This window comes from Coturnix japonica, chromosome 2 (assembly GCF_054131305.1).
Source record: "Coturnix japonica strain WE chromosome 2, WE-NBRP24, whole genome shotgun sequence".
NCBI lineage: Eukaryota > Metazoa > Chordata > Aves > Galliformes > Phasianidae > Coturnix > Coturnix japonica.
The window spans coordinates 24721330-24793418 of record NC_140664.1 but is presented as its reverse complement, the minus strand read 5'-3'; positions in this window follow the sequence as shown (position 1 = coordinate 24793418).

Genomic DNA, 72089 nt, shown 5'->3' with positions numbered 1-72089 from the left:
TAATGTTACTACAGTAAATTCTGTCACACAGCTTTGTAAACAAGTTTCTTTAAACACTGATTTATTATCTAAGCAGGAGACTCAGTTGTTGTTCAAGATCTAACGTCTCACTGGTCACATTTGAAATTGGAACGTCTTCCTGAAGCAAAGCAGCATTGTTATTTAAGATCTAGCTTGCCTCACTGGTCACATTTGAAAGCTATTGCTGTCTTTTCTGACTCTATTGCCTCCCTGGTAAATAATGCCCTTGTTCCCCTGAAATCGCTTCAGCTTCCCTGCTTACTCTGTAGAATTCTCTGGAATTAAAGGAGATCCTATTTTTTTTTCTGTTCCATTTTTATTTTTCTCCCAATTTTAATTTAAGTACTGAACTAAGAACATCCTTTTTCTCTTTGCAATTCAGCTGTTGCCTTTAAATACTTAGGGAGGTTACTTGAAAATCTTAATGAAAATTCTAACAGCATCAACAAGACAAGGGATACAGTAAAGATTAACTGGGCAAAGTGACATTCTATCTCTCTGTTACACCCAAAGTATGCAAATAGTGCAATTAATGGCATCCACAGATGCAGAAGATCACCCAGCTGCCTACAAAGAGGGGTATGCTAGAGCATGGAAGTGCAGATCAGTAATATTTGTCATTGCAATTTAGCTGCTGTAACAAAGGAAGATTTCTCTGTATCTTAATAATCATAAAACAAAAACCAGTATTGCAGGGGCATTAGACATGTCGCTAGTGCCAAGCATCCATCTGAATTTCCATAATATTTCTTCTGTTATTACTGGTTTAAAGTTTAGATAAGGGAATTTACTGTAACATATAATTTAACACAAATGCTTCATGTTTTTACTTTTACAAGTTCTCTTTTTTCCCTTTTTTTTCCTTACAAAAATATAAATCATGAATTCAAGATATTTTTCCTCTGAGGAGCCTGGATCTAAAAAATTGCCAGATTCATAGAATTGTTACATTATTCTAAATATTGCCTTGATAACATAGCATATAGTATATTGAAGAGAATGTTACAAAAATTTGTTACTCTCAAACAAACAAACAAACAAACAGCCAAAAAACCCCCACCCCAGATTAATTAGTGGGAATTGATTTTAACAGATGGATGAGAATATTTTTCTATCTCTTGGATATCGACTAGTACAATATATACCTTTATCTCTTTCATTAAAATATATAAACACTTAATGACTCTGTTTTCACTGTAATTTTTTTTGTTGTTTTGTTTTGTTTTTGTTTTTCATAAGAATGTAAGAACTGCTTTTCCAAGTCACATTAAAAATCCGGTATTATAATGACGACAGTGACAAAATGAAGTTGTCCAGGTGCCATATGAGAAGTGGTCTATATTCTATGTAGAAATAATAATTATCCTTCCTAGAGATCTGTTTTGGCAATCCTTGGTTAGTGCCTCTGATTGACTGATATTGATGGAGAGATTAACTGATATCAATATCTTCATAATTTTTTCAGCTTTGTCTCTCATATTTTTCCTTATGTATTGTTAAATAGAGAAGTTTTGGAACTTAATTATACTATTATGACAAGCCTTTGTTTCATTTCATTTCATTGTCTATTGCTGTCTGCTAAATAGAGTTTGTATCACATTTATCCTGCCCTGTCAGGGGGACTGGACTAGATGACTTTTCAAGCTCCCTTCCAGTCCCTGATATTCTGTGATTCTGTGATCTATGTTATAAATAATCCACAGACAGTCTCTGGCTGAGGAAGGCATTTCTAAGAAGGTTATTTAGTGATTTATGTAGAACCTGTCCCAAAATGAAAAAAATAAATATACCACTAAAGCATATCTGAGCAACAAAATACCTTTGAAGTATCTCAAATGAGAACTTAGAAAGGGGATTAATTTCAAGACATTAAACTATTTTAGACATCTACCATGGTTATGTATTACTGAAATGAGATCCTTGTAACAGATGGTGCATGCCACATTCTCTTTGAACAGAGTACTGCAATCAACGTTAATAGGCATACATATATTTGGGATAAAAAAGAAAAAAGAGTTTATTGCTGTTACCAGTAAAATGTAAGCGAACTTTAAGTAAGGGTATTTGAGAAACTGGGAGAGAAGTCTATAAAAGCATAATTGAAAAATTTTCTGACTGAGAGGTTTCAAATAATTCCTGCCCTGACACTCTCTGTGTAGAGCAAATCTCATATTTATATTCACTGATTGATATTTGTGCTTTTCTTAAATTAAGTGGTTTTTTTAAAAATTGTGTTTAAAAATCAAAACGAGCAGTTTTCCAACTCCAAGGCTATAGGCCACAATGAGCCAGTTTGATGGCTCATCTAAGGAAGGTAAGAGAGAATGTAATTTTTAGCTAATTTAAAATCTTATATTTTAATTATCACATTATAGTAAACAATAATAAATTCTAACAGAAAGTAAAGCACATGTAGATATACCAATTCCATCAGTCATCACAATGTCTATATATATGCAACATTTCCAAGGTCATCTGCTTATCTGGCTCCCCTCTCTTCCCACAGCCATATCTAGGACTCAGCATCCCTAGTGCTTTTTTCCTTCACTGAGTGGAATGCAGAAAAGTACTCGATTCTGAAGAGAAACCATTTTATATGTACATATGTATGCACATATATACCCAAAAAAGGAAAAATATTACTAAGTAACTGTCAGTGCTGCGGCAACAGAAAAGATAGTATATGTGTTAGGAGACCACACTCTGGAATCTCAGCATCTGTAATTTTGCGGGGGGAGGAGGGGGGAACATCAAACACAAACATCTATCTGTATAGTTATATGCAGGGTTTATCTTTGGAGCAAAAAACTGAGAGAGAGGCAGTCGCTTGAAAGAAATCCAAAATTTACAAGTCAGGTAACAACTCTGAGTAACAAATACTTTCGTAAGAAACGTTGCTGATTGGTTAGATACTGAATCTCCTGCAATACTCAAGATTAGTTAACTGATTAAAAGTTATAAGATTCATGGAATAGCAGTAACTTTCACAGTATCACAGTCTGGTGCAGGTTGGAAGGGACCTTAGAGATCATCGAGTCCAACCCCCAGGATTCGAGCCTTCTGTATAGCAGAGTGGCACTTCTACCACTTGCGCCACAGGGGGGATTCGAACTGAGGGCCTCCGGTGTTGCAAGTGGCATTCCTACCACTGCGCCACCGGAGGCACCACCAGAGGCGTCCCCTTTCTTAAGACTTATTTTAAGTGATGGAAAGTTATTTTGGTCATCTTCCCAAGGTAATAAACACTACATCTTCTATGGTTTTGTAGCATACAGAACTTTTTTGTCAATCTACTTTGTATTATCTAGTCTCTGTATCACCTATACTAATATTGATTCCATTACTCTGCATTCTTTTTTCTTCTAAGGAACACTTTTTACACATTTGCTGAGAGTGGATTTTTTTATTTTTTTATTTTTTATTTTTTTTTTGGTACATCTCTTTTACAGCTATTCTGCTTTGTTCACACATATTTACCTTGCTTACCAGGTCATTTCATCTCTTAATGAGAAACAACAGCGAAAAGAAATGGGAGATGAGAAAAGAGAAATAATGCAAACAAACAATTCTAGTTAGCAACACTCTTGATTACTTGGGGTCCAGAGGTTGGACCAAATTTCTAAAGACTTTGAAACTTTATTTCAAAGATGAAGAACTGTTGTGGTAGAATTCAAATCTCAGGTGAACAGCTATCTAAGATACAACACTCTTCCTGAGACAATAAATCCATATTCCATAAATACGTTACTGCTGTTTTAGCTGACTGTACAGTAAAAATACTTCAATTTTGCAACATGGAATAGTCTTAGCAAGATATTATTGATTACCTAGTACTATGAAAGGATGCCAGAACTCATGATATAAACAACGTGGTATAAATTATTTTACAGCATACAAAAATATGTAAGTCTTGCTATTTAATATCATATGTCTAAATTGTGCCACAGATGCATCTGACATGGTCCTTAAATTATAAGTATGGCTAAAATACAGATGAGAATAAAAAAGGAGGAAAATCAAATATAGTCCACTTACTTCTGTTCTTTTAATCTTTACTGGAAAGTAATCATTTTCCCTAAACCGAAAATTAAGTGAATATTTCAGGATATGCCAAATGACATTGGTTAACATAATTAAAGCTGGCAATGTGTGTAGTATCCAAAAACTACTAAGATTATTGTAGTTGACCTTAGCGTGCTCAAGCAAGTGATGCTGAAAGCATTTTAAGTAGCATTTACTCTGTAGTGATGCTGGGAGCATTGAAAGAAGCATATGAAAGCACAAGGACACCTTCAGCATAATAGGAATCAGGCAGTCACCTAGGCAAAAAGTGTTGTGGCCATTGATTCTGTAAATGAGTTTTGTGTCAAGGACTAGCATATTTCTCCCAAAGCAGCAAAAGCTTTACTGATAGCATGCAATGTGGCTAGTTTCAAACTGATGTAGATTTCAAATCAGTTTCACATGTGAAGACTATGATTTGTAACTTTTACTAAAAAAACCTACAGGTGGTTATATAGATAGGCTATATTTGTGCAGCCTTGCAGCCTATTTGTGATATATCGATGAGTTAGGATGTTGGGATTTTTCTGTTTCAATTTAATCAAAATACAATTATCTCTTGAGTCTTGATATGATTTGACTCTTTATATTCCCTTATGAGATTTTGTTTGGACTGTCCATTTTTGCAGAAATAAATAAGGGCATATCACAATTACACCTATAGATATTCTCAGTAAACAAGTTATAATGTATATTGGGCAAATTACACTGTCTGCCTCCTATAAGTCAGTGTGTTGTGCTTCTCTGAAATAAAAGAAGTATTTCTCTTGCTACCAGGAAATAAATAAAAAAATAAAAAAATAAAAATGGCTATTTCTACAGATTAATGGCCTATGTTTTATAATTTTTATGCATTTACTTATGTTTAATGACTTAGAAATTACCAGTTTCATGTGGATGGAAGAAATGAGTGTGTCTATACAATCCTTTCTATTGGAAAACACCTATTATTGGAGAAACTGACATCTTACCATACTGGCATTTTATCCAATGTATTGACTAATTACACGGTTTAAGAAAATGAAAAGATAAACAAAAGAATGAAGCAAGCAAACAAACAAAGAAGCCAACAAATTAAACACAATATTAAAATTAAAATATTAAAATCAAAAGCATAAATGAACCCGAAAAATAAGTAAGTGCTAGTGCTTACTTTGAAACTTGAAGCTTAAACATACCTGCTGTCCAGTCAAATATAATAGTCTGGCATAACTATATGTACTCAGATGTACATTCATTTTAATGAAATGTATTTGGAACCACTTATGCATGCAAATGATGTGATCCTACTGTGACATTATGAATTGAAGTTAGTGCTTTGAAAGCAGAAATGTCAGTGATTGAAACTGAAATGCTTATTAGATATACCAATAAGATCTTTGACTTAAATAAAGTATTTTCATCTTGGTTTACCAGCATTTATGTTATATGCCTCACTCTTAGGGTTTAATGAATAAGACAGATTTTTGAGTTCAAAAACACTCTTTTATTGTCTAAGTTCATTGCTTCAATTTTCTTTTTGACAAGCTGAAGATATGAAAGATTTTGGCAATTTGAATTCTCTTATCCTTTTTGTAATGCTGACAAAATACCATTTAGGTAAAATTTCACCACCTCATCTCTCCTAAATCTGTTTATAGCTACAAATTTTTATTTCTCTTCCTTGGGCCAATTAGCTTAGGTTGTAATATGTACAACATTGTAATTAACTTTGAAATAATGTCTGTGAAACATTATTTTAGAAATATTCAGCAACAAGTGTCACCTTAGAAAAAAAAAATTGAAAGGAGAAATAATGTAGAAATTTAATATTTTCTGTACGAAAACTGATAGTAATAAATAGGGAATTTTATATTATAAAAACATAGTAATTTTACTATGTTTTGCCAGACAGTAATAACTAAGATAATAGCCTATTTTGTACTGTTGTCTATATAATGGTCTTTATATCTGTATAATTTTTATCTAGTTGTAATTTAAATACATTTCCTTCAGTACAAATTTAACTTGAATTTAAAAGATCGGAAACGTGTGGTTATGTTCTAAATAAAATCTCTACTGATACATCAATGGGTATGTATAATAATCTTTGAATCTGAGTTATGGCTGTTAGGGAATAGAGTTTTGTGTGAAAGATTTTTGTTCTGTGAAAAGAAATAAAAATTTTAGTTTTTTTTTTTTTTAAGGCAGTGGTGCTTCTCTTTGAGTGTGTAAAAACATTTGCATCACAGCTTTACAGAATTTATTTCCTTATTTCAACTGAAGATTTGAAAGTGTCTCAGGTTTTCAGGGGGAAAAAAAAAATCACATTAAGTTTCAAAAGATTTACATATTCAGCAATATTGGGATTCTTTTTCCCCAGTGTCCTTTGCTGTAACACTATCTGCTTTTTTGCGCATAAACTTTGAATTTTTGATTTCATCTTGCTCACTCAAGGACTTATGTTCATTGTTTGTTCAGTTTTTGTACATTGTTTGTACAGTTATTGTAGATTGTCATGGTTTTGTAATTTTGTAATTTTGCTATCAGTATTCCACATCATAACATCATGTAAAGCATGGATACTTTTATTGAATGTGCAGTCCACAGAAGAAGACTACATATCCCAGAGAACAACACGGTCAGTGATACGTCACAGGACCAGGACGCTATATAATCTTGTTCTCTTCTCTCAGACTTCTCGGAGAGTGGGAAGTGTTCCAGCCGTGTCGCCTAGAGTTCACAGTAGGCCTCTCGGTTTTCGGGGACTCTCTCTTTCGTTCGATTTATTAGCCTTAATTATATTATATTGTGTTATCTTGTATTCCAATATCATATTTAGTAAAATAATATTTAGTAAAATAAGTTTCTCCCTCAGATTGCCATTGTTTTTATCCCATTTCCCTTTTCCCCCTTCTTTCGGGCCCCGGGGGGCCCTGTGGGGTGGCTTCCCCTGTCACAGGCATAGGCAAATCTAGGTAACCCATGACATAGATGAATGGAGCAAACAAATGAAGAGAGGTTTATTTGGTACTGCAATACATGAATATCTTAAGTGCATTGGTGTCTTATAATCCAGAAAGACTGGAGCAGCTTTTACAGTCTCACTTTAGACCTGGCCATTACTTAAACCCTGAACTTAATGCTTTTAATGCCATCACCACCAAAACTCATAAATGTACAAACATGAACACACAGATTTTTTTTTTTCTACACAAAACTGTAAATTCCAACAACTTCAGTGCTTCACAAGTGCAAAAGGTGCCCCCCATCTTAATAACTAAATCTAGTTTCCACAGAAATATTTTCACGTGGAAAACTCTAAACTGTCACTGGCTACTAAAAGGTAATGGAAAATGTCATGCATGAAATTGAGGAATAGACAGAGGCAGTTACAAAACTGACAAAATAACTAGAACGAGTTATTTGAAATAACATGCAAATGATGTTTTATGGAGGAAAAATGCATTCTGTGAATATTTTGCAGCACAAAACCTGTTAGGCAAAAAGTAAGTAAGGCAATCATTAGTGTTACAAAAATTTTAACAAGAAGATTTTGTCACTGCGCAGCTATGAAGGTTTGGTTTAAATACATTTGTCTTCAGTAATTGTTTGCAAAAGCATAACAATTTGGTGTGCTAGCTTCTGTCATAAGTTGCCTGTTTACATGAAAAAATCCCTTTGATGGCTGTATTACAGGATATCCATGGTCACAGTTTTCTAGAAGAATCTCTCATTTCAGAGGAGCCTTAATATTTAAGTTCTTATAATGTCTGAGACATTTTGTTGTTGTACTAAAGTTACTCTGGAACATCTAAAACTGTAAATTTGTTCTGTTCTGTGACATAGGATTGGTTTAACTTCTGGCAGCTATTCATAGAGTCCTGTGTTCCATTAAGTGCAAAAAGCCTAATCACACTGCAGAGGATTAAAGTGACAGTTAACTCCAGTGATTTTTACAGATGGGAACACTAAAATCAACCTCTTCAAAAGGTCTAACATTAACATCTTGATGAAATAAATATTAAAACTAGAATAAAATTGTCATTAGAGTGAGACTTTATTTTTAAAACCAGCAGTCTTCACACTTGAGCCTAGCAGATAAGTTTCACAGTGAAGTAATTCTAATGAGAAAACAATTTCAGTTGTTTGTTATTGTAATAGATATTCTCCCTTTAGTAAAAGTGGGAAGTTGGATGCTGTGGGGTTAAGCTCCAGAATGATGCAGTCCTTCACAGACTGCTCTAGTGCGGGACCTTCCCATAGGATGCAGTTTCTCAAGAACCACGCCAAAATGGTTCCATGCCATGGTGTGCAATCTAGCAGGAAAGCTGCTCCAGAATGAGCAGCTTTCTATACATAGCAGCTTTCCATACATGCAGTTTCTATACATAAGGCCACAGCAACTGGCAGGAAGCTGCTCTTGTGTGGGATTTCTGTGGGTTGCAGCTTCATTCAGGGCATCTCCACCTGCTGGGCTGTGGGGTTCACCCCAGGCTGCAGTCTGGAGATCTGCATCAACGCCCTATAGGCAATTGAGGGACAAACCACTTCACCATGCTTCTCTCCATAGGCTGCAGAGGAAACTCTATTGTTTTTCCTGGGACAGATCTCTCCTTTTTCCCTGACCACGCTGTCTCTCACATTGCTTTCTCACTTTTCTTTCTCACAGCTTCTGCGCAGCATATTTAAACAACTTCTTAAACACATTTTCCCAGAGGCACTACCACATTGACTGCCAGGCTCAGCTGTGCCCTGAGGTGCAGCCACCAGCACCGTCTGTAACCACTTGGAACCAGCTGGCATGGGGCAGACCCAGCCTCTCCTCACAGAGAAGCCCCATAGCCCCCACTACCAAAACCTTGCCAAGTATATCCAATACAGTAACCTATAAAAAATAATTAGTATGCAAGTGTTTTAGAATTGGCCTTCTGTGAGGAATCTGATGATTTATCTTTCAGTATTTATGGTTTATGTTCAATGTAAGTGAGATTTCATTACAAAATGACATTATCTCATATCGTTCTTGCACAGATGGTAAGAAAATTAATGAGGATTCTTGACCTTAATTTACATTAACCAAACTTGCAGTAGAGAAAAACAATAGCTTAAAACTGTTCAGACGATGAATAGGAGGACTGCATTCAACTGTAAAGTTTCTTGAACACTTTTCATACATTTATACAATGAAAACCTATTCTATATATAAAATGATACTGTATTTATCTAAGATTCATTTATATTAAGCTCAACTGCACCTGGCTAAAACTACTTGTCTGGATCAGCTGTTCACTTGAATGCTCTCTAAGAAAAGCAATCACATATCTTAGGCAAAATCAGATGAAGCAGGAGATTTAAGTATTTTAAAAACAAAAGACTATTGGTTTTTGATTTCTGTGCTTCTGTGAAGTACTACTTTTCTATGGTACTTGCTACAGGAACACACTACTGGTCATTAATTCTGGTCTACTCCTGAGTTTTTCAAATGCTATGTAATTTGATATCTTTGCTACCTTTTAGGGAATCTTTCTATATTGCTTACACTTGAAAAAATATTGTCTTCCTTAACTTCTTGACTCTAGAAATCCTGCAATATTTTATGGTACCCAAAGGGCTAAAATCTTGCATTTCAAGATGTATCTTTCTTATTGTGTACAAATACCTAAAGGAAGGGTGAAAGTGAATGGAGCTATGCTACCTTCAGTTGTGACCAGTGCCAGAACAAGAAGCAATAGACCCAAACTCAGAATGTTCCATCTTGATGTTAGGCAGACTCTTTAATGTGCAGGTGACTGAGAAATGGTCCGCATTGCCTAGAAAGTTTGTGGAATATCCCTCTTTGGAGATTTTCAGAAGCAACCTGGACAATTTGCTTGAGCAGAGATGGACTAATGGGCCTCTAGAGGTGCCTGGATGCCAACTATCATTTTTTCTGTGATCTCTCTCTTTCTCTTTCTCCTTCATTTCATCATCAGTATTGCAAAGTGATAGGAAATAGAAATAGAATTTTTATTTTACCTGTTGATTTTTGTGATGAGAATCACAAAGTTGTTACTGAAGAATATGATGCAGAAAAAGAAAAAAATATTATTTAATTAAACTAAAATACACTTTTGCAGTTAAAGGAAAAACAAACAAACAAACAAAAAACAGTCAAACCAACCACCATCACCACCAACAAAAACACCAATAACTAAAATCCTACACACATAGTGAAACAAGAGAAAACATTTTTTCTTTTCTGGTCTGTTTTTACTTACATTTTTAGTATCTCTCCTTTTCACATTTTTGTTTTGAAACAAAATCAGATCAGTCTGCAGTTGTGGAAGGTCATTGATACTCATCATTGATTTGGGCTGCGGCACTTAAGCTTTTCAGCTTTTCCTTTTAACGTTTATAAGGATAAGAATTTCTCTAATGCAGAACCTCCTGAAGAAATCGGTGGGGCTACAGATTACAGTATGTCTTTAAGATGATAATCACAGAGAGTAGTTAGTCATAAGGCCAGTAATATACTTGTATTCATATCAAAGAACAAATAAACTGGTATTTTTTTTAGCATCGGCTAAATCTTCAGTTGTATCTTCTTTATCTAAATCTATATGATCTTTATGACAATTACAGTTGGGTGAGAAAGTGCTAGTTTTGCATATTTTCTGTGATATGAACTGTTCTACAAAGGAGTATTGGAGATTATTCATTTGTGTATCCTTGAAAATCAGGAGTTCTCATTTCAACTTCAGTATTGTTATCATTACCTAAATGCTGCACTTCCTGTATTCTTTACCTAAACTGACAAACATCTCATTGCTAGACTGTAAGTAATAACACATTTTAAAGAGATACTATTTATTTTAGGTAATTTAATTCTCTTAGAATGGCATAGCAGTTTTTGACCATGGCAATGAAGTATTGGTGAAAGTGGCTTCACAAAAAGATAAACTGCCATTCTCCCAGGACTGGGGAAAGGCGTTAGAGAAAGAAAAATGTCTTTTATTATTATTATTATTATTATTATTATTATTATTATTATTATTATTATTATTATTATTATTATTATTATTATCAGTCCCAACCATTACTACCAGAAAAGAAGCCTGGTTCCATATTCTTTACTCGTTACTATTTTTCAAGCATGTGAAATTTTCCTGACCAGGAAATCATCATTTGGCCAGTATTCTTTAATGACTGCACAGGAGCATAGTTTATCATGAAAAGTTCTGTAATGAGTAAAGTCATTACATTAACATTTTGCTAATAACTTTAGATATATCGCTTCCATTTAATAATTCAAACAAAATGTGCCAAATAGTGATATTGTAAAGTCTGCAATTTCAGCTTTATCTGCAAACCTCTGATTTAGGCAACGAGTAGTTTCCGGGAAACACAATGAATATTAATTAAGTCTTCAGCTTGTGCTGAGATTTTTAATACATTCTATATTTGGAGGAGGTATCAGACTAGCACGTTTATCCTCAATTAACAGAAATGTCAGTTGGTGGATAAAATGAGTATAATCTGATGCTAATCAAAATTTAATAATCCCTTCTTATTATAAAGGATTGTCAGTAGGGTACTGAAATTCACCAATAAGACTGCTCAGCAAGAAAGTACATTTGATTAGAAAGACTGATTTACGTAATGTGCAAAAAGTAAACTGGAGGGTCAGCAGATTAACATACCATTCAAATTCACAGTTATTCACTTTCAGTTCTGCAGGATCTTGAAAACGTCACTGGAAACTTAAATTTATAAAGCATGCATGAAATGCACATGTAAAAAATTTCTTATTTTAAAAGCAATATTTTCTTGGTTGTTTGGTTATTTGTGATTGTGGTTTATTTAAGTATTGGTGTAATACTGGTAGGTTCTTAATTATTGAGCTTTAAAATTTGTGATCACATTTTTATGGGGAAGACAGCCCTGGTTCACAATTAAGTCAAATACAATATTTGTATTAAGTTTAAGAATACTGTAAATGAAAAGGTGTGTTTCCAGTAATATACTTTAAAATAGTATTAGAATATAGAATATGTAACTTTGAAACCTGTGGTTTGAAATTTATATGGTATTTCATCTGATAGGAAAAGTATATAAAGTATCAAAATTTTAAGATAAAAGTTCTATTAGATTTCCATTTTGGTATAATTATATTTACATAGCAAAATAAAAACACTGAGAATACTGAATTTGAAATATGGTTAGCACACATAGGACCTTGCTGTTTCAGTATGCACTAATGTGAATAGACTGGCTCCAACTACTCTCCTCAGGGATCATCTCTGGATGTGTTTAAAAACCGTCTGGATGTGGTGCTTAGAGACACAATGTAGTGTGTTGTTAGGGTAGTATGGTTAGGGCTAGGGTTAGACTTGATGATCTTTAAGGTCTTTTTCCGATCTGAGCAGTTCAATTATTCTATGATTCTACTTCATCACTGCCTTGTAGGTGCTGGGGGATGCTATCAACCTCACCCTGCTCTTAAACCATCACTTCACATCTAATAAATCCAGCTGTAGAGGCAAGTTCTCAAGCACCCTGAGAATCGTATAGGCTCTCTGATGTACTAATTGCATTTTATCGGTGCTTTTTCTGTCTTGGGTATTCAGCAATGGATGCAATGCCATAATGATAGCAAAGTTTTTTTATATTTGGAAAATTTAATGAAATGAAAATGTCACTGTGAAATTAAAAGAACATCTGAGCAGAAAACTGCAAGGAAAATTGAAATCTAAAATAACTTTTTTCCTATAAAGAATACGATAAAATTGACAGATTTATGTGCTGCTTTGCTTTGCTTTCAATCTGCAAACATCTTATTTATTAGATGGATTATGGCAAAGAGGAAACAATTAACCAATAGAAACTTCTGTTTCTATTATATTTAAAGGAACTTGATGAAAGTTCTTGCTGATAATACACCAAAGCACTTGGTTGCTGCTGCACCTATACTCAGTCAATAGCCAGTCATACACAACAGAAGATTAAACTGTTAAATGTTTGTTCTGTGTTTTTAATGTAAATTCTCTTCTAATTTCAATGTAAGATCAGAAGGAAAGATAGGCTTCTTACTAGTAATGATAAGCATTCATCAAAGAGAAGGGCATTTCATTCTTCTAGTAGTATTGCTTACTTTTTAGTTACATGAAGTGGATAACTGTCAGTGTGCTTATGAAAACAGTCTCTTTTAAAATATATTTAAATGAATTAAAGGATTTTATTTTAATTTCTCCCTCTTATGGTACAAAATGGAAAGAACTTAGGGAAAAGCATTAAACTAGATGGTACCTCCTAGACTTGCAAATGTTGACAAGTTTTAGAAGCTGAAGAGAACCTAGAAGGGAAGCAATACACCTGAAAATTTGACTACCTACTCATCCCCACTAGGAGGCAATAGCAATTGAACTGAGTAGTGCAACTTTACTATAAGTTTTAGCATATTTTTAAAAATACCTTGTGGGGTGTAGTTCGAAAGCACTTATAGAACTTTCCAGAGATGATGGTATGAATTAATACTTTTATTTGCTTTTTATCCCTAATGCTGTACACAGTACACAGTAGTGTACTTAGAAAGACAGGCGTCACCTCTCTGTCCAACAGCATTACTTTTCACATGACTCATTTCTTGTTAAACTTTCTCTCCAACATCACAATGGGTGATTGTGATGATTAACTCAAATATGTTCTGAAAATATCCTTTGATGCAAGCAGTATTAAATCATCAATCAATCAGTTTCAAATTGTGATTTCTTAGCTTTCGAATTACCTCTGTGATTTTGGACACTTGTATTCATTTCCTGTTCAGTTCCTGTTTAATGAAACAACTGCTACAGAACCATTTCCTAAAATAAACGTCCTAATTTCTTCTCTATTCTGCAAGCACACATATGTTTTATAGTTTCTACTATTGGTATAGCTAGAGTACCTAAAAATCAGATTCTCTAAGTTATTTGCATGTAACACCAATATAAATTACTAATGCCCAGTGCCACATTGGATTATATAAAGTAAGTTTCAAGGTAGTGCCATGCAGAAAAAATGTGGGAAAACCTCACTGTTTCATTTCAGTAGAAATGCTGTGTAAATTCTTAAGAGATTCCATTTTGATGTTTTTGCATTTCAAAATTAATTTTAAAGAAGCAGTTTTACTAATGAGAAATCTGTTTGATAATTTGGACTATTGTAAAGATGAGCCATGTGAGAGTTTCTCAAGATAAACTGGCTGACCAAACTCTAACAAATGATCAGAGATTAGTGGGAGTAGAGATTAATGTATTACAATGAATTTGTTGTCCCTGTATATCTACTCAAAATTATTCTACTTTTTAATTGCATCAGATCAAGCTATCAAAATACTGAAAAAAAAAAAAATCTCCAACATTCTTTAAAGAACACTTTCTTTTTCTTTTCTTTCTTTCTTTCTTTCTTTCTTTCTTTCTTTCTTTCTTTCTTTCTTTCTTTCTTTCTTTCTTTCTTTCTTTCTTTCTTTCTTTCTTTCTTTCTTTCTTTCTTTCTTTCTTTCTTTTTCTTTCTTTCTTTTTTTTTTTTTTTGAATGAAACTGGAAACAGGAATAGTAATGAGTCATAGAGAGCAATCCAAAAGCCTAAACACAGGTAGAGAATGCTATGTGGATATTTTATTTTCTCACAACTGACCATAGAGGACTAACAAGCACAAACTGATTACAGACCTGCTCTACTCTGCAGTATCCCAGAACCTGGGCTATGCACTTTCAGGACTCTCAAAAACTCCATACGCCTTTGACTGCTCAAACTTTACAGTGGGTTTTTACTTTGTGGTGACAAGAACATATGGTGTTAATGATAAACAAATTATTAAAACAAAAAAATGATGTTTTGAGAAAAGTTTTTTCATTGTTTCCCAAGTGTATGTTGGTTTTTTTTTTGTTGTTGTTGTTTTTTTTCCCCTTTTATCTTTCTTTAAAAGAAAACAAAAAACAATTTATATGCAGCCTTTTGAGCAAATACATTTCTACGATTATGACAGATTTCAGCCTCAGTTTAGAGATGAAACTGATAGGAACTGTTGTATAAGCTGGGAAAAGACACAGTACTGACTGAACTTATCTCATTTATTATGCAAAAGATGCTTTAAAGGGAAGCTATTATCTTGCCATAGTACAGTACTGATCTTTCAAAGATAAAAGATCTGATTTAATTCACACAGAAGCCTGTTTAAAAGAGCCCACTGAAATGACAAAGACTTGAGTAGACTCTTGAGATGATATGAATAGAATTAAGAACACAATAACAGATACATTTTCCTTTGTTCTAGTTGTGTTTAAATTACATCAGGCTATTTTATAATGTTAATGAAGGGAATGAGCAAGATATGGATAGTTACCTCCAAATTCTGCTAAAAAAATCTTATTTAACTGAGAGGAAAAATATTTTTCATTAGTTTTTATGAAATATTTTCTGTCTTTTACAAACTAAGAATCTCTCTATATAAATACATTCACTTTATTTTTATTTTATTCACTTTATTTTTTATTTTTATTTTTTTACTTAAGGTATGCAAATAAACATTCTATGATCTCTTGTTTGCCTGTACTACCATGGGCTCTAGCTAATTTCTGAAGCATAATTCTTTGCTCATACTGGGTTATACAAGCCAGTGTTATTCTGGAAGAAATTGGTAGAGAAAGAAAAACACTTTCTGGTAAAAAAAAATCTGGTTTTTATAAAATGCCCTCAAAATACTCAGAGAACATTCTTCTTGCCCTCATAATAGAAATTTTATCTGTTATCTACAGTTAATTCTATTTTAATTTACAGCCAACTAGGAAGTTAGTAAGTACTGCTGAATAGTTTTTTGTTTGTTTGTTTGTTTGTTTTAAAGAAATGCAAAAACATGCTATGAAATATTGTAGACTTTGAGCTCAGAAATCCCAATCCCTCACTTGAAAAATCCTCAATTTATCTGTATTTTTATATAGACTGATCACGTAAATTGTCTCTACAGCCTTTATGAGATACCAACCGAAATCCAATTGAAAATTTTCACTATCAGAATATCTATGGTGTCCTTAACTTGATGTATTTTGTTTTGTTTGAAGCATGTAACTAAGGTGTCCAGGACTAAAATTTAAATGCTATAGTATTTTTAAAAATACATATGTTGTTGTTGTTGTTGTTGTTTTTATAAATGTTTAATGTCTAAAATTATATATTCACTGGATACATTCTATTGATAATCACTCAGACTATTCAAAACATTAAAACTATAAAATACCATTTATATTCTTTGTTTTATTAGGCATTAGCTGATGCAGTTTCATAGAGGTTGAGAGTTGATGAAAGATTTATATCCTTTGAAACCGCACACTTGAATTAGATTTGGAATGATTTTGAATGAATTTTATGCTGAGAAACAAGGAAAAAAAAAAAAAAAAAAGGGCATAGCAAGAGTTATACTGAGAAAAAAAGGATGTTTTGATTTGTTTTTATTTTTGTTTTTGTTTTTGTTTTTTTTTTTTAAAGAAATACCTACATAATTACAGGGATACCTCTTACTGGGTGGAATGACAAAATCTTGGTGGTGGTGGGGAGGTAGAATACAGAATTCATAGCATACAAAAGGTTATTCAGATTAGAGTGAGTTTAGGGTTATGCTGAATATATGAAGAACATTAACAAGGAAGGGCAAGTTAGGTTTTCCACTCGTATTCAGTAAGGTTTTCATTCTTTTTCTAGTCATGTTACAATAACAAAGAGATTGGGCAGTTTGTAGCTCTGGGCCATGAATCTGTCTTCAGTTGCTCTGGAAAGATGGACTATGAAACTAGCAAAATAAGTGAGTGATACAAAAGGTACAATAAGGTTGCTAATAGCAAAAATGCAAAATTGAGTCCGTTTCTTGTAAATAAGGGAGAAAAAATGTATGATTTTAGATTTAGTATTTAGTAAAATTGTGTAGAAGTTACAAGAGTAACAAAGCATACACGAAAATCAACTGATTATTACTAATCTCAAATATAATGAGATTCATAAAAGATTATTTGTTGAAGACTTTCAAACTGAGACAAAACAGAGATGCTAATCTAACATTAGGAATACATCTTTTTCTGGTGTTCTAGCTCCTCTGGAAGTCATCTAGATATCATGGTTACAGCCCACAAGACTTTCTCTCTTAGCTTAAAATAATAACAATAACAGTAACAACAAGAACAACAACAATAATAAATAGTAGAAAGAGATATCTAGCTAAATGTAGCTTTTTCATATAATAATGATAGTTCTCAGCACCATGACCAGCCAAAATGACCCCCAAATTTTTTTAGTCTTTAATGAACTGCTGTTCCACAGAATGATTGTGCTACTGCCATTTATCACCATTATTTTAGCTACTATTTTGCAGTATTTTATTTGATAAATGTCAGTGAGTACAAAAGACTTGTGTTTTGTATAATGCTCAAGAATGTTGAAAGGAAAATATAGTACATTACCATATGGTGTATATTTGCAATTTTATGTTCAAACTACACATATATATAATTTCCATATGCCTTTAGAAAAAAAAAAAAAAAAACAGAAAAAAAGTAGTGTACATTAGTTAGTCACAGTATGTATGCTGTAGGGTAACCATAAGTTTAATAAGTAAACTACCATTAATGTTTTGCACAACCATTTACAGAATTCAATGTAATGCTTTTTTTTTTTTCTTTTTTCTTTTTTCTTTTCCCAAGTTTTTTTAAATTTTTGAGAAACATTTTCCTATACTGTATCTGATACTCAGTTGTAATAGGAATGGTTAAGGCTAGAATATGAGATTTCAACTTAATTTTCTGCTAACAGTTTACAACTGTTTTCCATACTGATCACTGAGATATGGTATTTTTCTCTTATGTTGTTTCAGATGCTGAACTTGATACATTTTAAAAACAGACATGGCTTTCAGAAGCCCCACTGACTACTGATTAATAAGTTCACTCCTGAGTCTCAGCAGTGTATTTCTGAGAGAGCAGTGTGCAGCTGGCAAATCTGCAAAGCAAAAGGTGTTGTTAAGAGGTCATACTGTAAAATCTCCAGATTAACATTTTCACTTCACATTACCAGTCTTCCAATTGAAAGTGTCAAATGAATGTAACAGGCTGTTAAAGGTTAAATTTTTAATTGCACTGATCTTTTAGATCGTAAAGAACATTAAACTGAATAACTACTTTCCACTGATGACTTGTTTTTATAACTTATTTTGTTTACAGCTTTGAATTCCTGTTTAAAAGTTCTATATTTTAAACAATCAAATAACATCTTATCACCACTAAGAAATATGTGTATAGATATATCATCAGTATAAATATATAAAAACTATTTGAACTTCTGTGCTTTACACTGGTTTTCTAAACAGCATTTCTGTAAAGTTTAGAATTTTACTTTTTCCTGTTGAAGTAAGATCAGTAAGTCCATATATGTTTAGTATAGAAGCATTAAAGAAAGTCAAGGAACCTGGAAACATCTATATGAATATGATGTGGGCTTTTTTGGGTGGGGTATGGCTGGAGGAGGGTGGTATGGTAAAGTTCTAAAACCTCAAATATGTATTTACGATTTCATTTTTTTTTCTCCAAATTGGTGTTGATTCTTACACTCTCTGCTTACATGCAGCAGTAGAGGTAACTGCCTAAAGACTGAAAGTGCAGGACTGAGAATTCATTTGCATGACAATATTAGGCATTCTTGAAGGGTACTGATTGAAAGCTGGGATAAGCTATGTTAAGTCCTTTATCTTAATTTTATCTCAGATATAATTATAAAATGTATTAAAAATTGTAATAAAATGCATTAAAATTCTAAATAAAAAATGCAGATGTTATTCTGGGTTAAAATGTAAATTGTTAATCCAATCCTATTTATAAACATGTGTATTCTTTGGGTCATAGGAATGCACATGCTGAAGCAGTAGAAGAGTATGGTTAAGTATTTTTGGCATTGTATGCACTGTACTGCCAGAACCAGGCTCATCTGTTTCCATCTGTTAGTATCCAACAGGTATCTAAAGGTTTGAAGTGCCTGTTAGGTACGCATAAAGAATGTACTGCACTGCAGTTGGCTGTTTATGAAGTGGATTCATTATGCTCAATAACTAGAACTAGAGGAGGCAGATGCACTCCTAAAGAAACTATTCGGTGTATTTAAATATTGTGCTGGATTTATACTAAAGGATAATCCCTACTAAAACTCCTTGCTCCATTGTGCTCTTTAATTAATTTAACCAATGTTAATTCTAAGATAATATTGCTTAAAAGGTCACATCTTTTGTATATCTAAAAATTTACATTTGTTCAAAACTATAGGCTTGTGTAAACTGGAGGCCGTGATTTTTCAGCTTGCTGGTAACACAAATCTTTCATCCCTGGTCTAAAAGAGAAAAGACCAGTGCAAACTTTTTTTTCCACGTTATGCTTTAACATGCTGAAACTGTTAGTAGGATGATTGATCAGTCATCATCTTCTATTTATAGAAATTTTATAGAAATTTTATATATATGCCAGGTGACAATCTTGAGTCTGGACACAGGACAGAAAGGAGATAAAAAGGTGAAGAACTTTTTTTAATAATCATTCAAAACATATAAATATTGAAATTTAGCAGAAAAAAACACTGATGTTAAACCACCAAAACATTTGAAAATCATAACTAGTGTCCAAATTTCATGTTGTGGAAAAAAAGAAGTTTTAGCTAAGTTGAAATATTTTTGACCAATAATAATAATAATTATTATTATTATTATATATATATAAAGAAGTAGAAAGATTAATATGGGATAATCTTAATAATCTAAACCTATGCATTTTACTTTAGCAGATCATTTTACTTGGTAATATTTGTGTTCATTATAGGTGTAAGATTAGTTGTAAAATACAGTGTATGTCCTCCCAGATAGTGGTTACTGTAGCAAATGGCACCACGATGATCGAGCTTTAAGAAATAAAAGTAGCATTACTTAAGGTTGAAAAATTGTTCCTGTCAGGTTTACCATATGTTATAAGGCAAGTGATAGTAACACATACAATCAAAAAGCTAAAAAAAAGACGATAAATCTAACAACCAATGTAACAGATGGTCCACGATAAGTGAAAATTGATTCATTCCAAAAATGTGTACAGAATTATTTCATTGTCATTAACTCATGTAAAGCCTGATGCAAATCTTGCAAAATGTTTAGATTACATGAATCAAGAACTGAAAAACAATCCTGGCCAGATATTGTGAATTTGAAAATGCAGTGATAAAATTTGGCAAACTATGAAACTGACTTATTGTCCCAGGTAATAAAGTGGAATGTTAATACAATTAATGAGCTATAAAAGCAGACTAGTTCATTGTTCAGGAAGTCATGATGAATTAAATGAATTAAAGAGATACTGCTGGAAAACTATAGGTCACCAGTCATTTTTGATGCAACTGTTGTCATTGCCAAATAGAAAATCTAATATGAAATCTAAAGGAAATGACATTTGTAACACAGTGTTGTTAGCTTCCCGTGATGTTACCAGCAGAGTGTCAGTGATTAACCTGCATTTGAAAATGTCAGCAGTCTTATTCCTCAGAGCAAGTCTGCAGGATATTATCACAATTCAGTGCTCTGAAGTTAGACTTTATGTTATTTTAGTGTGTGAAAAATCTTAGTTATGGATGCACAGGAACTTTCAAATTGTTCCTCAGAATCTGCTGCTGAACATGATCTAGTGAGTCACCACAAAAATGTAAATTAATAAGTTGTGAAAACACAGGAAGTACAACACAGCTCATAAACTTCCCTTATTTCAAAGCCTGACATGTAACCCCTCCTTTTCAGCAGAGAACTGGAGTGTGGTACAAGAGATGAATCTGTACTCTCAGTCAGTGGTTACAAAGACAGGCATGAACTTAACAGATATGTAGAACATTGGCTATGTACATCAGATAAAGTAGTCTTTCAGATTTTGAAAGAAACACCGTACATCTTTGGTCTGTATTCATATTCATACAAATTTAGTATCCCACTTCTGGAGTTCCAAATACTCTTTAAAAAAGTACATTCGAGAAATGTCCTATATGTCAAATGTCTAATGTCAATTCATCTGTCACATACTGTTTATGAATTCTCCCTTCTCTTTTTGTTTACACGTTAAAAACAAACAAACAAACAAACAAACAAAAAATACACCCATAATGGATGTTAATTACCATTACATAAGATTACTTATTTACTTATTTAATTAAATCAATAAAAACAGTTTCTTACAGAGAACTGCTAATGTTCAGTACCTGTGAGAAAACTGACACTGTTTTCATCAGTGACTCATGTAATCTCAATATATTCAAAAGGCAGCCCAGAAAAGAGCCCTTTGCCTAGCAGCGCAAATATCTGTGATATATTAAAAGTGAGAGACTGAGGAAGAACTGAGGAATAAATCAATTTAAATAAATTATTTTAGGAACAAAATACTTGTCTTTTCCTTCATAAAAGCAAACAAACAAACAAACAAACAAACAAAAAAACCCAAACAGAAACAGATTCAGGAAAGCACTCTGTGAAATAGGAGAACAGAACCTAAATCGTCACAAAGCTACTAACACATTCATCTTCCTTTATTAATCTTAAATTCAACATCCAGCTGTCAAGATATTTCTCTTCAGAGTTCATCTACAAGGTGATGCTTAGGGAAATTAATAGAAATCGACTAACAAGTTTGATTTATGGAGAACTAGTTAGACATGTTTAGCATCCTGGGCAGACATTCAGAATCATAAGTCAGGAAAATTAAAGGGATACTAATTCACCTGGAAATTGAGTGAGTTAAATTGAATAAACGATACTTTCCAAGAAGAAAAGAGTGTCCATAAATATTTAATGTAACATAATTAACCAATTTTAAGTGTACGAGTTAGATGAATTTGAATGTGTTCTCTTGATTGTCTTTATAGATAACTAATCCGCATGGATCGTGCATTTGATTATTCTTTGAATTTCAGTAAGTTAGTACCCAACTAAAACAAGAATTATATAAGGAGTTCTTAAAAGCAACACTTCAAAAATTCATTACCATGATTAGGAGTGGTAGTAAGTGATGCCAAGATCTCTTCACACATAGAAAAGGTTAAATTATATAATCACAGGGACAGAAATAGATTAAGTATGTAAAAGACATATATCAGCTTGGGTGAAATAATAGAATTCTGAAAAAATGTTGGTTCTCCTTCTATTTGTTGTTTCTTTTAGTGTGTGTGTGTTTTTCTCCTGCTTCCTTAGTCCTGACTTATCAACCAAATTGCATGTTAGCTTCTAAAACAATAATTACTGATACCTAAAATAAAATGTATGCTATATCAGAAGGAAAAAATAGTAAAATTAAATTTTAAAAAAAAACAAAACTCCAAATAATAAATATATTCCTAGCCCACAGAATTTTTTTAGGAAGTGAGTGATTAGTAATTTTCCACAGCACTTTTGAGTACAAGTTCTCTCCGAGCTCTGTGATTCATACACAAATTTATCTCTAGAGAAGGTTTGCCAACAGTCATTGCTACCTAATTCCACAGAGTTTCTTAATTAAGAAATTAGAATTTAGCATGCCCATGTTCTGTTGAGATAATGCTCTTTCTTGGAGCTATTCTGAAAAGCTTTCTGGGATTTTCTTTGCTTCATTTGTGGTTTTGTTTGTTTGTTTTTAAATTTTAAATAGAGCTGAGTATTTGCAGACAATCTCCAGAATAATAGTCATTTTATTCCCATTGTTTTCTCTAGTCTTAAAAGAATTTTCCATGAAAGACCTGTTAGTTCATCTAGCCAATTTTTCCACTTCATCATAATTCCCTGAGTGACATCTGATAGCAATTTTTCACATCTATTTCATTTTTCTTTTTCTTTTTTTTTTTTTTTTCAGTAGCAAACCATCCTTCCCCACATGCATCTATATTTGCATCACTTTCTTTTCCTATATCAACAAATGCAACACTTTTTGAATATTTCACAACTCCATATACAAACAACAGTGTTAATCATTTTAAGACAGAAGGATAATGGCATGAAGAAATTATCCATATGTGCTATTGCTAAAACTAATGTGAAGAACATTGGACAGTAATTATGAAACTTACTGGTGAGTTTGGGATTCTTTGACTCACTTTTAGCAGTACCCACTTTTCATGCTCTTTTGAAGAGAAAAATTCATTATATACAAATAATAATTTGCTGAGATATAGAGCAAGACTAAGTAGTTCTCTCTGATGTGTATTTCTTAAAATTATTTTTTAACGTCTACTGTAGTCTACTAGTGAGCCTCAGCCTTATTAACAGTGAATTTACATGAGTGGGGTTGTAAGCTTGTTTAAAGGGTTACATTCTACCTATTTGAGAAATGGATTACTAGTTGTGTCTGGCTGCCAAATACTTAGCTATATATAGAATTATACGTTATTTTTTTACCACTGTTCCTTGTGCACATACATATCTTATTAGTTTATTGTTTTAAATTATCATGGACTAAACCAACAATTATAAAACCACAACAGAATTAATGAAAATATAGTTCCTCCTTTTACTGATTACTATTTACTATTTTACCAGTTGCTAGTATTCAAATATTCATCAGTCTCTTGAATACCAACAGATACTCCAGGTAACATTCAACGACAAATACCTACATAAAGAAAGTGCATAATTTGACAAAAGATCTAATTAATCAGTTGGGTAAATGGGCTATCAAATAAAAAATGCTGGATATGAGAAAGAAGGAAATAAGCAGGAAATTTATTTGGAATGATTTGATTCTGATTTTACCTAACATCGCAGAATTTTTCTAAGTGAAAGCAGAAATCACTTCTGCAGACTTCTCTGAATGTGGAGTGTGACTTTAGTCTAAAAGAGAGAAAAAAATCAACAAACCTAATGCAGAAACAATTCAGGTTTCTTATCACATGGACTTTTGCAATGAAAAGTGGCTGTAGGCTATCATGGAACAAACCAATTCAATATTCTGAGATACTGGTAGGATTTTTTTTACAGACAACCTATTTTCTTAATCTCATATTGCTTCTTCTTTGAATCTATTTTTAAATATTAGTTTTGCTTGCAAACTTATGGAAACATACAGTTAACGTAAAGTTAATAATAATAATCAGAATGGTGTGCTTCATGTAGGTTTTACTACCTTACACAGTTTTAATTTTTCTCATATATATGAAACTAGAAAAGTAGAATACTCTCAGCTGGAAAGGACCCACAAGGATCACCACATCCACTCACCGAGGAACACTCAAAATCCAAACCCCATGTCTGAGAGCACTATCCAAACGCTCCCTGAACTCCGGCACTCGGTGCCATGCCCAATGCCCTGTGCAGCCCGTTCCATGCCCACCGCCCTCTGGTGCAGACCCTGTCCCTCACCCCCAGCCGCCCCTCCCCTCCCCTGACACAGCTCCATGCCATTTTCTCGGGCCCTATCGCTGTCACACAGAGCAGAGCTCAGCGCTGCCCCTCCACTCCCTGCTAGGAGCAGCATCCTCCATCAGGCCTCCCCTCAGTTCCTCCGCTCTGTTCTGAGCTCACCCAGGACCTCAGCTGCTCCTCATCCTCCCTGCCCTTTAGAGCCTTGACCATCATTGTAGCTGTCCTTTGGCCACACTCTAGCTTCTCACGCTCTTTTAAATAAGGTCTAAGAATGCATACACTATATTTGAAAAATGTCATTTGCTCTCCTGATATTTTATTTGTTTATGAAGTGTAGTGCTTTTCTATGTTGCGACAAAATAAATTAGCAGAATACAGTGAGTCATAGTGGGAACCTGACACAGTTATTTGAATTCCAAATGCTCTTCGTTTAGAAGCTGGATTCATAATTTCCTGTCTAATGATTAATAAAACCCTACCTATTTTGCATACAGTTGCATTAAAGGGGATCTCCAAGCTCTTTGCATCAGATATATGCAGCTACTGTACTGCTTTGCCAATTTTTGACATTTAGCAAATACATCAACCATTAAAAAAAAAAAAAAAAAAAAAAAGTGGTGAAAGTGATGAAGGGATGGAAGAATTGGTTCTGTTTCAAATGTTGAAGTGGCATTTTGGCTTATCTCAAATAATGAGAATGTCTGCAGCAAAAGTTAATGGCAACAGCAATGTTCAGCTGAATCAGAATTAAATTTTAAGGACATCTATTTTCTCCGTGATTTCTTCCAGGTAAATGAACTGGTAATTTATGAATAATTCATTCATTTCTGTAGCTTAATACATTACTGTTTTTTTCCTCATTCAATCTTTTCCACACCCACCTTTATTTTTCTTCTCAACTTTAAATTAATTTTCTCACTGTTCTCTCTCTTTTTCTCTTTTTTCTCTTGAGGTTTAATTGCACATATTTACACTACTAACTTGAGTCTGGAAGTAATGTTCTCATGCTCTAGCATACAGAAATTACTTTAAAAATGAACAATACAATGCAGTATAGAACAATGTAGTGTAGAACAGAAGGAGAGGAGTAAAGTTGATTGCTCTCCCTGGAAACTAAAAGTTGTGCTAGCCAAAGCCCATCAGGTTACTTAATGCCACTTGGGAGCTTAAGTATCACTAATCAAAGCTGAAAAAAAAACATGTTGCAGAAAGGGATAGTTTGCAGAAATTCTGTATTTTAGATATGAATTTTTCAACAGTTAGAAAAAAGTTGTGACAGGTACTTCATATGTCTTTTTTTTTAAACCAGTCTGCTTTAATAGAATCAGACAATTGTGAATTATTTAGTTGATGATTTGATCATCTTCTTCAATTTATAACCTCCTTGAACATGTTTAGCATTCAAAAACAATTATCTTCTGACTGAAAGCTTTTGGGTCTTGATCCAAAAAGACCCACCCATGTGCTTACTATCTTATTATACTTATTCAGTATTATACTACCAAAAGTAGCCTTGTTTAATTATTCAGCAATATACAAATAAAATATCACATGCAAGCCTTATGACATGATTCCAAGGATGTGGAAACAGTGAAGAGCCCCCAAAGAAGGACAACATAAATACTCAAAAAAACACTTGGGAAATAATACTTATCTTCAGAGGCTTATATTGCTGGTTCCTGGGACAGAATTTTGGATCATGATCTCTTAGTCTCTAATCTCATGATCTATAGTCTACTGAAGAAAATCACAATGGTAGAGAAGAAATAAAAAATACAGAAATAAATCATTTAAAAAATGGATCAATCCCCATTTAAAAAGTAGCTATATTTTGGCTCAGTCTTCCCTTCAGAGAGCTGTTCTAGGATTGTGAAAAGTCTTAGTATCTAGAAAGCTTGTTCTTGTTTCCATCTTCAGATCATGCAAGACTGTATCAGTCAAGATTTTTCTTTCTTGCCCTATTTTTTTCACATGCAAATTATTTAATAGCTTCTGCCATATTTATAATACTGACAACTGGATGTTTCATTTTATGCCCATCGCAGAATGTTATAAAGTTGTATTCACAAATTGGCTGAACACAACCCTCATTCACCATTCTCCTCTGCTGCAAAGTGGATGTGAAGAAGATATTGTTAGTTTGCTTTTACTTCTCAGTGCTTTAGTCTGTCAGTAATAGCAAATAAATAATCACCCTACACAGAGTTTGTACTTCCCATGACTGTACTTGGTTAGCCATCTCCCTGTTCTTATCTCAAAAAATGAGTACTCTTACATTTTCTTTCCTATTCCTTTAAGGAGGACGAGTGAGAGAGCAGTCTGTTTAGTTGCATCTCAGTGTGAAACCACAATATAATGTGATTTGTTTTCCCCTATAGCATTCTTTACAACTTAATAGAGCCTGCATCTCTATGCAGATTTCTTCCTTTCTTATTCTCTAGTCTCCCTCTTCTCGCATGATCTCAGTAGCCATGGTCTTTTTTTCATTTTTCACCTTTGTTCTTTTCTCTTTTTCTTTCATATATATATATATATATATACATAATGCTTAAACCTGCAATATCTGTCTTTTAGGCAAATTATTTCACTATTATGTTCTTTATGAAAAGTCACTTTAACTGCAGAAAAGCAGTAATACTTAAGGCTGTCCAATCAGTTTCCTCCCTAGGCTTTTCAATGCATCCTCTTGGCATCGTTATTTATCTTCTAACTTCTAAGTTCTTTGCAGTACAGGTTGCTATCATTCATTTTGTGCAGCTCATAGTTTTTCCAGTGAAGGAATAGTATCAGAGTTTGAGTACTGTTCTTTGCTTTCATGAAAGGCATGCGTCTAGACAAGAGAATATATAGAGTAGTACAAGAACAGGAATTAGTGTTCCCATTTTTTGATTGGCTAACAGTGCTGTAGAGTGATTTGTAAACCTGATTATTCCCAGAGATTGATAATGGTTAATTTATTTCGAAGAGCACAGTGCCAAGACAAAACGAAGAATCAGCCAACAAAAACATCACTTCATCATGTAGATAACTCTCATTCCATTTTTTTTCCCTCTCACTTTCAGCTGTATTAAAACATTTTAAAAATACAGTCATTGAATAAAGAACGCCATGGTGGTGATTCAAAGCTCTTTTTATCTTGAAATTATTCATACCCAATAGAAATGACATTTTAGTTTTAGACTGCGAAAATGAACTTTATTAGTATGTCATTAATCATTGTCTTGGAGGTGACACCTGGGGAAAATGATTTAGTGGAGATTAGGGCACTCAAATGTAACATGGAAAATATCACATTTATTTCCAGTATCAATCAGTCAGTGAAACACATATTAACAAAAAATGACATTTACATACATATAGGCCTGCTCATAACAAAATGCCCTGCTTTCTATTTAGCATCTTTTTTTTTTCTTTTTCCAAGTTTTATATTGAGTTTCTAGTTTAAATAAAAATCTATTGTTATCAACATATTCATTTTTAAATCTATGTAATAAAACACATTAGAACAATTTAACACAATAAAACAAGCATATAGTGGAAAGTTCTAATGACATATATATATATATGTATATATAATGAAAAATATTCCACCTCTCTATATTATCAGCCCCTATTAACACACTCAAAACAAAACAAAACACTGATTTTATATGACATGGGAATTATCAGATGAAATAGCTGACATCAAAGTAAGTTCATATTGGTTGTTATCATTCAAGGAACATTTACTTGCATAGAGTTTATCTGAAGTCCTATGACTTGTACTAAACATGGAACAACTGTTCTTTAAATTGTTCTGTAATACATTTCTTTCTGTTAATTTATCTGTATCCCATCTTTACCAGAATCAAGTTACCATAATCTTAATATTTCTAAAATAGCTTACTTTCCTTTAATTCTCCCTAAAATTCCATGTAAACATTGAAAAATCTGAAAATCACTCTTTTTAACAGGAAATGTTATCCCTGTTTTTAGCAGAAGAGAAATTCAACTGCTTCCTGCTCCTTATGCTTTTTAGAATGAATTATTGCTCCAATACAATCAATCAATCAATCAGTTACTAAAAAATTAAATGTATCATTAGAATGATTTATGCCTTTTTGAAAGTTTAGATCACTCCAATTTAAAAGAAATAATATTTTGTAAAGATAGTTTTTATAAATAAAGATATAAGTACAGCATATTAACGTTTGTTTTATTCTGAAGTTGTTTTTGTCATATTTATGAAGATTGTTGTCACCTGATTCTTTGAGGAAATTTTTTGAAAGATAATAAGTTTTATTTTATATGAAAAAAAAAAAAGTTACCTCCTCCCTTTTCCCCAATGCACTAATGAGATTGGTAAAAGCATAGTTTTTTGATAATGTAAAGGAAACCTGTGTTACACATATTCAGATATACCAGAGCTATTATGTCATAAACCTGTTTTTTAAAGGCTCTATGTATTATGTGTATATGAAATATAGTAAAGCATTTTAAACGGACAATAAGAAATTACACAAACTTAGATAAAAGCAAAAGGAAAATATGTTTCCTCTAAGCATTTATGAAGAATGGTAACAAGCCTCTTTGGGCCTATTGCTTGAATTTTTGCAGTAATATAGTAATGTAAAGCTCTAGGAAGGTGTTTTGACATCAATCACTGTATTTTGGCCATGACAACATATTAATACAGGAAAGAGAATATGCTACTAGCAGCCAGAATCAATCCTTAACCAAATGAAACAAATAAAGGATATCTCAAGGTACTACAAGTATTAATATTTAGCAGAACCTATTTGGCTTGAGATAAAGGTCAGGAATTCATTTACAGAACCTTTATTGCAAATGTGAAATTTAGCATGGATGGAAAGTCAAACTTTAGCAAGCTCCTGTTTGTTGCTACAGCAACCTGTAAAGGTTGAAAACTAGGTTCAATTAAGTCAAAAGTTCGAAGCAACTTCATTGTTAATTTTATTTTGCTTCTCCTGAGCTAGTATATTACTTATATTTTATGCACTGTCAAAATAGAAGAGGTTGATTTATCTATTTATTCCATGTCTTGGGGTGCATCTGGTCCAGCACTGCTATTTGATTAGCAGAAGAGGTTGTCCTGCTCTGGTCTGCAGTGAGACTGCCTCACCTTGAACACTGTGTACAGTTTTGGGCACCACAATGTGAGAATGACATAGAACTGTTGGAGCGTCCTAATGAGGGCTACATACAAGGAGTGACTGAGATAACTTGGTTTGTTCAGTCCAGAGACGGGGAGTCCTCATTCTTCTGCACCTTCTCACAGGCAGTAGAGGGGCAGCACCGAGCTCTGCTCTCTGCGACAGCAACGGGTCCCGTGTGAACGGCATGGAGCTGCGTCAGGGGAGGAGGTGCGGGTGGGGGTGAGGGACAGGGTCTGCACCGGAGGGCGGTGGGCATGGAAGCGTGGAATGGAATTGCTTAGTTTTCTTTCTTTCTTTTTTTTTTTTTTTTAATTTATTATTCTTTTTTTATTTTTAATGGTGTTCCACCCCCCCCCCACCCCATTTTATGTAGTTATTTCATTCACATTTTATTTTTCAGTATGTAATTATGACTCCACCATATTACCTCTGTTTGTGTTTTTATTCTTCTGCTTCCATTATATAAAGAACAAGTTTCAAACATGTCTTTTTATTAATAAGTCCCGTAGGATAAGATAGCAGTTATGCTTCTTTCTTTGCCTTTTAACCAAAATAATTACTGTATGTCATGCAGTACAGTAAAGTCTGACTAAACCTTTTGCTGTTTTCTGAAGTTTTGTCTCACATGGGCCCTGCAATCTCAAGCAAATTGTAGAACAAACAAAAAGGGATTATGGGACCTCAGAAGAAGTGATGAGTGTGAAATTCATATTAAGATTGAATAGTAATGTTAGTCTATGCTAGTAGGAATACAAATATATAAAAAGGACACAAAGATACAAACTTTAGAGAACAAAAGTCATTTAATAAATTTCCCAAGCTCTGATTCTATTTGCTTTTATAGTTAAGATTGTGCCAGTGACTATGGCTCTTTATTACAAAGTTATTGCTTGCTTTTCCTTTTTAATGTCTCCTCTAACACCCATAGCTTAGTGTTACTAGTACATCGCTGAGAGTATTCAGTCCTCTCAACAGAGATCACATTTTCAAAAGCTATTTCAACAGTGCAGGTGGGAGAGATCAAAAAGCACATCCACACCACCTGATGTTTTTCTAAAAATAGGGTTCGCTCAAATTTTCACTATTTCCTGCCTGAGATCTTGATGGGGTGATTGCACTCTCCTTTGGGTCCATAAACAAGGTTCTCTTTACACTTTCTGAGAAAACTTGAGAAAAACAGAGCTGGAACAGTTTCTTTGTCCCTACTTCCTTTTTTTTTTTTTTTTTAACATAAAAAGTCTGGATCTTGTTTACTGAGAGCTTAGTGACTTTTTAAATTTCAAAATTGTAGAAAGCTTCTGAAATGTAACCATTAAGTAAAATGTCATCAGTTCCTACAACTATGGTCCAGTCTTTAGGGTACATTACTTTTGTGTGACACAAAAAAAAAAAGCCCTTAGAACTGATAATCTATGTGCTTTATGTACCAAAGCATGTAATGTAATCATGTATAGCAAGTAGTAAGAAGGAATATCAAAAGAGAAGGAAAATGGTCAGTAAAGAACAAGATGGAAAGAAGTATGTATAGTGAGTTCTTCCTGCCTTCAGTTATTATCTTATTTTCAGTCAGACTGTGAATTCATTGTCTAGGAAAGAGAGATTAAGAATGGACTGAACCAGTTTCTCAGGGATTATTCAGCTTCTGTGACAGTAACAGGTTAATCATGTATTCTCATATCATCGGTGAAGGTGGTTATAAGTTCAGCTCTCTTACTATAGTATATTAATTTTTTTAATCTTTTTTTTTTTTAATATGAGTTGATATTTTTGTTGTTAAAATGATATATATACTACATTTACAGCTTTCCATTAAGTTCTTCACGTGATTTGTGCGGAACTGGCCTTTAACTAAGAAGATCTCTGAATTATATGGTCATACTCCATGAAACAGAAACTTCTATTATTAAGAATGAGCCTTGGAGTAGAAGTCTCTAAAAGTAGTTGTTTGGGGTTGGTTTTTTTTGTCTAGTGTGGTTCATTTTATTTTAGCAGCTATGACTTTCTCCTACTCACTATCTGATTAGTCTCCCGCTAGTTTAAAATTATATTAGGGAAAAAAAAAAAAAAAAAATTCTATAATTTCATACCGGGGATAAATTGACTGAGGGTTTTGCAGAAACTCATTATTTACTAAATCTTGCAGTTTTCATTTCTGTTTTCAGCCAAATTAACCTCCACCAATTTTATTTTATTTTATTTTATTTTATTTTATTTTATTTTATTTTATTTTATTTTATTTTATTTTATTTTATTTTATTTTATTTTATTTTATTTTATTTTTTTAAATAGGATATTTTTTTCTCTAGAGACAGGAAACTAATGGAGTACATTAAACAATAGCATAAGAGAACACCTGTGCAGTAATGAGATAACAGAAGATCTCCCACATGAATATGGAAAAGGAACATATTGCCTAACCAACAATTTTACATTTTTGATAGTGATAAGAAATTATTCCAAAGGTAGATGAGATAAGAGCACTTACTGGGATTTTCGTAATCCTTTGGTAAATTATACGGAGATTTTTTGCTTTGCTTTGTCAATCAGAGTGAAAAAGCAAAAGGGATGAAAAGCTGATTTTAAAAATATCATATAATGTCTTCAGTGGCACACATGGGAAGTTGTGCTTTTCACTACTGAAGTTCAAATTAGGTAGTGGCACATAGACGGAAGGATAATGCCAAACATGATAGAAAATCACTGTTCAAATCCTATTATTATATATATACTTCCTGACAGAAAATCCAGTTAACAACTTGTTGAATTTTTTGATGATTCAGAAATTATAGAAAGTAGTTAGCAAAAACTGCATGCATCAAAGGGAGTTCAAGTAGATAAGGCTCAACTGTATAATTGACTTCACACATGATAAATGAAACCTAACATTAAAAATGTAAGGTATCACACATACAGTTTCAGGAATATAACAAGTGGAAAATGAATAGGACTGCAAGAGGCTTTGATAAGTGCCTGTAAATTAACATGGATGGTAAAGACTGCCTTATTTTTTGTGATTTAATAGATTCAGAAGAAAGAAGTGGGTAGAATATAAATATCCATGACATCACTAGAATGAGTACAGGAATAGGGAGGTAGTGGAAAGGATTGAGATAAACTTCTAAAAAAAATTCTGACTTTTTGTTTTTAGTTTTATTTATCTGTAATGTGAAAATTCTTGCAATCAATTAAAACTTTAACCACATTAACACAACAAAGACTAACCAATCAGGGCTGATAATTTCCATTTTGGAGATTTTCATTAAAAGGATATATTACTGGTAAAATATATGAGAGTTTTTTGAAAAATAATCCCTCCCTGTATCAGTCATTTAATGGAACTGAAATAAAAGGGATAGATCTCTGCCTGAGCTCATCAGCATAAAATGCTGTAGAAAGAAATTTAATCTTAAAGTTATTAAACATTCAAGAGGCCTTAACAAAAAATGCGATCTTACTATCATCAAACATTCTTTAGCTATCTGTTGATGTCCTATCTTGTAAGCAAAGCTGATTGAATAATGGATTATTCACTGGAAAACTGAAATATAAAAAAGGTGATTACTTTTGATAAAATGTCTAATTTGAAGTGAAATTAATATACTGTAATACATGTAAAATATATATATGTATAGACAATGTACACAATAAAAATGATTTTGCAATAATAATGGGATTCTAAATGGTTAAATACAGTTTAATATAAAAATCTCCATTTGGATTTGTAGTTTTTGTGCATTTCTATATTTTTAAAATGTGACTCAGTTCAGTCTCATCATTGTTTACAAAGTAATTTTTTGCTCTTCTTTCTAGTCTATACTCAGAATTCAGGATATATATTTCTGTTCTTTCTTTAAGGATTGTTAAGAAATACAATCTTTGTATTTTTATTTGTTTCTTGCTCCCAGAAAATTTTTTATCTGTGATCATCAATATCACGTCTTGAATTATAATGTTCAGTCTACAGTACAGTATCTCAAAATGCTTCATTTGTTCTGTATTTTAGCTGAAAACATGGCATGTTGTACCATTTCAAATGTCTTTGTGTTAAAAAACCAGCCACAAACCTATTGTTGAATTAGTTCAGAAAACGGGCAGAGTACACAGAAGGTCCCCTCCTGCTTTCAATATAGGCCTTCATATCCTAGATAACACAGAAATAACTTAACTGAATATACATATGGGAGTGAATAAGAAAAGTCTGAGAAAAACAGAATGTGTTTTGAAGGACTGCTGGGCTATCCCTACATGTCTGCAACAGATAACATGCATGTCTTGCAATTACAACACTACCATCCTGAGCTGAGAATTTGCTGTGGACATGCCTGGTTCCTCCTTAGGAAATTCTAAACAAATTAATCTTTTCACATATCTTTGGATTTCTGAAAGGAGTTGTCATACCTGTATGTACTGGCATGCTCGGGACCTAATCAGTCTAACTCAATATTGTGTCAGCTACTATTAGAAGTTTCATGTACAGATGCAAAATATTCAGAGCAATGAGAGAAATATATGCAAAACAAATCAAAACAAAACAACAACAAAAAACTATTTTTATCTTAATAAAAAGCTAACAATAAATTTAAGTCTTCAGCTACATTTACCAGTCCTAACAAAGTCATTGCAACAAATATAATAACTGTAGGTTTTCTTGAAATCCACATGCATATCAATCTAGTCTGTTGATGATTCTGAGGGACTGTTTACTAGCTTCAGAGCAACGACTTCTGCTTTAATAATCCCTTGGAATCAGAACAGGCTTTTCTCAAAGTCTTCATGTGTGACCTTTCTAAACATTTATACACTGTAATCCAGTTCTTTTTCATCCTAGAAAAAAGAGGAGTGAACATATTTAGCTCTTGAAGCCTATTCTGATAGGACTTCTAATCTCCAGCTAAGCCTTGTAGCACCCCCACAACACTTCCCTTCCTAGGCTGCAAACAAAATGTTTTTCTGATAAATTGTGTAATTGAATCATTATGCACATTAAAGCATAACTAGTACCTCTGCCTGTACACCTCAAATCCTTGCTAGACTGTTTTGAGCAATCTACATATATATTCATTTTCTACCATCACTAAATGATATCATTATTTTATTACCCTTGTTACCTATTTTATTACAGTAATACTTTTTCCATGTTCATTAACCCAAGCTGAGCATAATGGAATAATATTGAATTTCCTTCAACAAACCCAGTATAACTACTGCACCTGCAGTCGCAGTATATCTGTAAGGTGCTTTCTTCTTCCTTTGCACAATAGAATCATAGAACCATGAAGAGTTGGAAGGGACCCTTAAAGACAACTACCTCTTAGAGCCTGGTCCAGTATGACCTGGAATGTCTCCAAGGACAGGGCATCCACCACACGTCTGGTCAGCCTGTTCCTGTGCCTCACCACCATTATTATAAGAAACTTTTTACATATATTCAATCTAAATTTCCCCTGTCATAACAGACTGCTAAAAAGTTGGTTCCTTTTTTCTTATAGCCTCCCTTTAAATACTGAAAGGCTCCTCTGATGTCTCCCCGAAGCCTTCTCTTTCCCAGCTGAACACCTCAGCTCTCTCAGCCTTTCCTCTTAGATTGCCTGTCCAATGTGCCTAGTGATTAAACTTCAGGAAAAGATCTCTGTAATGTGACGCTAGATTTTGCAGAATGCTATTCTCATGAAGACAGTGGTTCCTGTATACACCTAGCAGTCACTGTGAAAAGATTTATATTAAGTGTTCATGGCTGCCTAATAGTTATATGAAACTTGAACTCCTAAAAATTCTCTACGGACAAAGCTGTTGATTCTCTGTTGTTACAACTGACTTTTAATTTTATGTCAAAAATAATAATGGCGGATTTAAGGCACACTGCCTGAATGAAATTTATTCAAATTGATGAGAGGTTTAGATATTGTCCTTTTGACATTATCTATTCACAGGACCTGTAAATTAGAAGTTTTAAGTACTATCCTTTCCTACGAATTGAAATTTAGTATATTTCTATTGTTGGTCCATTCAGCATTCACTATTTGTATTCACAGTAGATGTAGAACACTCCTACCAATGTGTCTATGAAGAATTTGCAGTTCTGCATGGGAAGATGACTGAAATTTGATAAAAAATATTATTTACTCAAGTAAAGGAAAAATTATATAAATATATGTTATTATAGGAAATACTATATAAAATCATTGTTAATGCCTACAAAGCCATCTGTTCTTGCATACATTATCCAACAGTCACGTCTCTTCAAAAAAAAACAACCAAACAAACAAATCTATTGTTGGTGGATATGCTATACTGAATGGATGAAAAAATGATAGTCTTGCAAATCCGAAAATGATTGGGAAAAGGCCTTGCTTGACCTCCCTGAATCAAATAATCTGCTTTTCCCAGCAGAGCCAGTAATTTGTGGTTAGTGATTGTGAGAATTCATATGCTACTCCAAAAGGTTTCATAGCAAATGCCTCTTACAAATAGAGTTAGGTTGTTGTTGCTGTTGTTTTCAAATGATTCCTCTTGCATTTTCATTCTAACAAGATGGTAAAAACGGAGTGAAAATCATTGCCCTTGTTTGGATGGGCATCCATTCAGGGCTGACTAGATTGAATCTTGCAGGATATTGATTGTTTCTAAAGAATCTTCATCACAAATTACTTCTCTTTGTGTTAAAAAAATGATAAAAAGTTGTATTTTACTGTTAAATCTTTGATCTTAACCATCTATGTGTATGCTGGGTTTCCACTGCTTGCAAAGTCATGAAGATTTACCAAACTTTGTGAAATCCTCTGAGATGAATTTCTGCTTGTTGGGTTATATAGGGTGAAACAAGTATTTTCCGTTTGAAACCTGTAATCAAACTCTTTTGATCTTGCATATACAGTTATGTTCAACTGATGACTAACTAGTAAGATAAAAATATTCTTTTCTCAATGATTGCTACTAATAAAATTGAACCTGAAAATGCTATGACTATAACTTTGCCTTTGTATATGATTGCACTCCTATGCAGTAATTTCCATGTCAGGCCATCCAGTAACATAGGGAAAGTCTGCAGAATTTCTATGCAGTTTATCTGTGCTTGAGTTATGGCACAAGCTAAAAAAGTTATAAAAGACAATAAAATAAACTTTTGTATAAAACTAAATTACACAATTTGTTATTTCTGTCCTGAACTTATCTTCATTCTGTAGGATGCCTCTGTCTTACCTCATATTTGAAATCTTCATTGCAAGGGCCTAGGTGCTACGTAGAGTACTGCCACTTCCTGATATATATGATGAGCATTAGGATCTAACAGAAAAAGAGACTGTATATCTGTTGCTTACTGAATGTGTTTTAACCTTTACTGCAGCAGCCCACGGACTTTGTGTTAGGCTAACAAAGATGACCTCAGGGCTTGTCAAGCTTTAACTGGGCTTGGACTACATGGCAGTTTCTGTAAACTTGTTTAGCGGTAACAGGTGGCTAACAAGGTGACTGTTACTTCATTTGCTTTACCTTTTGCTTAGCTTTTGATTGACTGCATGGTATGACATCTATTGCTCTGTGTACTTTTTGTAAGCAATAGATTGCAATGCTAAGTAGTTATGCTGTATGGAAACTATTTATGACCCTAGAACAAAAAAAATAAAACAAACAAAAACCACAAACAAACAAACAAACAAACAAAAAGTGCAGTGTAGCATATCAGAGCTTATTGTAGAGGCCTTGAAAGCACAGACACAAGAAGTTCCCAGACTGCTAAAAGCCATACACAATTTATCAGTGGTTAAATATCTATCGTTCATCTATCTCTGAATTTACTCATCAGACAAAAGTTGCCTATTCCTATCTGTAAAAATATTCAGTTTTCAGTTCTAAACACTCATAATTATATTAATTTTCTCAGTTAGAGTTTATCTGAAAATTTATCCTGTATACAAGGGAAGAAGAAATGGCATGTTGCATCTTTTTTTCCTAGTACTCAAGCTCATTTTGCAGCGTCTGCTACTAGACAACATTCATGACCTTCTCTTGGACTTATGTGTATAGATTTGCTCAAGAACTGCGTTATTCTTTTCTTCAGTTTTACAGCTATGCAGAACCATACGAAAGCAATTTCATTTAGTCTTCTGAGTTCCACCATAAAGACTCGAGATTTGACAAATTTATTGCAGATATGATTGCTGGTACTTCAACTAATTGTAAGGAAGTTTCAGCTTCCAAGTCTTTAAAATAATTATAGAACTGATTATAGATAAGTAAGCCTGAGGTGTTGGTTTTTGTTTGTTTGTTTGTTTTTTGTTTGTTTTTAGCTTATCAATAGTTGTCTAGATAATAACACATTCTAAAATACTGTGTAAACATCTGAGAAGGTTTATCAGTTTAAAAGGGTGTAGCAGGACAGATGTATTTCCTCCTTAAAAAAAAAACTTCATTGTAAGGAAGGGTTTTTCAGTACTCTATAAGAGGATTTTTACTGTGCTAAGAAAAGGACAGAGACATCAGAGTTAATGATATTGTGCGTAGTTATGGAACTGGAACAATATAACCTCATCATACTTGCTCTCTGCTGAGGCTAATTAGCTTCGTGGAGATACCATACTGCTGTAATGCAAATATGAACATTTTAGGATTTGCAGTTCAACATACTGCTTAACACATAGCTGTTGTATTATGTCACATGGCCATGTCAGCCTTCTGCAACACACTCTTATAAAGTAAAAACGTGTAGTTAAGAGAACATTTAGTATGAAAACAGTATCCTAAGGTCTACAGGCACTTCTGAAAACATTGGAGTTTCTCACTCCAATAATATCTGTAATGAATCTGAATATATTCCCAGTGAGAGTATGATGTCTGCATTCACTGTTTAGGGATTGATGAAATCTGCCCAATGCTGCTCAGCTGTCACCTACCCTTTAGTTTTCCTTTGAGCAGCTTTTCCAGGTACTTGCTACTATTGATTTTGCTCAGTGTACTAATTCTTGCTTAGCTCAGCTTTCTGAATCTGTGGGGTTCTTAAAAAAACAGCTTTCTGTGAACAGCAAGAAGAGTCTAAACTGATAGTTTCAAAAAGTAGTAGGAGACCAAGATCTGTGCAGTTTTAGCCATGGGAATTTCTGAGAAATAAAAATATGTTTTATTTATTTTGATGGATTATTTTCCGTTTCCTACAGCTAAAGGAGCTATAACATATGTAAACATATCACAAGACTGGTATGACAACGCTTTTATTTATGTAAATGTGTAATGCTTTTTATAAAAGCAAATAACTTTACCACTATGATCAGGGATCAATTTCTTCACATTAGTGTGGTAATGATTTCTTCATTTGCATATTATTGAATGAACTAGTCAGTATTTGTCTTTTTCAATCATTAATGAGCAAATTCCACCTGCTTTGGTCTTTTTTTTGGTGTTTGCTCTGTAATTTATTTTTATTTAGCATGACATATAATTGCAAATCAGTCTTAATTATAGGGAAAGTATCAGTGAATTGAAATCTATGGATAATATGATGTATTTAAAGTAATCTTTTCTGTCCCACACAGAATTTACCTTACAAAAGTATACCATTTTGAAAAATGTTAGAATCCTTAGAATTTGAAAGGACCTTTAAAGGCCATCTAGTCCAACTCCTGTGCAACAAACAGGAATATCTGTAGCTAGACCACGTTGCCAAGGACTTGATTCAGCCTTGCCTTGAAAATCTCCAGGGACAGGAAATCAACAGTGTATCTGGGCAATCTGTTCCAATGCCTCACCACCCTCATTGTGAAAGACCTTATGTCAAACCTAAATATACCCTCTTCGAGTTTTAAGACATTTCCTCTTGTTCTGTCACCACAGATCCTGCTAAAAACTGTGTCTCCTTTACTGTAGCTCACCTTAGATACTGAAATGCCATTATCAGGTCACTTTGAAGCCTTCTCTTCTCCAGGCTCTCTCAGTCTGTCCTCATAGGAGAGTTCTACCATTCTGTGGATCACTTTTGTGGCCCTGGAGGTCTGTGACTCACCTGTAATGAGGACTTCACATCTGGATGCAGTACTCCAGGTGAGGCCTCACCAGCACAGAGTAGAGGGGCAGCATCACCTCCCTCAGCCTGCTGGCCATGCTTTTTTCACTGCACCCCTGGATAAGACTGGCTTTCTGGTCTGGAAAAGTACGTTGCTGTCTCATGTCCAGCTTCCCAACAACCGGTTTTGATGATCAGAGGCTGGAGCTCCTCTCCTATGAAGGTTGAAGAAACTGGGATTATTTAGCTTGGAGAAGGCTCTGGAGAGACCTCATTGTAGCCTTCCAATACTTAAAGGAAATATAAAACAGGAGGGGCAGTGGCCATTTATGAGAGTGGGTAGTGATAGGACAAGGGGGAATGGTTTTAAACTGAGGTGGGAGGTTTAGGTTAGATATTAGGAGGAAGTTCACCACCAGAGGGTGGTGAAGCACTGGAACAGGTTGCCTACAGAGGTTGTGGATGCCTCATTCCTGGAGGCATTTGAGGCCAGGCTGGTTGTGGCTCTGGGCAGTGTGGTCTAATGGTTGATGACTCTGCCTGTAGCAGGTAAGTTGAAGCCAGGTGATTGTTGCCGTCCTTTTTAACCCAGGCCATTCTAGAATCCTATGATGATCCAGTTCTCCCAGGTCTTTTTTGGCAGAGCTGCACACGTCTTTCATCCCCCCACTTATATTGGTAGTGAGGGTTTCCTTGATCAAAGAGGAGCAACTAAAGGAACTGTGACTGTTTAGTGTGGAGACGAGGAGGCTGAGGGGAGACCTTATTGCTCTCTTCAAATACCTGAAGGGTGATTACAGTGCGAGTGGGGTCGGTCTCTTCTCAGTGGTGACAGGTGACAGCACAAGGGGAAATGGCCTCAAGTTGCACAGGGTAGGTTTAGGCTGAATATCAGAAAAAATCTTCATTACAGAAAGGGTGATAAAGCATTGAATAGGCTCCCCAGGGAGGTGGTTGAGTCACCATCCCTGAGTGTGTTTTAAAACCATTTGGATGTGGTGCTCAGGGACATGATTTAGCAGAGGGATTTTATAGTTAGGTTATTATGGTTAGGTTGCAGTTGGACTTGTTGGTCTTTGAGTTCTTTTGCAGCCTGAGCAATTCTATGTTTCTATGACCCAGGTGCATTTGAATTTATTGTATCTCATGAGGTTCACCTAACCCAACTGCTCGAGACTGTCCAGGTTCCTTGGAATGGCCTTCCATCCTTCTGATAAATCAACTGCACCCTACAACAGTCATCAGCAAACTTGCTGAGGGTGCACTCACCCCCACAGTCTGTGTCACTGATGTTAAATTTTATCAGTCCCTTCACTGATCTCTGTGGAACACCACTCACCACTGGTCTCCATCCAGACATTGAGCCATTAATCTTCACTCACTGGATTGGATCCTGCAGCCAGTTCATTGTCCATTGAACATTCCACACATCAAATACATGTATTGTCTTTTTGGAGAAAATGATGTTGTGGGCAACTGTGTTGAAGGCCTTACTGAAGTCCAGATAGATTACAACATTGTTTTTTTCCTAGTCCATTGATGCAGTGGCACCATCATGGAAAGCCACTATAGAGAAAGCCCTTGGAGAATCCACGCTGGTCATCTTGTATCGTCACCCTGCCTTCCATGTGCCTTAGTATACATTCCAGGAGGCTTTAGTCCATGATGTTTCAAAGCACAGAGGTGAGACTGACAGGTCACTAGTTCCATGGGTGTAATTTTGCCTTTTTTCCAGTCACCAGAGGCTTCACCTGATTACCATGACTTTTCAGTGTCACTTGTGGACTACATCAGCCATTTCCCTCAGGACTCTGGGTTGCATCTCATTGGGCCTGTAGACTTGTGGATGGTCAGGTTCCTCAGATGGTCACAAACTGATCTTTGCTTACAGTGGAAGGGACATTGCTTCCCTGAACACTTCCTACCAAAACAAATGTTTGAGGGCTGAGAAGTTATCACGGAAGACCAAAGCAAAAAAAAGTTAAGTACTTCAGCCTTCTTGTCTGTTTTTACCAGCTTGACATGCGGGGTATGAGTGAGAGACCTTCTTTATTTTCTAGATCAAAGTTTGCTTCCTGAGGAATTAGGAAGCTGGAATTAAAAGAAAAAAAAAGTTAAAAAAATAAACTGATAATCTGATTATCTGCAACTTTCATGAGAATACTTCTATTTTTTTATCCCACAGCCTGACCTTAAGCCAAGTTTCAAAATGTTTGTCTGTCTCATATATACAAATTATATATATATATATAATATACACACACATATATATACACACATATATATTTCATTAAGCAGAGTTCAGATGAATGATCTGTCACCTTCAGTGACATTTTGAAAAGGCAGTTGTTGAATCAAATTAGTTTAAAATAGCTATCCAGGTCTAGTTTCCTCATAGGTATTTCAAGAATAGTGTCCTGTCTACCTTGAAAGCTGAATCTAAAATGATGAACAAACTGCTGAGCTTGGAGCTATCTTCTTTTAAATATGACTTGTCAGGCTCTGTCCCAGAAGTCAGTAAAAATTTCAGAAGTAGATGCAGAGTTCAGTTACATTTTTGACACTCATTTGTGTGTGTGTTTCAACTTGACCTCAAGCTGACACTGAATTTACACAGGTGAAGAGAACATTATGTATCTGTGGGCAACTACCACTAACAAATACACTGAAAAAGATAACAAGGTTTACTACACACACGTGAAGAAAGGCAGTATAAATAGGGAAAAGCTGAATCTGCTGCGTAGCTGGGAGAAGCAAATAGCAGAGCCATCACAGTGTTACTTCAGGGTAATCCCAGTGACTTCAAGAAGTTGAGGCAAATATAGGTTTTAGGGTTAATTTAGCTTTAGAAATTGCTCTTCTTTTGAATTTCACAAAATATCTATTCCTGTATTCAATAGAAAGCACTTACCATTTTTTTCCCCTTCATAAACAAACCTTGTGCCGAGTGTCACCACAAATATGCAACTAAAGTATTTTGGTAGTGAGCGGACATTTACATGTATGACTAGAATAACCTATTATTAAAACTAATGAAAAATGTTCTTTAGCTACACATAAGCCATGCTGATTAGATGCATATATGACATATTCATAAAAATAGTTGGTACTCTTTAGTGAAAGAATTTAATTCTTTGAAGTCTAAGCATTAGTTCCAAATGCCCAAGAAAAGTGTATTTCTTAGTGTAACCAGAAATATATATATACATATATATATGGAATTTTGGATGTACTGTTATTATTTATAAAACAACGAGAACTGGCAGTATTCTTTTTCCTCAATGAATATGCTAGAAGCAAGGCAGATCTTCCCTTTTAGACAGGTTTTTTGTTTGTTTGTTTGCTTTTTTTCTTTCTGCTTTTGTTTTTGTTTGTGTGTGTGTGTGTAAAACAAAGAATTTTTTGTTACTATCAATAAATGTAATGAAAAGAATTGCATCTTTCTCTGCCAACCTTTGAAAAGTAAATCCACCGAAAGGAAGAGTCACTGAGAAGTGTACAGAATGTTCTAGGAAATCCACTAAAGATCTAATTTGGAGAGTAACAATGCTTCATTTCTATCAATAGAGAAAGGTGCAATTTCTTTTTAAACTCACAGTTCTAGGAAGTTATTCTCATGTTCTTTTACACTCCTATCTCACCTGTGTCTTTTTATGTGAGAAAGTTATGAATACTTGGAGAAGAAAGGAAAAGCTCTTAACATGGGGGAGTACTAGGTAGGAATGAAGTTTTATTACTGAACTGAAGAATTAGACATTGCAAGGTAGGAAGAAGTGAGTAAAAGATTTATTGTGAGAGAAAAAGTATAAACCTCGCACGTAATTAAGATTCATATATAGCTTTCCTCCACCTTTTTTTTCCAGAAATGATACTTTTTACATGGTAACAAAATCTGCTAAGAGGAAAGCTTTGAGCCCGACTTAAATGGAGATATTTTTAAATCTCTTTATTCTCATTCATATTTTCTGAAAACTGGTATTTAATTAATCTTTCTAACTATATTTAAAACATGAATGATTTTTTTTCATCTTCACATTTTTGTTCATTGTAGAAGAAATAGATATTTCCTTATTCTTTGCTTCCAGTTTATTTTAATTCAGCTTATCTAATTCTGTACATTATATTAGATGATCCATTTTTAATAAATTGTCCTTATAAATTTGTCCCTTTCCAGATTCATGAAATGAATAGTTTCTTTTTTTTTCTTTCTTTCTTTTTTTTTTTTAAACACTGACTTCCCTCTAATATTCAGAGATACTTTAATGTTTATATGTTAACCATATTAGCAAATATGTATATCACTTTGTAACATCCTTTGAGCAGTATGCTAAAAAGCATGGTTTGTACTTACTCAGCTGTAATCCATAAGACATGCCCTTTTAGGTCAGAATGCTGGTTCATCTAACACATTATTCTGTATCTCAGTGACAAAGGAAGTGGTATGCAGCTGCTTTTGCTTGTTTGTTTACTTGTTCATAAAAACAAGGCTTTTAAGTGAGAACAGTGGCATTAGTTTAAGTGTCTCCTGGTCCCAGACAAGAGCAATTGTTATCAGTTCTGATAACAGTTGTTATCAACTCAGTATTTATTGTTTGCTTTGTTTGATATTTTTGCCATTTATATAACGACAGCCCAAATAAAAATATTTACTGTTCAGCTACTATGTGTCTGAACGGAGAAATATCACACTTTGTTACTTTCAAGGGATCACTTTCTATGCTTTTAACTGAAATCAATAGAAATGTTGCAAATACGTTTTAAAGTGAGGTGACCTCTTCCTTAAAAAGAGAGAAGTAAATAGTAGGTATACAGCTTCAGCTGAACTCCTCAACACAGTTATATTGGTCAAACATCCAGAAAAATCAGGAAGGAATTAACAGTAAACCACTAAGTAAAAATCAAGAGCTAAGAAGAATTAATTCAAACTAATTCTAAATCATAGATAGGCATATATGTCATTTTTAACTGATGGAGATGGACCTAAGAGGAGGGAAAAGTATTCCCTGTATCTGTTGAAAGAACGAACATTTTCTAACATGCATACAGAAATGGGAATCTATTGTATTTAAATAGAAAGTTTGCCCTTACTTCTTTCTCCTTTACCTTATGTGACATTTTTCCTACCAATATGAGATCTAATCAGAGATTTCTTTTATACTTATTTTTTTCTTTCAGCTGAATTAATTATTTAGCCATCATCAGCTATTGTCCATAAATTGTTGAAAGCAGCAGGGAGGCACTAGAGCAGAAGCTGTGATTACTTTCTAAAATTGCAGATGTCTACTCAGTTCAGCAGTCATTACCACATAAGGTCACTTAGTGATGAAGTACACAGAACAATGGGCTGGAAAAATGGAGGTTGAAGAGTGTAATTTTCTCTAAATCATCTCTCAAAAACCTGATCCTTCAGGGTCCTGAGAACCCCCCAAGAGGCATGCAGTGAAGTACAGAAGTTTTGTATAAAAGTTCTATTGTAACTTCTATTAAAAAGAGCATTATTAAAAGAGATTCACATATGATCAGTCTCCCAGGAACAGCACCTTGTTTCCTATTTTATTTTGCATCATTGAAAGGATGGTTTCATTGTTTGCTAATCTACATTATAATGTTTTTCAAAAGGTTTCAGTGTTTAAGAGAACTTAATTATATTGAAAAAAATTATCATTCCTGTTGAAATCCATTATTCCACATCAGTAGTTAACATGGCTGCAAAGCAACTAAATCTTGAAGAAGGTTTGGCAGTGTTTACTATCTCTCCCACTGGGACCTTCCTCTGAACAGTGTTCTATTTTCTAAAAAGCTAAGCCCCAACACTAGCAACCAGCCTGTCAGCAGTGACACAACATGAGGTGGTTATAAAAAAAACCCCAAACACTAAAATGCTGAGCAATGCAGGTCAGTTCAGCCTGGGGAAGACTGAGAAGGGATCTGACAAATATTTATAAATATGTACAGGAAGTTGGGAGGCAAATGGATGAGGCCAGGCTCTTTCCAGTGGTGTGTATTGATAAAACAAGGAGCAATGGCCTAAAACTGGAAAATAGGAAGCTCCATGCAAGCATATGGAAGCACTTCTTTATGGTAAATGTGACAGAGCACTGGAACAGGTCGCCCAGAGAGGTTGTGGCATCTCTTTCTGTGGAGATATTCAAGATCTGTCTGGATGTCTGCCTGTGTGAGCTATTGTAGGATACCTGCTGTAGCAGGGGGTTGGACTCAATGATCTCTTGAAGTCCCTTCCAAACCTTGTGATTCTTCAATTCTGTGAAATTAAATACCTGGCCTCTTTAAGATTTTCTCAGGAAATGTTAAAAAAGCAAAGGACTGAGATATTATCAATTCATTTGAGAATGTCAGTATTTATTCTTAAAAATAATAATAAAAAAATTATTGAAGAGTTTCCAAATTCATCATTCATGCTGCCTCAATATGAATCTGAATTATTTTGTTAGCATTTATTTGGCAGCAAATACTATGCATCATAATCCTGTAAAAATAATCAATCCATTAAAAAGATCACTTCTGAAAGAGAAGATGGATCTCTGTGACTGAGCCATTATTTTTCTAGAAGTGTGATGAGAGTAACTGCTGCATACTCCAGAAAGATTTGCTCGAATCCTGAATATAAGAACAGCACCTTTGGGCAGCTGTCTTAGATGTGCTTCTATTTACTTAACCTCATACTGTCAGATAAATACTATTGCAAAAAAACAGATTTCTAGTCTTTCAGTAAATATAGATGAATACTTTATACAAGTTACTTTCTTATTTTTTTTTTTCTTTTTCTTTTCTTTTTCTGTCAGATACTCAGGTGTGCATGAACATCAGATAATCAAAGAAAATCAACTCACAGTATGCTTTCTTTCACTGGTTCAAGGTATAGTAATAATGTAAATTGCTGGTCTTACATCAAAAGTTGGGAATATCCTTTTAAGGTATTTTTTGTAATTATATATGTATTCAAAATATGTTAAGAAACTAAGGTAATCTTAAGCAGAAAGAGAAGTACGCATGTTGCTGAAAAAATAACCTTTTTTTTTACAAACTGTTTTCAAATACATTCAAAAAAAATCTTAGCAGCTCAACTCTTTATGCAGTTTGTGAAACTTGTCTGTACTCAAAATACATCTTTTATTCCTCCTGAGTCAAAACAGACAAATTTCCTACAACCAGAAATTCAGTGTATTTTTTACACAGACACATTTTTGCTGATGAGACACTTTTAGGATTTACACAGAAAAAAATAATAATGATAATAATAAAATAAAAAAATAAATAAAACAAGAAAGCAAAACAAAAGAAAAGAAAAAAACAAGCAAAAGAAATGTATTAAAACTTTTGTTAGTGAATAAACTGCCAGAAAAAAACTTCTGTTATGTTTCCCATAACCTGCGTTGGAGTACCTTAATAGTGAATTTTCACTTTCCATATGAAAAAAAAAAAAACTTGATACAAACATAAAATGACTAGGAATATCTTCCCCTAGAGATTCTTGTCATTTCTTGACATGCATTTTGTTGACTTTTCCCATCTTATCAGAACACTTCGTAGGAAGTATTTTTTTTTTTCCTTAAAATTAGTTCTTCAAAAATGAAATTCCAACTAAGAGATCCATAAATTATTTCCCAACATCTTACATATAATTTATTAACCATGACCTTCATGATTACAGGCTTTCGTTACGTTTAATTTAATCAAAATTATACAAGAGAAATTTAAGTAATGAAAACTATATGCCATGTTAGCTGTTGACATTTGAACGTAAGGCAATTTTTGGGACTGCATATTTAAAACATGGATGAACTGTTTTTCATTTAAACATCATCGTTTTGCTAATGGAGTGGAGTGAATGTACAGAGTCAACCAGCAGCTCCCTGAACTGGTGCTTCATCCTTTGTACTTTGTACATTTTACTTCCTAAGAACAGAGAGAAAGAGTAGTGCAGGTTCAGACAGAAATGAAGTGTCTCTTGTTTTCACTTCCCAGTGAAGGCTACAGCCAATAGTGTTCAGATTCCCTATCATGGATACAACAGGCAAGCTTCAATAAGGAACAAATCTTTCAACACTGACTTTTGGACTCTCATTACCTCTTTATGGAAGGAGAAAAAAAGAACTGGAAAGAATGAAAGGTTAATAGATCTTCATTGTACTTTTTTTTTTTTTTTTTTCCCCTGTTATCTCCCTAAGATAGATTTTCAATTGGCAGAGGAAATCAAGAATAAGGTTTTTGTGATATATTTTATGATTCGTATTTCACTTGCTAATTCTTTTACATAGGAACTGATAATATGATGACTGTGAAAGCCAAATAGCAATAATGACATTTTGTATTGCAAAATAAGGACAGAGAAAAAAAAAATACAATTTGGATGATGCATTCAGGAAAGAAGGAAAATCTTGATGTCAGCTCAAATAAGCAGGAGAGTTATCTGCTTGAGGCAAAAACAGCACAAAAAACATACTGATGCTGTAACGGCTATAGAAATAACACGTTAGTGACACTGATGCAGTAAAAACAGCAATGGCTTAGTCACAGGCATCTTAATCTAATTAATTAGATTAATCTAATCTAATCTTAATCTAATCTATTTTATTTTATTATTTTATTTTATTTTATTTTATTATTTTATTATTTTATTTTATTTTATTTTATTTTATTTTATTTTATTATTTTATTTTTTTATCCAAAAAGTTTTCTTAGTAGATTTTTTTAAAAAAAATCTAAAATTCACAAGCGAATCATACCAAAATTCACATAGTGTTTCATTTTTTAAGTATTTGATAGATATACTTAATAGTGTTTGCTGCTTATTGGTCTAACAAACTACATATGTTTTTATGGTCTTGAATATACTATTTTTACAATAAAAAAGGGAGACTAGCCTCTCAGTATCCTCACCACTGACACATAAGTTTGTTATTAGCTGTTTTATTTCTTTTTTTTTTTTTCTTACTAAGAGATTCATTACTTCAAAAATTAAAGGAGATGAAGAAATGAGAAATATACAAAGCCTAAATTGGATATATTCTAAACAAAATATTCTAAATTTCAAATGCAATCAAATGCAAACAAATGCACTGTTGTATAATGTTTAAAAATTACAACATGCCAGAGTATGTTGTAATATCCTACTATTTTCTGCTTTTACTTTTTAGTGGTTTTGACCCTATATCTACTTTCTGAGCAAATGAAAAAATCTTCTGTACATCAGGTATTGTTCTCTACTGGAATCAAAGAACTATTATTGAATAGTGTAAACACAAATAAACATCTGTTTCTTTTGTCTCTGTACAAGTAATTAATGAAAAGTCAGGAAGCAGATTTCTCACAGGAGAGATTCTTCCATCCTTCTTACAAATGAAGTCTGTGTTCTGAGACAGGATAGCTTTTTTATTTTTAACTTCCAAACAGAAGAACACTGTAGAAAACAACATTAAAATATCCCCAGAATAAAATTCACAAATATTAAGCTACCTTAGGTTACATATTGCTATGTCTAAAAAATTATCAAAATATTGTTAAACATATTAAAAGAGGCTACTCTAATTGTTATCCACCATCTTTTTACAAATTCTGCAAAATAATTTTGCAGTAGTGTCATTTCAGAATTTGAGCTTAGTATCAGAGTCATGTAAGTTAATTCTTTCCGGTTCCCGTATTAGACTTCTTCCTTGGCAGAAGGATTGCTTCAGTGATATTCAGCTCCTTGTTTAAAATGTTTTTGTCACCCCAGAAGAATTCTTGCTTGATCTGGTGCAATGCACATGGTGGGATGGCACAGAGATTTATTGACAGCTTTGTTAAATTTCAGATGTGTGTCCATGTTTTCTTTTTATTCACTCTTCTAATTACATCTCACAAATCTTGCTTATCATAGCTAGATGTAATTTGGAAAGGAGAAACCTAATCAGTTCCCAGTTAAGTTAATGAATAAAAAGCAATAGGAAATTCAGATAAAAATGAACAAGTCTCATTCCAACACACATTGCTTGCTTGAGCAGTATGCCTCCTGGCATTTTTGCCATTTTTCTGTCACCACCTCTGCTCTTTCACCTTCCTTGAGCACACTGTGTCCTGCAGACAGGAGCACTGCTTAAGCATAACTTACCTTCAGGCTCATATTCCCTACTAAAGCAAGGAGACGATGTACCCTGACAGTAATCTGCTGCACCCATCCTGGAAGGACTGCGACTTAACGGTTTGGTTTCAAACATCAATGAGCTCCTCTGTTCAAAATATCAGTTCCTATTTATGCTGATTCTGTGCAGTAGGATTGTTATGCCTTTGCAGTGTTGTTTTCTGGTCTTGTATAATCTTTCAAAAGACTAGCAAAGGTGCTATTAGGACACTAATATACTAAAAAGCATTTGTATGAATTACAGAGAGGTGTTAAAGAAGGGGTGTGTGAGAAAAAAGATGAGAAAGTAGAGGGCTGGGTTGGTTAGAAGGATGTAAGTACATATAAAAATGGAATAGGTGGGAACAAAGAAGAGAGGGAGGAATTGTTTAAGATTATTAAATGTGGGGAAAAAAAAAAAAAGCAATAAGAGCAATGGCTTGAAATTCAAACAGGAAATATTAATTTACATATTAATAGAAAATGTTATGACAGGGAGGTCAATTAGAAAAAGGAATAATTTGCTGGAGAAAATAGTTCTTTTAAAATTGCCTAAGGTGTCAGTGAGACTAATACAACCCATCTCTGCATTACCTTCTTATCTATGTTTGCTTAGTTGCTCTTGGAAATCCAATTGTACCATTTAATACTGAATATGTATATTGATGCTTATTTATCATTTATCGTGTCGGTCACTCCATAAAAACTAAACTTATCCAAATCACCAGAGGATGTTAAAAATCCTTAAACATACATGGAACAAATCAAGGCAGGAATCTGGATGGAATTACTGAAAGCTCCATGGTACAATACATATATATATATATATATACCTTATTTAACATATGGAGCACACACACACACACAAACACACAAAGGAAAAAAAAAAAAAAGAAAAAGAAAAAAATCTAACCGAAAAAAGGAAAAAAAAAAAAAAAAGATTCAAAAAAGATTCAAGGTTAACTTGAAAATATCTATTACATTTGATATATTTTATTTATTTATTATGTCCATGTTGAATTTCTAAAGTGATGAAGGTCACTACAGTGACCTAGGTAACCTTATCTCTTTCTTGCATTGTCTTTCACTTTTTTGGATTCAATTAGCCTTCAAAGTGAACGATCTCTCCCAATACTTAACTCCTTTCACCTCATATAAGTCTTTGCCTTGCAATGTTGCCATTGATGGAAATCAAATTGATACAAAAATAAATGACTTGATTGTTTGCTATCAGGTATTTGCAGTGACATTTTAATTTGAAAACATTGGTATAAATTTTTAATTCATGCTTGTATTTTTGCAATTTTTTTTTTTTCCTAGTGCTCATTAATGAACTGCCTTTTGTCCAAGGAGTTTCTGAAAAATTTATCATATAAAAGTCATAAAATGATTTCTTGGGTATACTTTTAATATCAGTGAAATCAGTAGAAGTCTACATGCGTTTCAGTAGAGGTGGGTTCAGAATCTCAAACGTTTTAACTTTTGCACAGAACTTTCTCAGCCAAATTGCATAATGCAGGTGGTACTCAGCACACCTCCATCCACAGGCTCACTGATTTGATCTCAAGTGGATTATGACTTGCTTGGCTTTTTTCCCTCTATTGTTCTTGCTACTAATGCTCTAGCTGAAAAAGTAATCATGGAGTCTTTTTCTCTATGTGTATACATTTATATATCTAAACTCTTTGTATTTGTTAGTGACCTCAGTATAATTTCTTGAAAATTGTAATAATAATAAATTTTATGAAGCTTAATAATTCAATTATTTTCCCCCAACATACTGTGTTTAAATATTAGCATTTGTAATAATAATCACAATGTTGAATATGCTGTTCCATATTAAAATGTTCTTCTAATGTGCAAGTAAAAATTGTGACAATTTTATGAAGGTTAACTTGGAAATATAATTACAATTTATTAAGAGTTAAATTGAATGGTTTATAAGCATCCATTTAGTTCTGAACTATGTTGCTCTATTTAGTTACTATATGTAGGTTTTCATGAAATATTACTTAAATTAAGATGATAAATTCTTGCAAGAAATTGTTGCAGTAGTCTTTCTCCAAAAGAGATGCAGCAGATAATAATAATAAGGATAATAAGCAATTATTTCAGTTATAAAAATTAGCATTCCTTGAGTTGTTATATTCAGTAACAAGAAGGTATGAATTTACTCCTTGCATGATTACAAGGGAGCAGATTGTTATCCAGAAAGACAATAAGATTCAGAGGACTTCTTGATACCCATGGAAGTAAGGATGAATAAGCTCGCGCAGCAATATTTAAAATAAAATAAAATAAAATAAAATAAAATAAAATAAAATAAAATAAAATAAAATAAAATAAAATAAAATAAAATAAAATAAAATAAAATAAAATAAAAATGTGTATTTTGGAAGCCAGAGATACAGGGATGAGTTGTATTGTAAAGAAGTAAAGTTCAAGGTTGTATATTTGAGGCTACTAATGAGAATTCAGAATAGAACTATGATCTAATCCCTTAGGATTAAAAGAGTGGGAGAAATAAAATGAATTAATGAAATAGAAAGGAAAAATAAGTGAATCATGAAAGGGATCGTCACAGCCATCAGTGAGGCAAATGAGATCACAATGTGCAAGAGACAAATAATTACCATTGGAAATGATGTTGCTTTGGAAAAATCTTTATGTTTCAACAGAAGGAAGAATAATGGTACATTTTTTCTAAAATGAAACTTCAATCATTATTGTAATGCAACTCTGGAAAAGACTTTATTGTAGTGACAAAATAGGGCTAGAAATGAGGCAGAAAAATATATAACATAGACATGCCTTGACTCAGAATTCAGAGACACAATAATCATAAATTCCACTTCACATCCTAAGATGAAGGAAAACATTATTTGCTGTGAACTTGTCTTTGCAAGGTGTTAAACACTCAACTGTAGACACTGTAGAGCAATTAGTATTCCAGAACAGGTCTACATAGACACATCAGTACAGTTGTGAGTTTTCACAGTCATTTTTCTGTTCTTTCACATCAATTTTTAGCTTTTACTTTCACAACCATATGAAACCTCTAAGATTAAGCCAAAAGAATTATTAAATGTAAGAAATTGTCTACCTTTAAAAAATTATTTCTTACTAACCTCATTATTCTTGAGTGATATAAAATCAGCTTTTCTGTCATTAATATAGAATTCATAAAGGGAAAAGAGCTATTAAAGAGCAAATCATCCAGATTCTGAAATAACATAAATTATCATTCGAGACAGATGTGTTTGAATATCTCATTTCAATTTGTTTAAACTGCACTACCAGTAAATGAATGATTAAATCCATGAGCAAATAAAATAATGAGTGAATTTTTCTCAGTAAGATCAAAATCAGTAGGTATGAAATGAAGACTATTACTCCTTTTAATACAAATTTTATACCTCAGTAGTATTTATGTATAAAATTCCAATTACAATAGAACCTATATTTTATGTTCTGTTGTAGATGTCAAAAAACTTTACAGAATAAGATTATAAACTATTTTAGAGTCATATGTTATTTTTGGTAGAATTCAAATGTTCTGTGAGCCAGAAAGTGGAGAAAATCAGTAGTATGTCTCTACTGCAAAATAATGTCTTCCTGAATACAGAAAACAGTTTTGTTCAGTTTGATAAAACAGCAAACAACTTTTGAAAGTCTGCCAATTCCCAAATTGATTATAATTGCTGTAATTGGATATTTTAAACTCTAGAAAGCAGAATGTCGTTTGAACTTGTGTTTGTGTGACTGTAGAAAGCCAGAGCCAGATTTCATTTTTGCCAAATTACTTAGAAATATTGAAAAATGAGTAGGTACTGCCAGAAGTTTTTCAGTTTGCTTAGATAGGTATGAACCAAAAACACTAACACATTTATTCTCAGAGTGTTAAAGTGAGAATTGTGTGGTAGTTTTTGTCAGCAACTAATCATGTTCAAGAAGTTACTGGACACTGGAAGACAATGGAAACAATGCCTCGTTAAATTCTCAGGGTAGATATAGATAGAATTACATTCGGATATGCAAAAGAAGTCTTAAACAGCCTTTAGACAAATGAGAAAAAGGTAAGTAAAAATAGCTTATTCATACTCAAGACACATTATGCTTATATCAAGAAATCATACCGATATCTTCCTCTAATTCATTATAGAGACTTTTTGTGTTCATCAGTTATATGTCCTCTGTGATTAGAAGGGGTTTTCTGCTGATGGTAAGACAAGAGAGTGTGGAAAAAGCAGGTTAATGAGCTTCCCCCAATGGTTGAAAGGCTGTAGACAAAGAGTGGTGATTAATGGTTCTGTGTCCCAGATGAGGCTGGTAAGGAGTGGTGTCCTCCAGGGGTCTGTCCTGGGACTGGTGCTCTTTAACATCTGTATCAGTGACAGTGATATTGAGTGCACCTTCAGCAAGTTTGCTGATGACACCTAGCTGAGTGGTGTGATTGACACAGTGGAAAGAAGGGATGCCATTCACAGGGACCTCCACAGACTTGAAAGGTTGGCCTGGGTGAATCTAATGAGGTTCAACACAGCAAAGTACAAGGTTTTGCACCTGGGTTGGAGGAATCCCAGGCACATACACAGACTGGGAGGAGCAGTCCTTGAGAACAGCTGTGCAGAGAAGGACCTGGGGGTTCTGGTGGATGAAAAACTTAACATGAGCCATCTGTGTGCTCTTGCAGCTCGGAAAGGAAATGATATCCAGAGCTCCCAGTACAAGTAAGACAGAGAGCTGTTGGAGAGCGTCCAGAGGATGGCCACAAAGATGATGAGAGGGCTGGGGCACCTTCCCTACAAAGACAAGCTGAGAGCTGGACTTAATTCCAGCCTTTCAGTACCTAAAGGGAGCCTGTAAACAGGACGGTAGTCAGATCTTTGAAAGAGTAGATAACAGCAGGACAAGGGGAAGTGGTTTTAAGGTGAAGGAGGGAAGATTTAGGTTGGATGTCAGGGGAAGGTTCTTTACTATGAGAGTAGTGACGTGCTGGAACAGGCTGCCCATAGAGGCTGTGGACGCCTCATCCATGGAGGTGTTCAAGGCCAGGTTGGATGGGGACCTGGGCAGCCTGGCCTAGTAATAAATGCAGAGGTTGGTGGCCCTGCCTGTGAAGGGGGGTTGAAGATTCAAGATCCTTGGGGTTCTTAAATCCCTTCCAACCCAGGCCATTCTGTGCTTCTGTGATTGAAAATGCAGACCCACTTAAAAACATCTAAAACTCCAGGAAGTTGTTTCAATGCAATGCCTGGTTATAATCTCTTAACTTTAACTTTTGGTTCTCAGATATGGAAGTACTGGCCTCCACACCAATTCTGCAAATGAAGTTCATGCAAGTTCTGCAAATGAACATAGTTTTACAGGTTTCCTTATCTGCTTAATGTGTATAAGAACAATATTAGTACAAAATGTCTTTCAAAATCATGTCATATAATTACATACTGTTTTTTGTTTGTTTTCATGTCCGTATTCAATCATAAGAATAAATATTTTACTGAAGAAATTCAAAGTACTTTTCTCGTGGTGTTTTCACATGTTAAAGAAATGGACAAATGAAGACTTTAAGTAAAAATCAAATGCCATGTGTAACAAAAAGAGTTACTTTTTCTGGCTGTCAGATGCAATTCAAATTCATCTTAGAACGTAAAGTTTTATGTGATTTTCTCTGGAAAGATTCTTTGGGTACGTCAACACTCCAAAGTCTGACATGACTATGAAGGTTGCAGATGTAAACATACTGTAATGTTCTCATGATTATAAAGGGTGCAGAGGTAAACATACTGTAATATTCTTAACAAGTACATAATAAAGCAAAAATTGTTGCTTCTATACAGACATACAGTTCTTTAGCAACAAATTTCACTCATTACAGTTCCTTCAATCAGCAAGAGATTCAACCCTTCTATTAGCAGGAGATTCAGTATTTCTGGTGGCTTTAAGGTCTGAGATTCAAAATGTAAGACATACTTATGCAATTTGTATATAAATATACAATAATTAAGAAGAAACAAGATTATTCCAGAGCTCTGCTGTAGTTATGGCAACCAGCTTTCACTGTATTTCATTTAGATGAATAAGTCTAACAGCTAATAAAAATGAGATTTAATATAAATATTTTCTATTATTTTCTGAGCACTATTTTATTAGGAAAAAATATTAGAAATACATAAAATAAATTATTAGTAGTATTACTGATTGACTAAGGGGAAACAATTATACCATAAGGAGCATTTTCAATATTTTCACATTCAGTTTTAGTTCCTACATGAGAAGTTAAAATAAATTATGAATTGTTTCTTTACCTTTTACTTAAACAGTGTTTTTTGTTGTTTTTGTTGTTGCTTTGCTTGTTTTGTTTGTTTTGTTTTTTACAATGGTTAGGGACTTGATTCTTGAGAAACCATGAATTTTAAAGTGTTTCATTGGCTTACCTTTAGTATCTCAAACTTCTCTGACTTCTTATGTAACATGTGAACAAATGTTTTAGCAAAAGTCCAGAGAGGTGGAAAATCACAATATAAGTACACAAATTTGTTAATAATTTATCAGGTCTCTAGTTGTTGCTCTGTGCCAGTTTATGCCAGTATAAGTATCCCACTTATTCACATCCTTTTTCTTGTAATGATACTGATTCCCACCTGATGCCATGATGAGATTAATCCTTGCAAGATATTAATCCAGAAGAAAACAAAAAATAAGGAAAAAGGAATAGCCTGTGTCATTTTTCTGGAACATAGGAAGTTCCACATGAATGTGAGCAAGAAATTCTTTACAGTGAGTGAGGGTGATGGAGCACTGGAACAGGCTGCCCAGGGGTGTTGTGGAGTCTCCTTCTCTGGAGATATTCAAGTCCCACTTGGACGCCTACATGTGCGACCTGGTGTAGGGAACTTGCTTTGGCAGAGGGATTGGACTCTATGATCTCTAGAGGTCCCTTCCAACCCCTACAATTCTGTGATTCTGTGATTCCTGATTTTTAACTTCTATCTGAAACTGCATCAGGCATACATCATTTCTGATCTAGAGACAAAATATAATACTGTAGAAATACTTTATTTGTAATGCCAAATTTAAAATTTCTGAAAAACTGGAATACTTTGGCTCAGATCTTAAAAAGCATTTAAGAATTTAAGGTGTCTAATTTCAATCAGTGGAGATGGATCCCTGTAAATACTTCAACACTGAAAACCTTATTTAATTCTCTGAATCATCTGAAAGTGTCTCACAAATTTAAAAAGATTTCACTTCAACAATGTACTCAAAAATCATCTGAATAACTTCAAAATGGCAGACTTCAAAGCAGGAAGAAATCTTCACATCGAATGCGACTAACTCTAAAGATCTCATTAAAGATTTTGATTCCCTGCATTTTCAAAATTTTTGTTCTAATTATTTCAATTGAATCTAGCATATTGCAAGGAATGAAAAACACCAAAACTCTTGAGCTTATACTGAAAGAAAATTATATATTTTAAATATATAGGAAATAGTACACTCAAAAGCAGTTCTTGTGCATTATTGTTTTAAAACCACCGAGATAGTTACAAAAATATGTTTTTAATGTAGCTCTGAAAATCCTCATGAGATCATAAGCAAACATCAAAATTTGAAAAGAGGTTTACTTAAAAGTGAATTAAAATTCTGAAACTCCCTCTGTGCCCGACAGCAGTAATTCAATTAAACTTCAAAATGGCATGTATGCTTAATGCGTAGCTGACAGTGCCATATAATTATCTGCAATTTATATTAAAAATCTATGCAAGCAAATGATAAAACACAAAATTCAGATCACAAAAACACTTCCATTTTATTTCCCTCCCTTTCCCTATTTCTAAGAAAGAGTATTACCTCCAAATATGTGATAGTTGACTTTGAAGAATAATGGAGTGTCACACACATACTTCCTCTGATTGCTTTTCAAAGTATTATTTTCAAAGTATAGGTAGAAGATTAAGAATTAATTTAACTTTTATTGTAACTTCAAACACTTAAGATTCTTCTTGGCTTTGCCATTATAGGGTTAGAAAGACATATCTACACAGTTCTTACCAAATAATTTACATGATAAAATAAATAGCAGGTAATCCAAAAGCAGTTAAAGAAATACTTTGTTATATAAAGGAATTCCAAAACAATATATTTTATCTTGAAGAAACAGTCATCATTATACACAATTTTATTGAGTGTTTTACAAATATTTCAACAAGTTAATGTATTAAAAAATTACATTAAAAATGAAACAAATCCCTGTATAGCTGTGTAGAAAGCTTTGTAAGAGCACTCCTTAAAATTAAATTATTTCTTTTATTGTATATGGATCTACTTGTTGTAAATTTCAGTATCATAATGTAATCATTTCCTTTCCGTTGTACTGGGTTTGTTGATATTTCTGTAATAAATTTAGATTTTGAGAGGGTTCTTTTGTTGATTTTCTGATTGTTTCTGAGGAAAAAGGATAAAATGATAGGAATAAATATAGAAAGATTTTGAAATAATTTTTATCAGTTCACAAAGAATTTTGAATGACACCAAGCTTATAACTAATTACATGTGATATCATTTAAGGAAATGAGAAAATTCTAGGAAAAGATATTCAGAATATTAACATTGTCTTTTCTCCAGAACATTTCTTTGTGTAAAAGCAAGCATATAAAAATAGTGAGAGAGAGAGAGTCTAACTTTGACTCTGAGGAAATTCAGTGAAGTTTTTACAATATTGACTGAAGATGTATTATTATTATTATTATTATTTTTCACACTAGTCCCCTAGAATGGAATTATTTTATACAATTGTATACTTTTCACTTAAATTAATTGGTTTAACACTAGGAAAAAACATTTGTTCCACTTTCCTAATTGTTGAAATATATACTAAATAATAAAAGGGAAACCCAAATTTTCATGGCAATATTTCAGTGCTGCAGAAGATTAAAATGGTCAGAATAGATGTTTAGGCAAATAGAAGTTGTTATTCAGTCATTACCAGCTTTTTTAAATAATATATTATAGGGAACTCTGAAAGATTTTTTTTCTTTTGATGATGTAGTGCTTCTTCAAGAAATTCTAAATTATTGAAATTCTATCCAAGATATTCTCTGTGGACTTTTTCATTTTCTAGCAGATTTAGACTTTGTTATTATTTTGAAGATGATAATTTTCTTATTTTAGCTTCTTTCTCTGATTTAGTATCTTCCTTCTGCAGATACATGTATATATATATAAAACCAGTTTGTTCATGTATAGATATGTTGTAAAAATGTTTATATATGATTTAAATACCAACATGAACACTTAATTACAAACACGTTTAATTCAGCTACTAATTATGTAACTGTGTGTTTGAATTCATTATTTTTAATATATGCATTTATAAGTAGCCTGTTTGAATGAGATGATTTTTGTTTCCAGTTATACAACAGCTGAAATAGCTGATGTATTTGAGTGCAGTTCTCAAGTTCAGAACTGATGTCAGGACAACTTTATGGGAGTATTTTGAACATTTTTAATACTTGCTCTTCAAGATGGAATGTAGCAAACATTCCTCTAACTATTAGATAGAAATAGTAACAAACATTTACCTTCAAAATGTCTTGAAAGCAATCTACTTTTCTATCTATGTTGTTAATTACTTCTGTATACTGGTGAAACAAACTGGGTACTTCCATCTGTAATCCCTCTTTTCTGGATCTTCCCAATCATCAGATGCAGTATAATCTAAATCAAAGCATTCAAAATTTAATTAATGCCTAAGCAATGTGTTTATCAGATAATGGTAATTTAAATATATTTTATTTATAATTCTTTCATGAGTAATTGTCATGTCATGTCATGTCATGACATGACATGTTATGAGGGGAGGGGAGGGGACCGGGAGGGGAGAAGAGGAGAGAAGAGGGGAGAAGAGGGGAGAAGAGAAGAGAAGAGAAGAGAAGAGAAGAGAAGAGAAGAGAAGAGAAGAGAAGAGAAGAGAAGAGAAGAGAAGAGAAGAGAAGAGAAGAGAAGAGAAGAGAAGAGAAGAGAAGAGAAGAGAAGAGAAGAGAAGAGAAGAGAAGAGAAGAGGAGAGAATTCAGCTGGATGGACTTTCAAAGATGGACTAGTCCAACTTCATGACCTCCTCAGGGATAACCAAAAGTTTAAGCATATTATTGGTGGTTTTACACAAATGCCCTTGAACACTGACAGAAATGGTGTATCAGCTACCTCTGTCTAAGAAGACTGCTTAGAAGGAAAAGTTAGTTTACTCAACAGTGTATTTCTTATCAGTGATGTTTGATAGTTTTAATCTAAGTAGAATAGGCTATTGCTATTTTATAGTCTGAGACGGGATCTAGCCCTAAATTTTGAGCATATTCCAATAGAAACTGTCAGAATTATGCAGTTACAACACTCTATCTTTGTCACTGCATTGTCCATGCAGGTAATAATTGTTTATTGTTACCAAAGCAACTGTGTATCAAATATCTGTATGAAAGTACAATCTGATAAAGGTAGCTTGAAACAGAATATATGTGAATAGAAAATCTCTGTTTTTAAGTCAGTAATTTTAAGGGTGATTTTTTGTGTTTATTTATTTATTTATTTTAATGAATATATGCTACAGTGACATTTCAAGGAAAATGTTCTGAGGAAAATATGTTCTCTCTTGCCCAGTTCCATCTCAGTGCTGTTTTTCAATGTGGGAGTATTCTAGTCAAGTGTGGCACATAAATATTAATCCAATTTAATTTGAATATACCCTAGAAAAAACCAACAAACTGATAAACTACTCATCAACTAAAATTTGTAAGTGAATGACCAGGATCTGACTGTATTACTTTTGGAGCAGTACATTATATTCTCAGTTTTGAAAGACTTTACAATATCTCATAAGTATATTGCAGTATTAGAATACTGTAAATACTCTGTGGCTAGAGAGAAACACAAGACTGTGAGATGGGTGAGTAGAATCTAAACCTTACAGATTTGGAATAATGCAGTATGCAAAAGTCATCTGGGACTCAGACTCTTGCTCTTGCTGTCTTGAAAGAACAGTTGAGATACAAAAAAAATCTTTTCAATACTCTAGTTCTCTCTAGCGAGACCATGTGCCATTGGATGGCTGGGAGATTTTTCACAAAGCAAATCCTGTCAGAAAACAGTAGAACTAAATGAAAATAAGAAATGGCCACTTTGTTCTGCTCTTTGCTGAACTCGTGGCATGACTGAAATCCAGATCTAGCATATGGACAATAGAAGAGATGCTTGCCTGGGAAAACAGGACTTCCTGAGGACTACCAGTGAGATGAGAAAGGAGAGACTAATTCTCAGCTTGTTTTTCAGTCCCCTTGAAGTCCAAACTTGACTTTTCCTGTGGGAAAGAACTATAGGAATTTCTGCTAAATCATTAGGAGAAAGTAAGGCAAGATTTCATGTTATATACCACAAGGATCTCTTTGGATTATATTGGTTTATATGTTCAAGTTTACCTAGGGGCACAAGACAGATTGTGAATATCTGAAGTTCTGAACAGATCTCAAAAGCAATTTGATCTTGGCTTACAGGGAGGAATTTTCAAGAATATCTAATATTTCCAACCTCTAATCTAGGTTTGTTATTAACCACTGGCTGAGAATGAATACAAAGGAAAGACAGGCACTCTCTAAAAGCAGAGACAAAATGTGAATACACGCAAAAAAATAGAAAATAGTTTACAAATAATGGCTAGAAAAGCTAACACAGTGAGAAATAAAAATCCTTAGAGCTGCGAAGTACTTGTGAAAAATTACTTCTTTTTTTTTTTTTTTTTTTTTTTTTTTTTTGTTTTGTTTTGTTTTGTTTAGTTTTGTTTCCCTAAGGAGCAACTGTATCTTAGAAAATATAGTTTATGGATTCCAAGCAAAGAATGAGCTTTCAAAGCTTATGGATGTCCCACTAGGATATGGATCACTGCATGTAAAGTTATTGTTAGGAGAAAGGTCAGCCTCTCAGGACTGCCTGTACAAAATCATCTTAATCTAGTAAAGTCTCTGGGGGTAAATGGCTATTCTAAAAACAAGTATTTCTGTAAGGTCTTAGTTTAAGAAATAGCTGGAAGTTTAAAACCTGGTAAAATCTATGGTTGTAGATAATTTAATTAATGAGATTTTCCATTTCTATAGTGGTTGTTCAGTTGGATTATTTATTTTGTTATGTATTTGAAAATGAATAAACACTCAATATTCTTTACTTGGTAAAAACAGCTCTGGAGATATATCTAAGCTTTTATTTAAAACATTTACTTTTACAATCATTGCCTTATCAGTGTATAACTTAGATTGTAAGAGGCTCTAAGATGCCCTCTATGTGAAAAGTCCTATCTAAAACCAAATTCTAGTCTGTTTTTTGTTTTTGTTTTTATTTTTTGCTGAAATGAACATAAAATTTAAGTCTGTGTATTGCATTTCATTTAGTATGAAATTATATTACTACTGATTTTCTATTAGTTTTAACTCAGTTTTGACATCAACATGAATAAGTACACCTGAAAATATTTTAGAAAACTACCACATGGTATCAAAAAATAGCATATCATGCTGAGATCTTGATTGGGTTGTTTATCTTTTTTAACATAAGAAAACATGTTGGTCCAACTGGAAACAAATCTTATTTAGTGGACTGGAAGAGTAAAACTTGTTGTCTGAATGTCGACTCATGGTAGTTTTGCAGACTAGAAAATTTGGGTCTTAAGTTGTCAGCTTATATCTGATTAAAACTTTTGATCATTTCTTAAATTCACCTGATATTGAAAGAAATACTGAAAAGTACCAAAGTTTTTAGAATTCACTGATTTAAAAATAATTTTGTTATGATCACAATAAATTTGATACCCATTAATGACAATTCTATGGAACTACATGCTGGGAAAGACATATAGCAGATTTTTGAAAAATTTAAGTTCTGACAACTTATAGAGTAGTAGTAGCAACTGCTTCATTGTACTCAACATATTATGAAATAATCTTATTTGACTTCAAAATAGCTTTTTATAAACAATCTTTTTTGTTTTTCAACACTGGGGAAAGTTGAAGATTTTTAAATTTTATTTTGACATATATGCTTTTCAGAGGTGCCTGGATTCAGAAGGCTAACATCAAACTTAAACTTTGAACACATATGAAATGCAAGACCCACAGACTCAAAAGAACGTTGAAAAGAGGAAGCATAAATATCTTATTGCAGTCCTCATTATTCAGAAAGTATTTTCACTGGAAATCCTGGAAGACAAATAAATATTGGTTTAATTAATTGTATTCAGGTTGTGTGCTATCCCTGCATGACTACACACAGCTCATATGTACATTCATGGTTGGAGTCACCTCTGAAGAAAGTCAATTGACTTTTAGACTGGGATGGAGATGGGAGCCAACATAACAGTACTTTCTGAGAGTGTTTTCGACTTCTGCTCTGCTCTTCAGAATAAAATGGATTCACGTATTGATTAATTACTTTAACCTGCCTTATCCATTGGTATTACCCACACTTGTCAAGCCACAGTGTCTCACACATACTTGTCTGTCTTCATGCCCTACTTTTATCAGTAAAACCTGGCTGAAAAGAAGCTGAGAAGAGGAATTTCTCCCAGGCATAAAAACTGGTATTCTGAGAGAAATTCCTCAGGGTGCTTAGGAAAACAAAATCTGAATAAGAATATTTCTTCAGGAAGAGTTTCTTTGCTTGCTTGTAGAATTTAAAAACAAGATCTGTAAATGCCAGAACAGAGATGTACACAGTATTCAAATTCAAGATCATCTCTCTGAAAACCTCGATATGCAAATGCCCTTTCTTTTAAAACTTGTATAAAATCTAGGGCACACAATATTGCATGAAAATCATGAGTCCCTCAGACTGTGTACCTCTTTAATTTCTCTCCTCTTCCTCAGATTAGCTGAACTCCCTTAGGAACTCCAGCAGTCTACCAAGTACATGTAATGGTTGTTTGGCTTTATGGCAGCCTGGGAATATCATGGTGGTATACAAATCAGTTAGGGCAATTTACAGCTCAGTGTTTATTCCTGTCCAAAGATAGTAGTGACAGCTGAAATATGACATGAGCAGGTCAAAGTCAAGGGACTTCTCAGCTTGCTGGAAGACATAGACAAGTTTGGAAACTGAAACTAGTTTTAGAGGATTTCATTCTCTCTTAAAATATGGCAAGATAACATATGATATTTCTCTGCTCCTGAACACCTCAAGATATATGCAAATCTCCCACAAGAAAATAGGAAACCATTACCAGAATAAAGACACAAAGTTGAAATTTGGTAAGATTTGGTAAGAAATATTATCGGAAGTTTCTAGACGAATTCCACTGATAAAATGATTATATTTTAATTATTATACCTACTTCAGTCTGTTCATGCTCTTTGAACCTTGCCTGTCATACCACCTGTCCAAGCTAATAGCTAAACATATCACAAGTCTTTGAAAAGAAATAAAAATTAGTTATTGAAAAATGACTGTGGAATTTGGAGAAACTCTGTTTATCTAGAATATGAGTAACATAATAGATGTATTCACTCATTATTACTGTCTTAAAGTACTGCAATTTTAATGAATAAATTACATCTGAATACACCAGGAATAGCTGACGTTGTGTAGCATGATCAAATAGTGATGTATATTACAATAACGTAGTCTATCATATGTAGACTGTATGTGAAAATTTGTCCCTTGATACAGGCTTTTAGTGAAGCAGTTCAGAATTTGGTGACTTATTTATTCCATCCTGTCTAGTTTTCCCAGATGTTGTGATCTTAAGTAAAAAAATCCACATCACTTAAATGTAAAAAGCTTTAAATCTCTTTATATACAGATATGTACACTTGTTCTTTTCGAACTTGGCTGAAATAACTTGTTTTTAATAATGTGGATTTATGTTTCCTAATTATCAGTTGCTGTTTGAAAAAGAAACCATCTCACCTAGGCAGCATATTAAAGATATATACATGGACTGCTATAACTGAAAAGTCCCAGTGACAGATAAAAAAGTCCATATTTTACTTCTTTTATCAAGTCAAAATATACTGAAGTTACAATGAGAAGCCTACCACCAAATTTCTAATTGTGGCTCTAAAAGTTAAACTGTTAGTTTTGTCTTCTCCTAATCAAAGGTTTACTCAAGGTTCTCATTTGTCATACACCAAAACAAAGACTGTGTTAATTTAGTACTGAGAATAAGTGCCCAGAAGCATTTAGTCTTTGGGATTTATTTTAACAGACCCCCAAAATACATTATTTTTCTTCAGATTCATGATAGACATTCAGTTATTATAGGTCAAAAATTACTGCTGATGGAAGCTGGCAGATGTTCATGCCCTTTGATGGTGATGAGTGTTTTTAAAACATGAATATCTTGTCCGCAGTAACTTGCTAATGTAGATGCATTTTAGAGCATTTGGGAACATTAAGAAGGAGGAGTAGTTTGGCTGGAAATCTTATCATCAGTATTCTCTCATTCAAATCCTTGGTTTACACCCATCATTTCTTTGCTAGCTGGTACCTTTGAGTTCTCTAAGTAATGCAGTGTGCATTAAGAAATGTGGATTAAGAAACCTGGTGGGAGTTTAGAATGAATTATTCCTTTTAGAATGATATTTCCATGACACTAAAAACATGAGTTTATATTCTGACAGTGTGTAATGGCTTCCACTAACCCTGAAGAAAACTCTTCACTCTTCCTGTTCTATTCCCATAGGTGGCCATGGTACATAAATGTAGAAGGATGATCAAGGTTTGAATATCCCAAGGATGTTCAAAATTCTCAAGAGCTACTGTAATTACCATGTATGATATTTAGCCAAATAACATTGTCTATTCATTATAATTACTCTTTGATGTGCTGCAGTGGTTCGTGACATATCTCCCTACAAGATTTTACTGTTAGTGCATTGAAATATCAAGTGATGAAAAAGAAGTGAAAAAAGACAGGAAAAAAGACAGAAAAAAAAAAAAAAAAAAAAAGAATATAAAACAGGAAGGACCTGGAACATTTCCAAAGTAGTCCATTATGCATCCAGGTTTCATTATAATAGTTTTTAAAGGACAATTTCAAAAATTCAGCTTCAAAATATTCATTCATATTCTATAGTGATTTAACCTCAGATGACTGTCAGGTGCCCACTGAGCTTCTCTCTCATTCCCAGACTCAGGACAGCAGGAGAAAATATGATTACATTACAGATAAGAACAGGGACAACACTCACCAACTGTCATTACAGACAAGGAAGATTTGACTCAAGGAAGATTAATTTCATTTAATCATCGCCAGTTAATTACAGAGTAGTATAGTGAATTAAACAAACAAACAAACAGCAACAACAAAACAACGAAACCCAAACATATACAAACAAAAACACCTTCTCCCCTCCTCTCAGGCTCAACTTCACTCTTAATTTTTCTTCTTCCTCCATTCCTTGAGTGTTATATATAATAGGGGTTACAGACAGCTCATAAAGGTTTGCCTCTGCTCTCATTTCCCCTGCTTGGTTGTGGGATCCCTTCCACAGGACATGGAACTTCACCAACTGATCCAACATGAGCCTGCCTATAGGCTGCAGTTCTTCAAGAAGTACTCCAGCACTGTGAGTACCATGGGGTGCAATCCTTCAGGAATGGACTGCTCCAGCATGGGAGTTCCATTAATTTCTTCTTATTTTGCACATCGATTCTTTATTGGTTTATCTATTTCATCTTCGGTTCCATTTTTTTTAATGATCCAATACAGTAACATTAGTCACCATTTACAAATGAGAATAAAAATCCCACTTCCTTTTACAAAATGGCAGTATAAGTAGCTGTATCCTTATATACTCTTAGTCTTGTGCAGACTGAACCTAGTTTTGATACTACAGTTGAACAGATATTTAAGCTTACTTTGAGAAAAAAATGTTTTCCAATTTATAATGCTAAAACTGTCCTCCTCCCCCCACGCCTTCACTTTATTAATAAGCATTAAATTGTCTTTTAATATTGTTATTCTTAAAATCTTGTTTATGAGCAAGGAGAAAAATATCTTGTATATAAAACCAAGAATTTATTAATCTAATTGGAATCTTGGCATTCTTAGTCAAGAATAATTGCTTTTCTAGGTCTAATTATTATAGAAAATATACTTCCACATTGGAATAAAACCTTAATTATAGTAATAATGAAAATAAAGTTATACTTCACACACTTGGTTTCCTTCATTTTTCTTAACTTTAACCTTACAATTCCATACCTGTTTTTGATTTTCAGACTGCTGAGGTGAAAATCAGAGCAAATCATCAACCTCTGGATCCTTTGCTGGGAAAATGAAGGTATTTATTTTGATGATTTCTTCTCTAGTACCTACAGATTCTGACGCCTTTATTTCCTTCAGTGGATTTATGTTCCATTTTGCATATGTTACTTACTACTTCCTTGTACTCCTTGTTACCCCTAAAACCAGTTTTGTCTTGCACTTCTTTTAAATGACCACCGGTGAGTTGCTTCATACCTTGACCTTTCCAGTTCTAAGCTTCTGTCCTGTGTTTTATTATGTCTGGCCTGTAATCAGTATCCTGTGCCCTTATTTTTGAAGGCCCTTGATTGCCCCACACTACATCATTTTATTAGATTCACAAATCTCTATTTTGAGCTAGAAAAACTGTTCTTTACTGATACCTACATAAAACTATACTAGTTCTGGGCAAAGATGAGCACCAAAAACCTAATTACCCGTAGCCACTTTGTCAGTTATAACCCTTACTTCTGTAGAGGAACCAGGTAAAACAAAGCTGAAAACAGGTTCAGACAGAAAACCTGTCTAGGTAACTCCCGAGGCCTAGAAAACTCAATATAATGTTTCTGACCAGTGGCAATGACATTAGTGGAGTTTACAGTCACACTGTCTCCAAATGTCTGGCTCCATCCTGAACTGCTTCCATCTGACTTTTTTTTCCAACACTCCTGAATATTTTGTAAAGCCTCATTGCTGAGAAAGGAGAGTGAAATTGAGCCCCGACATGAATAATATATGGATACTGGATATATGGATAGTAGTGGTCTATATACATTTGAGATTCCTGTTCCATAAGCTGCATTTACTGCTGTCTGTAGACTTTGCCTCATATGCAAACTCTAGTCAGGTGTCCTGGACAATTGGTGTATCTGAAATAGCATTATGTACCTATGTTTAAGAAATTAAAGGAAATCATTGCTCTCTACTTGTCTGTTTTTGAGTCACACATTATACATAGTTGATGTTGATGAATCACTGCCTTCACGCTAAAGGATGCTGAGGGTCAAGTGCACAGACCTACAGATTCATCAGCTTCCCTGAGGTATCCTAAATATCTGTATTGTGTGTGCCCTCTTAATTTTGAGTGTTTGCAGTCTGAAGCTGGATCCAGTACTGTCTTCCACACTCCTTCATACTCCTTAGTTTCTGAGGGGCGTAATAGAAACAGAAAAGACATTTGACCTCCTTTGCTTTCTACATTCTGCTACTATATATAGACTCATTTTCCTTGCTGCATTCATCCACTATACTTTGTTAGTTCCAATTCAGGAGTTCTAAGCACTAAATATTTCAGTTTATTAGGAAAATTCATTCTTGTGAGACACGCTGATATTGCATGAAAGTTTTTTGTTTGTTTTGTTCTGTTTTGTTTTGGGGTTTGGGGTTGGTTTTTTATTTATTTATTTATTTTATTTTCTAGGCATTTCCTACTATTAGTTGCAGTTGTCATTTCCATATAAGCACAAGTATGATCTTGTGGTTAGCAGTTAGCTTATACTCTCATAAAGATGCTTATATTAATAGTTGCTTTTATTACTATGCTAGCTCTTCTTTACTACTTTTCCTCTGTAAGACAGTGCATAATACATGCAGCATCTTGATAGCAGGGACATATGACAGCAACAGATAGGGACTGAAATACACTGGCATAAAAAAAAAAAAAAGGAAAGAAAGAAAAAATTATTAGGAGAGGTAACACCAAGTAAATTATTGTTAATGATAAATTATAATATGTCTACAATCTGAACTAGATCTGTTCTTTAGATATACTTAGATGTATATGTGATTACACTTTTAACTGATACTTAGTTATATGTGATATTTTTTCAACATAATTACTTTGGAACAGCAATTTCTCTTAAATTTATTTGCAGATTAAAAAAAAAATCAAACTACGTATTTCAAGTGGCTTTAATGTATCACTGGCATGTGATCTAAATCTCAGATCACATGAATATCTACTAATACCTACTAATTTCAAAGGATTTAGTAAATGTTTCTATCATTACATATTAACATTATAACTTCTGTTTCAAAGAAAATTTGTGTCCATGTACTGATCTTTGAAATTTTTAGTAACTTAGCTGTTCTGCTTCACAAATTTTTGTTTTCTTGTCAAACTTGGACCTTCTTTTTGCTATTTTTCCTGTTGGTAGAAAACTTCTGCTGGCCAGCAACTTTGTTTAGTCCATGCATGTGGAATATACTTTAAAGTAAGCAAACATGTCAAAATTAATACCACAGTGAAATTTCATCTTATTATTTCTTAGTTTTTCCACCAAATGATCTACCATAGGATAAGGTTAAAAAAACAGGGAGCTCACCAAATACAGCATATAACTAACTGTATTGGAATAGACTGTCCAGCTCCAAACTTCCGAGCCTGGTCATTATCTACAATTCTCTGGCTAAAATATTGACTGGCAATTTTGTCCTGCACATGGAATTTTCATGACATGAAAGTCATGATTTGCCTTCCTCTTCAGTCTTCCAAAATGAAAACTGAAAGAAGGGCTTGGTTAAAAAAAAAAAAATTACCAGCAATCATTGCATTCGAAAAAGAATTGTATCATAATTGTACAGAAAGAACAGTTTTAATTAACTCTGAGAAGTTATACTGCATTTAAACATAGGCATTTTCTTAGAATCATTAAACACTGTAATAAATTATAGATTAGATTCTACATTTTGTTTCCTTATGGGGTTAAAAACTATGTTTTTATTATTTTTAATTAGAATTAGTATTCAGCATTTATCATGACTATAAAGGAAATCACACATTTATATAATTACACAGACCACCTTTGCTTAATTAGTCTGAAGTAGGGTTGTTCTATTGTACAATTAAAAAGTGATAGATTATACATAATTTCCTTCCCTTTATATTTTGAATACTTTGAATGTATGTCAAAACATCACTTAGACAGTTTGAAACTTGTAATTCCATTCAACCTGTAACACTTACAACTACAAAAATGTCTCTATTTATTTATTTATTTTTTTATGTAGAAGATTGTACTTCATTTTAGCTTACAGATATTCTTTCATTAAAAATTATTTGACAAGATGCTTGTATTGTGCCTAATGAAAAAAAGAATATGTCAGAACTGCAGTTGTTTTGCTAAGTTGTTTTGAAAAACAGTAACAGCAGTGAAGAAAAAAGTTGTCACTTTAATGTAATACAATTTTTCTGGGTTATGTGGTCACTACTGCTCATGTAGGATTGGCCTCTGATAGCCATGCCAGCTCTCAGCTGGAGCTAAGGAAGAGTTAAAGCCATGAAATGGATCTAGGAAGCAATTTTGCTTTTACAGGAGGGATAATGCAGTTTGAAAGCTGCCTGAAAATACTCTGCCTGATTTTCTGTATAGTTTGCAACTTCATTATTTCATGTAACTTTCTGGATGTCCTAACATCAGCATCTTGCATATAGTATGTGTTTCTTCCTATTATTGCAGTTTGTATTCCCACCTGCTTCATCTGTCACTTCCTCCTTTTTTCTTGTCTATGCCTGTATGCCTTCCTCTTACAAAGACTGTTTCCTCTGTTCCTTCTAACTACAAAACAACTTCCACTTATCAACTGATTTTAGTAAAATGATGGGAAGCTACAAGGATTAGTATGGTTGAAAAGCTGAGTCTGGGTAATTTCTCTGTGTAGAGTTTTGACCTTTATAGTCAGATTCCTGCTTATTGTAGCAAGTTTACTGTGTAGAAATAAAACAATCTGTTACTTTGGACAACAGCAATCATTCAGAAGTGCAGAGGGGTTGCAACTGTCTTTTTATTACTTCAGCTTCTGTAAATCACCATGTTTTCCAGTTGTGTAGTGAGTTTGCTAGAACTTAGACATGCATAGGTTTTCTGTTTGGCAAAAAAACATGCGATTTCTGCTCAATACGGAGTGAAAATGAAACCTTTTGAGGTTTTGTTGCATTTCATCACAAAAGTAATTCCTAAAACTATGGAAATAAACCAAGACCAAACATTCAAACATAAAGCATTAGTTTAGACTGATCAACTTTTTAAATTTTTGTTTAATGTTATTTCATACTTAATAAAAATATATTTTGTTGCAAAATTCCTGGACAAAATTTTTCATTCATTAATTTTCATTAATTTGTTTGTTTGTTTGTTTGTCTATAGCCCACTAAAAATCAAAATTGACTAGAAAAATCTAATCTCTCTGTGGTGAAGCTTAGTTGGATAGACCGCTTGTCATGGTTTAATGATTTTTGGTTACTGGTATTCCACACCACAACATCATGTAGTGCACTGGGAGTTAAAGTGTTAATGCTCCAGTTCCAGGTACCTGCCCAGAGGAGAAGAACTACATCCCTCGGGGGAATTTGTGGTCAGAAAGGAGATAGAACTCCTGGCAAGGTCACCTGATTGGGTTTTTGTCTCCGTGCTCCTCTCCTCACCGCTGCCCGTCCCAACTGTGTGCATAGCTTCAGTATCAGTGTAAGGCTTTCAGCTGTTTGGACAGTCTCTCTCTCATTATATTTGATTTATTAGCTTCAATTCTAATTATATTGTATTATTGTGTGTTATCTTGCATTCCGATACCATATTTAGTAAATTAGTTTGTTTGTTCTCAGATCGTTGCCACTGTTTTTAATTATTTTGGCATCCCCAGTTTCCCTTTTCTGGAGGTGTGGATTTTTCTAAATTCCTCCACCCCACTAGTCACTGAACCAGGCTGGACAAACCCATAAACCATTGACGCCTCTATTAAAAGTATGAAATTGGTTACATATTTTCAGCAGGTGATTCAGATAGTTTTAATACAGTGCAAACAGATACTGAACATCTCTTTGATGTAGTGGGTGTAGCATTTTCATAGTGATTCACTAGCAATCTTCTGCACTCCCTCTTAGAAAATGGAAATATTGCTAAAAACAAAGTGTTGGACCATATATTAGGAGGAATTACAGTTTTCTCGATTGTTCAAAGCTACTGAGATTGTTATTATTTTTTTAATATTTAATGTTATTAACCCCCAAATCTGTGGCCTTTATGTGTTGCCCTACTGAATATGCTTTATTAACATATCTATGGAGCTGAGAGTTAGT